The sequence below is a fragment of the Lygodium microphyllum genome, chromosome 1, assembly GCF_053477565.2.
Source record: "Lygodium microphyllum isolate KBCC chromosome 1, Lygodium_microphyllum_v1.1.10, whole genome shotgun sequence".
Lineage (NCBI taxonomy): Eukaryota > Viridiplantae > Streptophyta > Polypodiopsida > Schizaeales > Lygodiaceae > Lygodium > Lygodium microphyllum.
The window spans coordinates 75,567,745-75,628,692 of record NC_141135.1 but is presented as its reverse complement, the minus strand read 5'-3'; the positions used below and the strand labels follow the sequence as shown (position 1 = coordinate 75,628,692).

At 40.4% G+C, this 60,948-nt stretch overlaps 1 protein-coding gene and 1 pseudogene across 1 annotated transcript; one reads left to right on the top strand and one right to left on the bottom strand.

Annotated features, from left to right (window-relative positions):
• Positions 1 to 24,988: 24,988 nt before the first annotated feature.
• LOC148041274 (DNA excision repair protein ERCC-1-like) lies at positions 24,989 to 56,423 on the bottom strand. The gene is made up of 9 exons (XM_087678807.1): positions 55,762 to 56,423; positions 47,540 to 47,588; positions 47,343 to 47,446; positions 47,122 to 47,221; positions 45,581 to 45,657; positions 45,403 to 45,502; positions 45,245 to 45,316; positions 45,021 to 45,089; positions 24,989 to 25,476 (listed from the first exon to the last, which is right to left on the bottom strand). The coding sequence occupies exons 1-9, from the start codon at positions 56,136 to 56,138 to the stop codon at positions 25,174 to 25,176; spliced, it is 1,251 nt and encodes a 416-aa protein (XP_087534933.1). The 5' UTR covers positions 56,139 to 56,423; the 3' UTR covers positions 24,989 to 25,173.
• Positions 33,776 to 41,550, top strand: LOC148041275 (uncharacterized; annotated as a pseudogene).
• Positions 56,424 to 60,948: the final 4,525 nt, after the last annotated feature.

The window sequence follows — 60,948 nt, the reverse complement described above, 5'->3', positions numbered from 1 at the left end:
CTAGAATCAAAATCAATTGAGTGAATTTTTTTGGGTTGTAGAAAAGGTGGTGAGATGGATTGTCGCCTTTGGGATCCAAAAGGTAGAAAGATTATGTGTACTAATAATGTGATATTCAATGCAAAGAAGATGCATAAGAAGCCTCTTAAGGAAGTGGAAACAAGAAATGTTACTTTCCATGATGTAGAGCCACCAGTAAGAAGCAGGGAGATTTAATGAGCATCAACTTGAGAGTCCTATGGTGTCTCATACACACAAGAAGAGTGGTGGCTAAAATTCCCACAATCTAGTGCATGATGCAAATCTATGCACATCTCTCATGCCTTTGAGGGATTTTAGCATGGGGTCAATTATCTAATGTTAATAGATTGTGGAGAGTCATTTTGTTATAAACAAGACATGATTTGTGATTGTAATCTTAAGTGGGAGCTAGCTATACAGTCTGAAATAAATTCCATTATGAAGTATCAAACTTGGGGGGAGTTGGTTCCTTTGTGCTAAAGGGTAAAAATACTTTGCTATCCAAGTGGATATATAAGTTGAAAGTTACAAGTGATGCTAAACCAAAGTATAAGATAAGGACAATAGGCAAAGGTTTTAAGAAAGAGAATGATGTGGACTTTCATGAGATCTTTTCACATGTGAAATTGAGTACTTTTTGCACTATGCTTGTCTTGGTGGCTAAGGTGGACCTTGTACAATTGGATGTCAAGACAACATTCTTATAGGGTGATCTCCATGATGATATCTATATGCATCAATCAAAGGGCCTTGTGGAACATGGCAAAGAAAAGCTTGTATGCAAGCTAAAAAAGAGTCTTTATGGATTCAAGTAATTCCCACATGAATTATACAATAAGTTTGATTCCTTTATGCAATCTCATGGATATAAGAGAAGTGAGATAGACCATTTCTTATTTACTAGAATGTCTAAAGATAGCAACTTCATAGTGTTGATCCTTTTTGTGGATGACATGTTGATCACTGTTAAACAAAAGTATGAGATTGATACCCTAAAGAAAAGTTAATGGAAACCTTTGAAATGAAAGATTTGCGATATGCAAATCACATTCTTAGCATGTGCATAATTAGGGATAGGACAAATACATCTATCCCAAAAGGATTTGTGAATAAAGTCTTGCAACATTTCAATATGAAGGCGGGGAGGAGGCGAAGGCAACTAGTACTCTGTTGCCTCCATATGTGAAACTTAGTGCTAATGATTGTCCCAAATTTGATAAGGATAGGGCTAAAATGGCCAAGACTCCATATTCATCATGTGTGGGCTTATGTATTGTATAATTGCCACTCGCTTGGACATTGCTTTTGTACCGGGAGTAGTGAGCATGTATGTGTAAAATCTTGAAAAGAGGCATTGGGAAGAAGTGAAAGGCATCTTGAGGTACTTGAGTAGTGCAAGACATATGTGTATATGCTTTGGAAGACGTAGCAATGATATACTTGGATACATAGATGCAAACTATCTAGGGAATGTTGACAATAGAAAATCAACCACATATGATATGCTTTCACCTTGTATGGTGGTGCAATCTCATGGATGTCTTGTTTGCAAAAATGCATGGCATTATCTACCACTAAAGTTGTGCATATTGTAGTCATAGAAACATGCAAAGAAATCATATGGCTTACTTATCTATTGCGAGACTTAGGCCTTGGTGGAGGCATGCCATTGTTGCATAATGATAATTAGAATGCCATCATTTTAGCAAAGAATCTCATGTTTCATGCAAAAAACAAGCACATAGAAGTGACATATCACTTTATTTATTAGGTACTTAAGGAGATAAGTGAGTTGGGCTTGTCAAAATTCATACTGATGATAATTATGCAAACTTTCTCGCCTAGATTTTGCTCTTTAAAAAGTTTGCGACTTGCAAGGAGTTGTTCACCCTCACAAATTCTCTCATTCTTTTGTCCAATTTTAAAGACACATTGGCATTTAAGGGGGAGGTTATCAGGGTAAAGGCCAATGTGGACGGTTGTCCATTTTACTCACTAATCCTAACTATATATGTACACACTTATTCTTTATTCTTTGGGTGATAAGACAATCCTATGAAAGTAACAAAGGGCTAGTGTATAGGAGAAAACCTTTCCCCCATCATGAGGTCCTCATATACACTATGAAGTAGTGGGTTTTCATAGGTATAAGGAAATACATATTATCATCATCTTTAAATTCATGCTCTCCAACACACACACACACACACACACACACACACACACACACACACACACAAAAGATGTTTCTTGATAAGTAGCTAAACACATGTTATATCTTAGACTTGTAAACAAACATTTGAATACTTGAAAAACTTGTCACAACGGTCTTAGTGGGGTCATTTATAAATATGTAAGTATGTATGTGGGTTCAACAAAAGGGATTTCTAAAATCCCATTTCAGGAAGTTTTTACATATAGAAGGGTACCATTGAATATGGACATTCATTGATTGACTAGGAAAAGCGTGTGCTTTATTCATGATAAATTTACAAATAAGAGTTTTTTAATTAGGCATTGAATGCACGAGATAGTAGGGGTTTATATATAATGAACCCCCTGAAGAACATGGTGAATATAAGTGGATGCATCTAGTAGACCTGAGAGGAAGCTTGGATGTTTTGAAGAAAGAATATAAGCCAACTAAATCAGAGCTAGTTGACATATTGAAAATTTGAAGAATAGGAGTCCTTATCCAATCTCCCATTTTTGAGCTCTCATTGAGCCTAACGTTTTTTCTAACTCCTCTTAAAAAGTAGTCACCATGAATTCTTGATTATTTTGTGCATTCCATCATCAATCCTTGCTTTTTTTGTGACAGTCCATCTATGAGTACGAAGTAGTATAGAATTTTAATTAGGAGTAGTCTATAGGCCTTTGAGAATGATATAGCTTGGTATGTCAAGTTTGTAGAGACCATAATAGATCAGGTTAGGAGAGGTGTGGTGTTAACAATTGCTCACACCCCTTGGATCCACAATGCTTCCAAGGCTAATGTTCATTTAGATGGAATATTTTTGGGTGTAGATTTTCTCTAGATGGGACAAATATTGTTGGGATGTACATACTTGCATGTATGTACCAGTACTATCCATTATGTTTTCCTAGCTTATGTATGTATAGAGAGACATATGTGCACCACAATTGTGCCTAGGAAGTACCTAGAATTGCAAAAGCATGGGTCTTTACAATTGGTAAGGAAAATAGTAAGCATTGTCACACTGGTAAGAAAAACTAATATTAAATTTCCATTACTTGATTGTAACCATTCAAAATGTTTGGTTTTTAGGGGACTTCTGATTTTTCTACAAGTAGGAGAAAGTGTTTAGAGAGAAAACAATTGTGACATCAAGATAAACAACCTTGGTGTAGGCTATTGGCCATGAATTTCCTGATAATCGACTCAATTGTTGGGAAGCATATAGTCCTTGAAGAATTTTAGTAGTTAAATTAGCTCAATAAATCCTAGAAGGGTGTTTTGTCTCTACATTCATATTAGAGATTGAAATTAGCAAGCAGGTTTCATTGGAGGGGAATACGCAGATGGATGAGGAAGGAGGACAACAATCAATTGCTAAGATACATGTCATAGATGAAGGAGAAGAAGATAGGATCAAATTGATTGCAAAGACCGAGGAAAAAATTAAAGATAATAATTTTGTAGTGATATAAGAAGGTTCAAAATGCAAACATGGATGACAACTACACATTGATGCAGATGAGAAAGAAATTGAGTTAGAAGCATGTTGAGGAAAATAATGACTCGGCTAGCATGTCAAAGAGGACAAAGGTTGCATTGGGCATGTACAACTATTGATGAGTAGGGGAAGGCCAATGCTTCTACAAAGCCAACTACAAAGATGCCATATGCTGAAAGAAAAATAGTATCCCTGAAGTGGAAACATAGAGCACAAGCAAGAGCTATGGTGGAAGGAGAGAGAGAGAGAGAGAGAGAGAGAGAGAGAGAGAGAGAGAGAGAGAAGATGTGGCAACTCAAATAGTCACAATGTGTGACCGACCTTCCCTTATTCAAATGTCACTGAAAGAATAAAAAATGAAGTGATAGTGATGGGCACCAACCACCTGTAGGGTACATGTATTGTCAGTGTAACTAATACACAGGCAGCTATGCATAGGTGTCTTTACCCCCAACAACCTCCCACTTAAAGGTGAATGTGTCCCTAGTGATGAGAGAACAAGAAAAAAGTGACAAATTATAAGTGTACATAGAGTACAATAGGATGAGAAAAGACGTCATCTCATCCAATGTCCATCAACTTCCTAAGGAAGGAAAAACGCTCTGCTAAGAGACTTTTAGTGAGCAGATCTACAGGTTTTTGGTCCAACACCCAAATCAGCCAAAAGGCATCTGAGTCAAACACACTCAATCATAGCTATGAAAGCTACCATGTACTCAACTTCACAACTAGAACTAGCCATAGTGGATTGCTTCTTTCTCATCCACAAGATGCATGAGTGGCCAAGCATGAAGCAAAAACCACTTGTAGATACATGAGTTTCATAATAACAATCAACAGAACAAGAATCCAAAAAAGCATGTAGATATGCGGTAATGATCCTCTCTTGGGATCAAACAACCCAAGGTATGGAGTACCAACTCAAGCATCAAAAGATCCGCTTTACTATTTCCCAATGCTTAGTGCTTGGGCTATGTATCAATTTACTCATTTCTGAAACTATAAATTGAATGTCAGACCTTATAATGCATATGTAAATCAAACATCTAATAGCATGTTGATAGAGTAAGATGTCAAAATTATATTTGGCATCATGAAAGTTTATTCTAACCTATCTCCATAGTAGAAATAGGCTTGCAATCTTTAAGACAAAATCTCTACAATAATGTCTCAACATATTTTATTTTACATAAAGCAATGCTACTACTTGAATTGAATGCCCAAATAATGATAGCTAAATTCAACTTAGCCTTGAAATTAGCAATATGTATCTCATTAGGACTAGTGAGCAACATGTCATCAACATAAACCACAATGATTAGAGACTTATCACCCTCGTGTCTAACATATAATGTGTTCTCAATTGGACTATTTTGAAAACCACATGTAGTCAAGTATGCATGTAGCTTCTCATACCAAGCTTGAGGAGCTTGCTTCAAACCATACAATGCCTTGTTTAAACTATACACTTTGATTTCTTACCCCTTCTACAAAAAACCATGAGGCTAAAAAACATATACTTCCTCATGTAATTCACCATGCAAATTTGCAGTTTTGATGTGTAACTAGTGTACATTCCAACCATCATGAGCTGCTAATCTACAAAACTATGAATAGTTGTCATATAGCAAGTGGGAGCAAAGGTCTTATCATAATCAATGCCCTTCTATTAGTATAACCCTACGCTACAAGTCTAGCTTTATAGTGATCAATCCTACCATCTAGTTTGTGCTTTAACTTGTAAACCCACTTGGTGCCACAATGACCTTCTTGCTAGGGAGCAAGTCACATAAGAACCAAGTCTCATTTTTTAAAATAGCATCATACTCAGATTCCATAGCAACCGTCCAATATTCTAAACTTTGCACTTCTTCAAAGGACATGGACTCATCCTTGTCACATATACTAGAAATAGCCTATCCATAACAATTCGATACATAAGAGGCACTATGAGAGCCTAAACAAGTATGGCTAGTTAAGAATGCATCTAACTTACTATTACACAATGTTTACACTAGTTGCTTTGGCATAGTCTTGGACTTCTCAATCTCTACTCTCTCATTAAGAAGTAGATTCGGAGACTGCCACTTATTAGCGGCTCCTGGCAAATGCTTCTCTCCTCTCTTGTTGTGTGTTTCCATGGCTAATTCTATGAGAGAAAGAGGTGGGCTAAGATGTGAGATTTTGATTGTGGGATGAAGCTGAGCACGAAGGAGCATAGATCAAGGTTGGGAGGAGCGTTTGCGGTTGTTGGGAAGCATCATCGGCCTTCCAAATTTGAGATGTGTACGATATAAGGCACAGTTCTATGAGTAAGTTGTAAATTTAATTATTTTATAATAAATTCCTATTGAAAATGGTTGTATTTAGTTGTTAATGTTGTGATCCATCAGAACTCTTAAGGAAATCGAGAAAAATCACTCATCTAATAATTTCATTATAAACACGCAAAACCTGCAACATTGCAGTTTTAAGAAAAATCATGAGTTTTTGGGATTTTGTTGTGAATATGGTGTTCGCATGGGATGGAATGTAGTAGAAAAATATTTCTCGATAAGCTTAATTAGTCCATATCACTAATTTAAAAATATTGATATTTATCAATAAATAAATAGAAAAATTTTGCATTTGTGTTTGTGAATGTATGATAAGGTTGAGGCATGAGGGTGAGCCTCAATTCAGCCCTATCTTTATGTTAAAGTGGGTATTTACTACTTTTATATGTGAACGAAAAATTCATTTAAAAATACTCTCTAAACCAACCATCAATCGAATGCACAACCTTAAGCGGTATGGAGAAGGGGGGTGTTAAGGGGGGTTGATAATACACTGAATTCTCATTTTTTTTAGATGCATGGCATATAGGACAGGTGCGTTTTTTAAAATGAAGAGATTCTAGTAGCATGAGCATGCTCGATGTTGGCCCTATACAACACAACAGTCTCGTTTAGAGTAAATGCATGAAAAGAAATGTTTTTTCACTTTTACAATGTTGATTGTTGATGAAAATTTTGTTTGAGCACTATGAATCATACAAATCACATTGCACACAACACATGGTATCATCATGGATGCACAACAATTGTTTTCATGGACAATGACCTACTTGAGGAGGTAAGGTACCCTAAGCTGTGGGGTTAATGTTTTGTTTCCTTTAGAGAGTGTTTAGTAAGGATTGTCTTGTATCTCCAAGAACGATTGCTTAAAAGAGAGGATTATATGTTGTACATGCTTTATGTGTTCACGATGCGCCTCGAGGCCAATCCCTGAGGTGTAGGAGAGCCATAAAGGGACCACGGCAATCAACCGAGGGGGACTCCCTTTGTCTGTGCTTACATGGTGTACAACACCAATATGTGTAGGGCCTCCCTGTAAGGAGTTTGGGAAGGGTTATCCATTGGACTACAGGCCATACAAACACTTAGTTCTACATTAAAGGTTAGGGTAGTATATCCCTTAGACGCTCTTGGCCACCGCGAGGCCGTGTGGGATGGTTTGGGTGCATAGGAGAGGCCCTGCTAGTACCATAGAGCCAGTGTTGGGGCCGTTATAGGTCCCGACAGGTGGTGTTTTTTCCAAGAGCTACTAATTAGTAGCGGTCTCCGAATCTTAGTTTAGTGTATGCCAAAAGGCAGTGATAGATTCAAAAGATTGTCAAGCCAAGCTTCAAAAGTAAAAAAGAGCTAAACGGGCTAGATGGTGGGCCGAGATTATTAGGAGATATTCTTTGCAAATGAGTGGTCCGATATCCCAACAAGGGAGGGACCTTAGCAACCCTAGCTCCACGAATAGTTTGTTAGGAAGAGGAGGAAGTTCTAGTACTTCCCCTCTCCCAATTAGTCAACCCAGTTCGAGTGAAGTTGTGGTTCCCATAGTTCAGGGACCGTTAGTGAATCCGGTCATCATGGCGCAACCTATTGCAATCCCAATAGGAACGTCGGGCTTGCCAACCTTAGGATTTCCTCTATCTATTTTTAATGGGCTACAGAGGAAGATGTAAAACTTCATATTAATGAATTCCAAAAGTTAATGTTTAACTGTTGAATCCAAGATGAAGGACACTTGATGATATCCTTTAATATGACCCTGAAAGGATTGCAATATGGTATCATAGCCTAGAGGTTGGAACCATAACTACGATTTATTTATTCTTTACCGCCTTTCGAAGAGAGATTGCCCCTAAAAGGGAGGTCAATACTAGCTACGTGTTTTCAATGTAACATGTCAAGAACCTCATGGGAATGTTCAAGGCTATGCCTAGAAATTGAAGGAAGTATTTTGTAAGTTGCAGACCTATATTCCTAGTTGAGCTCTACTGCTCAATTGCAATACCTTTTGCATGGGCTAAACTTTAACATTCACTTGCAATTGAGTAGTGTTGCTCTTGCCCACATTGATACGGCTATTACATGAGCAGATGAGGTAGAGTCATGATTACAAGCGGCCTATATCTCTAGGGAAAATTGGAATCTGAGTCTAGGTGCTGGAAATACTTTAGCATTGACAAATGGAGATCAAGGGACACCCATGAGTACTTCCAATGGGAGAGAAAGCATGATTCAAAATATGCCATGTTGCCAGGTCCTCCCAGTGTGACCATGCTGCCTATGGCTAGTCAAATGGCTCCACCAAATGTTAAGAGGCCAAACAATAAATTCTAATGTTGTTCCAGGGAATCAGTAGCCAATTCCTAATCAAGTGGTTAGGCCAATGGAATGACAAATAGATGATTGCGACATGATTCAAGTGCTTGGAATGTCCTTGGAAAAGTTAAGGATATGATGAAGTACTATATTAACATGATCACGGAACAATATAGAAAAATAGATTGATGTCAATTTCCTTAAGAAGCAACAAAATTTGATAGAGAGTCAATGCCCTGAAGAGGGCCCCCCTCAAGATTTAGTTGTAAGTGGTATGGTGGCCAACATTTCCCTAGGAATTGTCCAAATGTTAAATGTGACATATGTGGAAAGTCCGGCCACTTAGCTAGTACTTGTTGGAGCAAGATTAGTTCTCTCCAAAACAATAAGGCAAACAACCAGGTCCACTCAACCATCAAGCACAAGGAAATAATCTCCAGCAAGATGAGGGACTGAAACAAATATTGCAAAGAGGAAAAGCTATTGTAGAGGAGCTATCTAGTGGCAATGAAGTTAGCCTTATTGTGTCAAAGGCACTAAAGCTTCTAATTTACGGGTCATTACAAGAGGTCAAGACGGTAGAGGAGGTGACAAAGACAAGGTAAAACCTATCAAGGGGAACCGTAAGCAAGATGATAAGGGGTTGCAAATCCTTAATCCTCCTGATATGGAAGGCGGACCTCTAAAAGTTGTTGATAGTAAAACTAACCCCAAGAAGGAAAAGGAATTGCCAAAGAAGAAGGCAAAAGCCAAGAAAGAGGCACCAAATCCTAGTCAAAGAACAAAGAAGATAATGATCTAGAGAGAGAAGAGAGCTCTTGCTAGCTATCATGAATTTGATTTAGCGAGTTCTCTTTGCAAAGTTAAGCTGGATGTAAACCTCTTGTAGTTAATTAATTTATCCCCATGAGTGCATAAAGAGTTTTAAGAAGATTTTGTACACAGGGTATATCGCGGAGCCCTTGGGCATAGCACGGGTAGGAGATGATTGGTTTGAACATGCTAAAAAGCATTGTCCAACAGTAGCTGCATATGTTGATGGAATATTAGTGGATCATACTATTATAGACATAAGATTCTCCGTCAACATTATGAGTTTGGAATTAATGGAGAGGCTAGGGTTAGAAATCCAAAAAGATGCCTCCACGATTCTCTGAATGGCTGATGACACTTTAAGACAACCTGAAGGGTGCATTATTAAGGTCCACATGATTGTCGCTAATGTGAAATGCATTCTAGACTTTAGGGTTATCAAGTTCGTGGGGTGGCCTAGCTATCAAGTATTGCTAGGTAGGCCATTGATCTTACAAGCATATTGTCAGGTTGATATACCTATTGGTCAGTTGATCTTTGGTAGAGATGCCAGACGTGTAGTAGGAGATGCCTACCTTGAATCTCCTCAAAGTGAGAGAGTTTATTTATCTTCTACAAAGATAGATACATTAAGGATGCAACTCGTAGTGAGACGTCATCAAGTGACAAATCCAATGAGGGGTCCACTAGCACAGAGGATATCTATCAAGTAACTTTGAATGAGCCAATAGAGTCTCAGGATAGAATGAGAGATGTAGACATAATTAAGTTGGACCTTGGTATGTTGAATGATTCACGGCCAATTAAATTAGGGTCCATGCTCAATTTGAAAGAAAGGAAAGACTATGTGTCCTTGATTTAGAAATTTCGCAATATCTTTTCTTGGAGTTATGATGTGACTAAGAGGTATTCCTCCCAGCCTATTGTTCATACAATTCCCCTAAAGGAAGGTAGCCACCCCATGCAAAAAAAAGTAAGCTGTATGCCTTTCGGACTAAGGGGTGGGCTATTCAAAGATTTGACAAAACTATGAAAAGTTAGCCTAATATTTCTGGTACAACACACAGAATGGTGTTCACGAGTTGTTATTAGGAAGAATAATAATCAGATTTAGCTTTGCATAGATTTTAGAGAGCTTAATAAGCAGACTATTAAGAATTACTATCTGTTACCATTTATTGATCAGATCTTAGATCAATTAGCTCTACATGACTCTTAATCCATATAAGTGTGTCTTTGGCGTGCCCTATGGATTGTTACTGGGCCACGTGGTTAGCTCAGTTGGTATTGCCGATGACTGACCCAAAAAAGATAAAGGTTATAGTCACTATGAGTCCTCCACGCACTTCAAAAGAGGTACACAGCTTTTTGTCACCACCATCAGTGGGATATCATCAGAGATTTATCAATGTGTTGGCAGAAAGAATGTTGCCATTGACAAACTTGTTATCTTTTAACTATCTATTTAATTGGAGCGAAGCTTGTTAGGTATCTTTTGAGGATGTAAAGCAAGAACTAGAAAAAACACCAATCCTAAAAGCACCAAAAGAGGTGAGGTTGTTTATATATTTTTAGCAGCAACAATGCATATCATCAACTACTGTTTAGTCCAAATTTGGGAGAAAAAATGATATCATCCAATTGCCTTTACTCGCTAGAAATTGGGGATATCTAAAATTAATTATACTTACATGGAGAAATTGTTCCTTGGAATGGTTTTCGCAACAAATAAATTTTTTACGAAGGTAAAGGGACTTAGACTATTGATAAATAAGTTACAACTACCCGACCGTTTAGAAAAGTGGTTAATCACTTTGCAAGAGTTCGATTATGAGATTAGGAGTAAGCCATCAAAGTTGCAAGGCATTGTTAAATGTCTTGTGGATTTCAAGGAGCCAAAGGAAATTCTAACTGAAGGAAGTGACATTAAAGGTTTATTCAAAATTGATACAGCTTCCATCCCTTCCTGGTATGCAGCTATAGCATATTATCTATCTACAAGAGAGGTTGGGCCTACTCTATCAAAGTCTATGAAGAGAAAGATAAAGCAGTAAGCACTACGCTTTTTGATTATAGCAAATGTCTTGTATCGGAAAGGTGTGGATGAGATTTATCGCCGATGTGTAGTGCTTGATGGGGTACCATTTATTCTCAAAGGAATGTCATGATTCGACATGTGGGGGATATTTTGTAGGACTGCTTACCGCCCAAAAAGCCCTCTATGCTAGATATTGGTGGCCATCGATTTTCTAGGATGCTTTCAATTATGTTAAGCGATGTGATGTCTACCAAAGATACGATGTTAGGGAAAATCGTAAGCGGCCATTGAATCCTATTCTAGTTACATTACCCTTCGAAAAACGGAGTATCGATTTTATTAGACCAATACACCCTTCATCGACTATGCGAAAGCGTTATATCATTGTAGCAACGGACTACTTTTCAAAGTGGTCTGAAGCTCGGGCAACTATAAAGGATAATGCTAAGGAGATGGCATGTTAGATTATAGAGCAGATTGTTTATCGTTTTGGTCCACCTAAGAAAATAGTATCTGATTGAGGGACACACTTCCTAAATAAGGTTATAGTAGCCTTGACGGAAGCTTTGAATATTAAACACAATCAAACTACCCAATATAATTTGCAAGCAAATGGTCAAGTCGAGAGTATGAATAAACAGCTTATAGGGATCTTATCCAAGATAGTGTCTAAAAGTAAGCGAGATTGGGATAAGAAATTGTATGTGGCGGTTTGGGCTTGTAGTACGACTTTTATGAGAGCTACAAGCCACACCCCGTTCAATCTGGTATATGGAGAAGAGTATGTCTTACTATTGGAAATAGAGCTACCCACTATACAATTTGCTCTCAAACATTCGTTGGGTGAGGCAGAAGCATTGCAGGAAAGATTTATTTATCTTGCATGTCTTGATGAAATTTGATTGTAAGCTTTATTACATCAAGAGGTAGGGAAAAAGAGAATGAAAGCACTTCATGAATTTCAAGCTAAGAAATATAAATTTGTAAAGGGTTAGTTGGTGTTGTACTACAATGCTCATCATGAGCTATTTTCGAGCAAACTAGAACCCAAATGGAATGGACTGTATAAAAATATCTGTATAGGGAAGAATGGCTCTACAACCCTTTTATTAGATTTGCAAGGGGTAGAGTTTAAAAATAAAGTAAACTTTAATAAGTTGAAGCTGTGCTACATGTAAGGGCTGACATTGGACTTGGTGCCTATACAAGTCCTTCAGGATTCAGCTTTAACTTGCAATAGGTACCAAGACAATTGGATGGGAAGAATCATTTCTTGTCTAGAACATCTGTATTTAAAGCCACATTACCACCAAGGTGGAGTGATATGTTGGAGTAAAGGTTATTAGGTTATTGAGCGGCAGGATGGATCTTTCACATGGGATATTAAGGTCTATTGCCACCACTATCATAGAATTCTAACTAACGTTCATATCGAGTTCAGCAAGGAAGAAGGGATTGTACTTGTCATACATCCTCTCTCTCGGCTTGACTTTGATTATCATAAGTACAAGTGAGCTAATCAGTATGGCATGGCTTATCAATGAAGATTGGGTCTATACTTTGTATTTTGATGGAGCTTCTAGAGGGCCTACTAAGCAGGTGAGTGCTAGTGTGGTCCTAAAATATCCCCGATGTAGGGTTGTTATGAAAATGGGAGTATCTTTAGGATACTCTTTTACTTATAATATGGTAGAATACAAGGCCATGATTATGGGGTTGAATGTAGCCCAATGTGGTGGTATCCACTAGTTATTGGTAAAAGGTGATTCGTAGTTGGTGATCAACCAGCTAAATGGGACCTATAGTGTGTGGAATCCCATCCTAGGGATGTACCATCATGTAGCCTTGGATATGTTGCATATTTTTCAGATGGTGACTTGTCATCTAGTTCCCTAACAGTGAAATCACTTTGCAGATTCCCTAGCCAATTATGCTCTTGTTGAAGATTTCTTTTTCAATTGTAGTCGAAGGGAGCTCTTACAATTATCTTCTAACATTAGCCCATGCCTACTTTGGGGTCTTCTTGATGACACGTCACATTTTAGCCCTCGATGGCTAGTTTGGGTTATGAGTCAGGTAGCAATTGAGCACCTTTCCATTTTGTCATGGATGCATAGGATTGTTTATCATTATATTCATCGAACACTCCTTGGTATTTACGCAGGGGAGTTAGCCAATAACCTAATGCATTTAGTGTAGTACCTAAGGAGCCCTTATTCTTGGTCGGTGTTGTGCTTTAGTAGAATTCCTGTCAAGACCAAGGGTTTGCTTCAACAATACGTTACTGAATGGTAGTTACGTGGATTATCTCATTAGACCAAGAGGGCCATGTGTCTGTCTAGTGTGGATATAGTTAATGGTTTTGTTTTAGTGATGTGCTGCTATACAGATTCAGCAAGACCTAGAGGAAGCCTCTTGCCACACAAAAGCTTCTTGTGGCCACCAAGTAATGTTCTTCCTTTATGAATACTTTTCTTTTATGCTATATGTGTTTATGTACTTGGGGAGAGTTGTTCTTTTGTTAGGGACCGGCAATCAAGGCATGAAATCCCAAGGTTAGATTAGGTATATCTCGAGGAGGTTCAAGTAGTTGTCTACCTCCTATAAAGACATTGTTAGGAATTGAAAGACATGTTTTTAGAAGGTAGTCCTAGTGACCCTGTTCTGCTAGCCTGCTAGCAGGTGTTCTAGGAGTCTCTACTAGTGTGAGGCAATTAGAGAAGCCTGGTGAAATAAAAGGAAGAAATAAGCATGAATATACTTGCAATATAAAAATAAAAAGGTGTGTAAAAAGAGGATCTAACCCCTAAAATAGAAAACAAAAGGAAGAAAAATCTTAAGGGCAATTGATCATCGCCTTACGAAAGCTTGGTAGGTTCCTGGAGCCGAGTCGACCCGAGGCCAATCCCTTGTCTTCTTGGGGATGGCATCTAGCTGAAAAAGAAATACTAAGGAAGGTTGGAGCGAAAAAAAAAGTGAGCGGAAGAGAAAAAGATTGAAGTGTTGCCTTGTGAGAGCTTGGTAGGTTCTTGGGTACTAAGTTAAGACCTGAGGTTGTTGCCCTATTCTCCTTGGGTCACTATGCTCAACTCCCTCCTTTTTATACTCCTGAATATGAAAATTTGGAAGGAAAAAATATGATACAAAGTAAATAGATGCTGACCAGGCTATAAGAGTCCTCGCCCAGTAGGAGTTTCTAGTCTAGTTGTCCTAAGTTAGGTAGGTAGTTTAGACCGCCACTTAGGATGACTTTTTTTATAGTTCTTTTTAGCCAGGATGTATTGGAGTAGTTGGTTAGTGACTCGCACTGGATTTTTGTCAGATTATGTTGGGCCTATCCCTTGAGGATTTTCATGCCTTGGTTTTGTCGGCAAGGGGTAGGGTGAAAGCTGTGTTTCACGCTTTGTTGTGTGTTTTATTTTGTGACAGCTTGATACTTTTTATGGTTGTTGTTTGTGCAAATCAGTTCCTGGGATTCAATGGGCTGAGTCGCCCTCTCCTGTGGTCGCCAATGAGAGTTGGATATTCTAGGACCTGTTTTTAAAGCGTTGAAGCAATTTTTGAAGTGCAAAAGGTGGCCAGAGGTGCAAATAACTAATTTTTCATGGGAAATTGAATGGTGGCAGATGGTCGAGTTGGAGTGCTCCTAGGTGGATTTCGACACTAGGAATCCAATGCAAGTCTTTGTTCAACGATCGGAGATCATTTAAACCCCCATTTAATACTCGCAAGGTTTGACATTTTAAAGCAGCTACATGATCTAAGAGCCAGAAAGTGCGCAATGGAGGTAAGTTGATAAGATGTCGACGCTATGAAGTCGCATCTCCATTCGGATCTCAAATTCGAGTTTGTTTGGGCCTCCAAAATGCAATAAATCACTTGCATGCAGTGTGAAAACCCAAAATTTGAACTAGATATTGTAGTAATTAAGCCTAATGACTTAATTAGAAGGCTTCAAAGCCAAAAAACTCAACGACTTAGGGGGGAGGCATTTTTTCGACGGCCTCTCATTTCCATTTTTGGCAGCTTTTCGGATGGAGAGGCAAGAGGAATGGAGAGGCAGCAAGATGAACAATTTCCATACTATCTATCACTTCAATCCATTTAGAAAATGAACCAGGGAATCAAAATTTTAGTTTTTAGTATTCTCTCTCCTCTCTCCTCTCCTCTCTTGTATGTTTCCATGGTTGATTCTATGAGAGAAGGGGGTGGGTTGAGATGCGAGATTTTGACCATGGGATGATGCTGGAGCATGAAGAAGCATAGACCAAGGTTGTAAGGAGCATCAAGAGTGTTGAGAAGCATCAATGGCCTTCCAAATTTGAGATGTGTGATATAGCGCGGTTCTACGAGTAAGTTGTAAATTTAATTATTTTATAATAAGTTTCGGTTGTAAATGGTTGTATTTGGTTATTAATGTTGTGATCTATCAAAACTGTTAAGGAAATCAAGAAAAATCAATCATCTAATAATTTCTTTATAAACACGTAAAACCTGCAACATTGCAATTTTAAGAAAAATCATGAGTTTTTGGAATTTTGTTGTGAATATGGTGTTTGCATAGGATGGAATGTGGTAGAAAAATAGTCCTCAATAAGCTTAATCCACCCATATCAGTATTTCAAAATATATCAATATTTATCAATAAATCAATTGAGAAAATAGGGAAAAATGAAAAAAAAAATCCAAAAAATAGAGAAAATTTACATTTGTGTTTGTGATTTTATAATAAGGCTGAGGCATTAGAGTGAGCCTTAGTTCAGTCATCTCTTTATATTAAAGTGGGTATTTAATGTTTTTATAAATAAAAATACATTTAAAAATGCTTTCTAAACCTATCATCGAATGCACAACCTTAAGTGGCAGGGAGAAGAGGGGTGTTAAGGGCTGGTAATATGCTGAATTTTTATTTTTTTCATATGCATGGCACATAGGACAAGTGGGTTTTTTAAAATTAAGAGGGTCCATTAGCACAAGCATACTCGGTGCTAGCCCTATGCAACGCAGCAATCTTGTTTAGAGTAAAGGCATAAAAAGAAATGTTTTTTCACCTTCACAATGTTGGTTGTTGATGAAAAATTTGTTTGAGCACTACAAATCATACACAATCGCATTGCATGCAATACATGGTATCATCTTGGATGCACATCAATTATTTTCATGAATAATGACCTACGTTGAGAAGGTGAGGTACAAGTGGAGTTAGTGGTTCGTTTCCTTTGGGGAGTGTTCAATGAGGATTATCTTTTATCTCCTAGAACAATTATGTGTTGTACATGCTTTATGTATTCATGGCGCATCTCGGGCCCAATCCCTGAGGTGTAGGAGAGCCATAGTGGGGCCGCGACAATCAATTGAGGGGCGCTCCCTTTGTTTGTGCTTACTACGTAGTGTACAACACCAATAAGTGTAGGGGCTCTCTATGAGAATTTTGGGAAGGGTTATCCGTTGGACTACGAGTCATACAAATGCTTAGTTCTACATTAGAGGTTAGGGTAGTATATCCCTTAGATGCTCCTGGCTGTGAGGCCATGTGGGATGGTTTGGGTGTGTAATAGAGGCTCAACTAGTGCCATAGAGCCAGTGTTGGGCCTGTTTTAGGTCTTGACATCCACATTAGAAATAGGTTGATCTATGTTATCATGAGAAATCTACATGGCTAAAAATTTGCCTCATTTGGTACTGCATGTCACTACCTAGCACTACAAAAAAGAGGTAAGAAAGTGTCATAGATATCTTGAGAGCATATATATGTTTCTTTCATATATGAAAGTAAAGAATGAATAGCATATTCCACAAGCATAACATCATGACTGACCAAGATATGCTTACGTTTTGGGTAGTATAACTTGTAACCTTTACTTTCATTATTGTACCTAATAAAAATACATTTTACAACCTTGTCATCAAAATTCTTACATTGTTGCAATGAAATCAAAGCATAAGCCAAGCAACCAAAAACACACAAGTGAGCCACAAATGGATCTTTGCCATGCCACTTCATAGGAAGTGACAAACTATAAAGTCTTAGTGGGACACCCCTTAGGTACATAGGCTATATATAAAATGGCCTCAAGCCAAAAACTATGTGGCAAATCTTGACTCTTAATCATAAATCATGCCATCTCCATGAGTGATCTATTTTTCATCTCAATTACATGATTTGCCAAGTGTATATCGCACCTACTCATGTAAGTAGGCAACACGAGTCTCATTTCTTCCTTGATACAAACATCCAAGTGTATTCCAAGCATCCTTAGCTATCTTACATGAGGGATATGTGGGATCATGGTACATTTAACAAAAAATGCAACCAAAGCACGACACTCTACATGTCTGCCATCCCAATGACTCTGCTCATGAGTAGGTGGTGCTGCTTTAGCATTAATTGGAGCAAACCCTACAACATCCTCAATAGCATCTATTTCCCTTTTTTCTTCTCCACTTGCAACTTTGGAAATAGTAGGAGGATATCTTTCAATTCTATGCGTAATTTTCCAAAGCCCCTTTGCAATAAATATGTGACATATCATATAAGCCCATAGTGGATAGTTGGTTCCATCCAACTTGTCCTCAACACAGCCAACATATGGAAGACATCATTGTTGGAAACTATGGCCACTGACTTTCCTTCACGCAAAAGTTGCACGTATAGAGGAATATATGCACAAAACCAACATGAGCTATGTAGCATAATAAGAAAGGAGACTATAAGGGCTCTTACTTGCAGAATTAGTTGATGTCAAAAATTATATGCAAAGGGAGGAAATAGTATGTGCAGTATTAGACCAAAACAAACTTCAATAAAAAATATGACAACACAAAACCTTGAAAGGCTATCCCCTAGTATATGCTAACCTAAGAATTCTCATCAAGTCTCATCCCAATATGAGAAAATCAAGCAAAGGGTGTTGATGACTTTACCCAAGAGTTCAAAACCTACTTCAATACCAATTGTTAGATTCAGGTTGCAGGAATGCAAATACACAACCAGGAGAAGAGGAAGCTTGAGAGAGCACAACTACAAGTGTATTGAGAGGTGTAGAAGAAGAAGATTTACAAGACTTATGCCCTAAAGTGAACAAGTATATATGCATTAAAGTGATACACATGTGATAATACATGAATCTTCCACTACTACAATTTTTGTTCTCATTGAGCTAAAGATGAAGTACACAAAAATTATCATCCTATGCTTTAGAGTTGTTTTAAAGTGAGTGGGATTTAGATTATGAGCACATTCATATATGTAACATCTTAATAATAGATTCATGTACATATTACCATAATACATACTTGTGTTGTTGACCTACTTTGTTGTGTCTAAATACATTAGTCTAACTTTCTCAACCAATGCACATTTCATTTTATGACTCATGTTGTTTGATTTGTAGACATGTGAAAGTAACTGTCTCAACTAATCCACATATTTTCTTTTAGTCCTATGTTGGTTAAGGGATTGCAAGGGAGCCCATTGTAATTGCACCTCACACTTCATAGTATGGTGCCCTTTATTTTACCTAGTAGTACTTAATCATGCAGCTTGTCATGGTTTTGTATGTCATTGTTTGGTCAAACAACTCATCATGGTTTGCATATCATTGGTTGCTCTCACACCATGTGCTGGATTGCCCGATTTTTCAAGATTGCATTGCAATCCTCTCTAGCTATCATATCACATGACACACTTTTATCATTTTCCTTAGATATTAATGCAACATGTAAACTAGTCCACAATATAAATAAAACCATTATTGAAGTGTGCACACAAACACACAATATTTAAATGTCAAACATCGCATCCAGTTGAGTGGATATTAATTGGGGCTGTATTTGTGGCCCCCCCTAAAACTATGGCTAGCAAAAATTATTAACATTCCAATTTATATTGAAATCCAATTAATAGTCATCGTATATATATATATATATATATATATATATATATATATATATATATATATATCTCTCTCTCTCTCTCTCTCTCTCTCTCTCTCTCTCTCTCTCTCTCTCTCTCTCTCTCTCTCTCTCTCTCTCTCTCTCTCTCTCTCTCTCTCTCTCTCTCTCTCTCTCTCTCTCTCTCTCTCTCTCTCTCTCTCTCTCTCTCTCTCTCTCTCATACCAAGCTTGCAAAGAGACTACACTCTAAGATAAAACAAGTTTGTCAATTAAACCAACCAAAAAGCATTATTTGAATGCTCCTTTTGGCATGTCAAATTACCCTTCTTATTTTGCTAGGTTGAAGTTGATTGCTAGTAATAGGCAATTGTTGCAACAACTATTTCAAGATAGGAAAGTGGAGCTAATGAGGTCTAACACTTCTTCCAACAATAAAGAGCATTGCTTATTTGCAATATAAGATAGACATTGTTTAGTGTAGGTGTAAACAAACTAAAAAGCTTTGATATGGTGTAGTGGACACCTTGTACATCACATAGCTTCCCGTATATAATATGTACATATGCACTGCATACATATGTATATATGTGTGTATATGATACATGTATACATACACATATATACGTGTGTGCATGTGTGCGTGTGCGTGTGTGTGTGCGCACGTGCACATGCCAAAAAAATAATATTTGGGAGTGTGCTCATTTATTACATGTGTTATAGAAGGATAATAAGAAAAGTAAACCAACCTATCATTTTTCATCTAAGAAAAAAAGCAAGCATGAGTCTAGGAAGAGACCAATTATGAAGACCATATGTTATCCCAAAGATTGGCAAAACCCCATTCAAAAAACCCATGAAACAAAGAGGTTAGTGTACATATATAGTAATACCCAAAAGTATATATATTACAATGTAGAAAAATTATGGTTGATACAAATAGTTATCTTTTTAACTTTAGAATACACATTTCAAACCAACAAAAGAAAGAAAGAAGCTTAAGGGGAGATGAACCCCAAACACACTTACTTTGTGTGTGTGTGTGTGTGTGTGTGTGTGTGTGTGTGTGTGTGTGTGTGTGTGTGTGTGTGTGTGTGTGTGTGTGTGTGTGTGTGTGTGTGTGTGTGTGTGTCTCCTATGAAACCACTCGTAGTGGGGCTAAGGTCCTCTTCTAAAGAGTGACTTTTCTAGATAGGCTTTGGAGGTTACTAAGACAAAGATACTCTTAGCTTGAACTAGAGTCATCCAAACAACTAGCCTCACATAGGGATACTCACTCTTGGTATGCTAAAAAAGAGGCATGGTTGCAACTGCATGGATTACATATGGATTGTTTGCCACCCCTATAATACAGCCTAGATTCTCCTCACGTGGAGCTCAACTGAGAGGAGATGAATTTGATCATCAAAATGGACATTATTCAACTACACACATCTAGAATATGGGGGACACTTATCGAGGGTCCACGGACACATACGACTTTCTACTAGAAGCATCTTCTAAACATATCTCTTCATGGCTTTGACATATGGACACACACTTGTCTCATGGAGTATAATGCACAATCGGCCAACTCCATACATCCTCACACTAGTGCAGATAGAGGTAGGGACACTTGGAGATGAACCCACCAAACCCCCCCCCCCCCCCCCCCCACACACACAAAAGGACTGGATCTACCAACTCTATCAACTTGTAGAGGACTATATATGGAGATGCCAAAAGTACTATGAGATTAGAGGTCGCTTTCATTGCTTCTTTGGAGAGGGATCTCGACCAATATCCAAAGTGATGGATTTCCCATATTTGAGATGCGTAGGCCTCTTCCTACTCAAGCTACACTAACATAGAGACCACCTCTTATGGTCTCAAGAGTAGACGCCTAAAGGCACACATCATCATACACTAATGCATTTCTACAAATTCTCGACCACCCCCACTACCATAGAGCACCTCTCTAATTAACTGATGGCCCCACCACAGTGAGTCACCCTAGATAGAGCTATTGAGATATGCAAAGATTGCTACCCATGCTTGAATTCTCAATTTCAAGATAATTCTGTTTTGAATTGTTTTGAAATCCTTGTGTCTACACAACATCCAATACATGAGAATGCCTTTTAAAATTATGGTACACTAGATCCAAATGAATTGACTTCATTCTATGGTTTATCTAAAAGATTAAATATCGAGAAATTCTCTACAATGGTAGAAGTTAATGAGTTTAAGAAAGAATTTAGAAATGTTCAGCATCAAGCTTCTAGAGATTGGGTACGATTCACATTGCCAAAGATAGCTTCAACACTCGCTTACAATAGTATGTGGAGTGACATTTATCCAAATATTCTTACCATGTGTCAAGTAGCTCTTGTTCAATGCTCAAGCATTGCTATTTGTGAGAGAGGTTTTAGTGCTTGAACTGTGATAAAGAGTAAGTTACACAATCGTTTGAAGGTTAAGAACTTAGATGCATTAATGAAAGCATTTACTAAAGGGCCCTCTAAGTTTAATGATATGTATGTCATTGAGAGTATGGACTTATGGGCTCAAAAAACACGTCAACATCTATACACAACACAAGCAATTTGCTCATAAATCTACATATTCATGTGAGCTCTTAATTTCATTATGGCCTATGATGATTTTGAAGTCACTATGCATCATTTGTAATTTTGTTATCTTAACTCTTCTAACTTTTTTACCATTGGCACAACTTCTTTTCCTTCTCGTATATATTGCTATATGTGTTTTCTTTTATTTTTGTTCATATAAGATTTGTGTTTTTGTTCTCTATGTTTTAACTCATTTTTTGTGTGAGACCTATTTTCCTCTTGATGCTTTTTTTTTTAAGTTTCAGTTATGTTTCATGATGTTCTCTTTTATGTTAGTTTTATTTTCTCCTTTTTATATTTTCTATGCTTAAACTCTTGTCTTTTGTGCAAGACTTATCCTTCTATTGTTTGATTTTATATATTGTGTGAAAATTTCAACATTTCTTTCTCAATTTTCAATGTTATATACGATGTAAAATGTGCTTAATTTGTTTTCCAATTCTTTTGGCTTTTGATTTTTTTTTTCTTTTTATAATTTCTTTTTATCTTTGTGATTATGATGTGCACAGTTCTATGAGGCCATAAACACATTAAGGAAAATAGAAACCACTTGTATACATTTGCTTTTTACTATTAAAACTTTAGATAAGTATTTTATATTAAGTTATTGAATGGTAATGTAGTTTTTTTACTAACATGTAAGAAAGATGCAATTGGATAAATTTTGAGAAAAGAGAAGTTATTGAACAAGTTATGAGGAAAACCCTAGACTATAGACCCTTTCAAATAAGGGTAAAAAAGGAATTCATCCTTTCATTAAAGATTTTAAAGGGAATCGAGCAAGTTAAATTCAAAATAAAAAGAAAATGTGGCCGATTTAATCCAAAATGAAAAGATTCTGGTTGGTTCAAATTTTAGTGGGCCGCCTTAGGCTAGACAAGAAGGATCTATTTCATGTTCACCGAAAAAAATATTCCCAAACACTAGTCCTAAGGTTAACTTGGTGTTAATGCTAATGTGATTTTTCTACCAATGTTTTTTTAGGAGTCTAGATCTCGAATTTTGGACCTAGAGTTGACTTGGAAAAGAGAGGTGATGATCCATACGAGGTAAATCCAATCGTTCTTTTCCTCAAATAGTTGACTCCCCTAAATTCTTTTAAAATTATATTTAATTAAGGGTTGGAAATATGAAATGTTAATAAATTTTGTTGTGACAAAATAGAAATGTTACATCCTCTCCCCCTTAGAGAAATCGAGATGTCCTCATCTCAATATTACTTAGGGGACTTCGTCATTAAGAGACGTGGGTTATGGACCCACCTCACATTTGTTGTGCCACTCTAGTTACATACTAGTCTTACTTAAAGTAGTCAAATCCCACAACAATTCAAGTAATCAAAAAGTAAGTTTATTACAATATACTAGCTCAATGACTATTTCAAATATAAGATTTGATAACATGATAGTATCAAGATCTATCTAGGGCTGTATAGATATTAAGTGTTTGTCAAGTTTTAGGTCTTCATTGTTTGAGTCTTGAATTATACCACATGCTTTATTCATGCAGCTTCATTTACATGCTTGTTCACATCTCTTCAAGCAAGTTTGGGGCAATCGGCTCGGAGGTACCCCAAATCATCGCATTGGAAGCATGAATTAGGACGTTTCTTCAGAACGTGCCTCAACTCAATGCACTTGCAGCACTTTCAAACTTGATCTTTCTAGGTATCATAGTTTCCTAGTCTCAAAGGCACTCTGACACTGGGCTCTTCTATGCTAGGGGATCTCATTTACACTTGCATGCTTCTATAAACACCAATTGGGCTAGATGTTACGACACTAAAGTGTCCACTAATGAAAATTGTTCCACACTTGGGGATTCTTGTATTTCTTGGCTTAGCAAGGGACAAACAATAGTAAACCACCTTCAACTTTGAAGCTGAATACATGACATCTTTTACAACATCGGAAAGTCAATGGCTTAGACACCTATTGGCCAATCTAAATGTCGAACAGCAACTATCCACTCCCATCTACAATGGTAGAACACCACACTAGTTGCGAGTCACAAGTGTTCCATTCTCACACAAAGCACATTGAGGTGCATTGTCATTATGTCAAGAAAAAGGCTCCACGTTGCAAATATCAACTTGGTTTATATCCCTTCACAAGACATGGCAGATGTGTTTACGAAGGCTTCTGGGAGAAAAGCCGAAGCCTTTAGGCTTATTACCTTGGGGGATCGGTCTATCATACCTGCATATGTTCGCATCATTTACGTGAGGGGGGTTTGTTGACACTCCTCACGTTCCTCTTCGTCGTTCGGGTATAAATAGTCTCTTCTACGTGAGCTTAGAGGTTTTTTCCCCTGTTGGCTGTGACCACCCTTTGGGTGGTGGTGGTGGTACTCTAGTACCGGAGATATTGTGTACTTCCATGGTTATAAGTGATGATGTTGCATCGCATACACACACACTCTCTCTCTCTCTCTCTCTCTCTCTCTCTCGAGTCTCTCTCTCTTCACGACTGTGTTTCTACCATGCGAGCGAGCTTTGGACCAGACCCAACAAATTGTGCCTATCAATGATGGCCCCACAAACAAACGAAAGGGGAAGGGTGAAGCTACCCAGCAAGGGGAGTCCGGAAAATCAGTAGCCACAGAGACATGGGCTACGGGCAGAAATGAAGAGCGAGCCAGCATAAAGGAGAGAGTTGACGACTGTCGATTCAGAGTTTGGGCAGAGGGGGAAGGGAAAGATCTGGGGTAAGGGGCGGGAAGCACAGCGGAAAAGTACCTGCAGCATATAGAGTCTTATGCTACTTCTTGATCCTCAATACCTGAAAGACTGCACAAGCCATTTTCCATCAGTCTGGAATCTGTTCAAAAGTTGGTCATCCTTAACTGGCTTACTGTTAAAAATGCATCTGAACTAGAAGCAACCTTCCTCTCGATTTAGGCATGATTAACTAGCATCTTCATTGTTGTATTGTACAATGTAGGACACGGAATCCAAGTCAAGCGTATAACTTACAGCTACAAGATATCACACTAAGTGCATCACATCCTTGTATACATACAAACTTATAAACTATTGTCAAGAAACATTTCTCAGAGGGAAAAAGGACTCTATGACTATCAAAAGTTTTTGCTAATGGGTAACTTAAGACATTATTAGATATTGTCAACTCCCAGCACCTCCTCCTGCAGCCCCTAAAAGACAACACACACATGGATTTTCCAAGAACAAAACCTATCATGGAGCAACTTGTCAAAGATATCAATTGGAAGGAAACTTCTGGCTCACAATAGTGCTCTATGAAACTCCGGATTTCCCAAATATAAATTTAATTTGAGCTACAATGGGATTTGTAGTTCTTACCCATTTGATTACTATGGCTACCAGACAATGTTTTAGTACAAAATTCATATCCAAATAACACCACGTTCTTCTTAGCTGGTACTGGCTCTGTGGTAAAGAAACAAGCTTACAATTGACAGGGCTCTAGGACACCGCTATTCAGTATTGTTGCTTTTATCTACATCAGATGGAATGTCCCTTTCTTCAATGTTTTCTGTTGAAGCACCATCAGCAGATCCTGATTTCTGGACTCTCAATTGTGCTCCGTGCTTAGCATAAAGAGCCTCCAAAGCCTTGCGCACAAAATTCTCCGGAGTTTTAGCAGAGACTTTCTGAGGTCCTTGATCTTCACTGTGTCCCTGCTGAGATTCGGTGGTTCGCATTTCTGTTGTACTAGACCGAACATGCTTGAAGGTCCTTCGGAAAGGTTCATGGAATGTATCATACAAGCGCTTCACCTGCTCAATACAAGAATAGCTGCTTTAATCACCTCCCTCCATGCTTCTCCCCACACAAAACAACCACCACATTAAAAAATCTCACAAAAGGACCATCAGAAGGGGCTCCTTTAAGCACTGTAGCAAATATCATTCAGGGATTACTCTTGACAGAGGTCTCTACTAATCAGCCTACTTGTCGAGAAGCACACAACTAGAATTCCACCTGCACAATAGGTATTGATGATAAGTCATTCATGTTGGGTACAGACTCTAGAGCTTGCAAAGATGGACCAGCAGACTATGGCAGATGGAGCTCCATGTGTTGTGGGGGGGGGGGGGGGGGGAGGGGGTTCAAAAGATGACGTACCAGTGAGACAAATAGGGTTGGCGGGGAGGAACACGGAGTGAACTCAGCAAACAAGGAGAAGAGAAGAGAGAAGAGAAGAAACTTTGATGAATGGAATGGAGTTCTCAATCATGGAGTGAATGTGATACAAGGGAACAAGGGTGCCATAGCACAAGGAAGATGATGAAGACAGCCATAAACCACGAACCGCAATGTCCTCCTGAAGGGGTGTGAGGGTAGTGGAGAGGCTGGAGAGAGAGCTGACAGACTGAATGAATCAGCCGTGAGGAATGAATGAGAGAGTGGCCTATAAATAGGCACAGTCAGTCTAAGATGGCGCCCCTTTTTTGGGCTGCAAACCCTAAATGCAAAACGCAAAAACACAAAAATGCAAAAACCCAAACTGTGGGTGAAGGGTGAAGGGTTTTTCAATGCCCCTCTCAGGCCCAAAAAGGGAAACAAGAGAAGAGTGACGGGGAGATGCAATGCTACATGCTGAAGAATGCTCATGCAACAGGTGCCACTTGGACAGTGTCCCTCGTGGGGAAATTGTTCACTTGCCCAAGCGCACTAGTACAAAGATGATGAAAACATGCAATGCATAGGAGGAATGTCGAACTTTGTGTGGCGCCAAGAACCATATGGATATGCCCGTACTCAATCGTGGGAGTTGGCTCCATGCTGCCCAAGTGAACAAGGCAAGAAGAAGAAGAGGAGCAAGAAGATGTAGAGGATCCCTAAGATCCAAGATTTCCACCGGAAAGGGAACCTACAGTAAAGGCCAGTAGACAAAAGAACTGGAGAACCCGAAACACAACCTCGGGAGAGAAGCCACTAGCTCCGTGCATCCATGCTGGAAGGAATACGAAGGCCTCGTCACCAAGTCGCGGCTGAACCTCAGAGCTCCCGATCTAGGTGGTACCTGAAGATCCTGGGCATCAATAGAAGAGATAACTAGTCGAAGACAGCCACCCCAAGAAAGTAGAGGATGGGTGAAGAACTTCATAAAGAGAGGGCAAAGAAATAACATCCCCCTTTGAATCCCCCTCTGAAGTAGATAGGGAATCCAAAAACTCATGGATCACGGACTCTGAAATGTCTGATGACGAAGGAAGTGCCGCCGGTCGTGCCGAAGAAGGTATCTGGGGTGCCGAAGAGCTCCAAAGGTAGCCTCTCGAACCTGAGTAGTCGAGGGTGGGGAAGGGTGGGGCTCAGAATGAGCAAGAGGTGGGCAACAGTCGCTGTCTCTCAGTGGAACAGACTGGATAGCCGAAGAAAAGGAGTCGAGCGGCCACTGTCTCTCAAAGGAGCAGACTGACGAGGAGACGGTATCAAACAATCATTGTCTCTCAATGGAGCGGACAGCAGATCCATAGGTCGTGGAAGCCACTGTACCTAAAAATAAGTGGGAGAAGACTCCCACTGGCATTGCGATGATCTCCAGGAGATCATAGCGCCAATCGATCCTCCATGTGCTCGAAAGGACTTAGTGCGCATCGGATGGGTCTTATGGCCTTAAGCATAGTACTCTGATACCCAATTCTAAATGATCACTGTGGCCCAGAAAGGAGAGGTGGCACAAGGAGTGCCTGGTGGAAGACGCATATACTCTGGGGGGGTGGGGAGCAAAGGTCGAAGTCGGCAAGCATTGGTGGTGTGGCCGGTGATACCACAATAGGAGCACCCAATAGTCTGGTCATCTGTTGGTAAAGAAGCCATGGATACCAGTGTGCCTTGCTGAAGAAGAAAGAGGTCAGCCACCATGAACCACGAACCGCAATGTCCGCCTCAAGGGGTGTGAGGGCAGTGTGAAGCATGAACCGCAATGTCCACCTCAAGGGGTGGGAGGGTAGTGGAAGGGTTGGAAGTAAGCTACCAGTGGGAGGAGGATGCGATCAACAGTAAGAGGTTGCAACCAGGAAAAAAACACAGGTGAGGAGAGAGAAAGACTAAAAACGCAGGCAGCAGGTGAGAGAAAGACTAAAAACGTAGGCAGGACAGCTTGCAAGAGAGAGAAAGACTAAGAACGCAGGCAGGACAGCTTGCAGGAGAGAGAAAGACTGAAAACGTAGGCAGCAGGACTGTGATGATGTGGCAAGCTGTACAGTAGAAGGTCTGCATAGGAACAGCACTCGCCTAACTCAAATCAGCTCCAAACTGCGTGAAGAGGGCTGGAAATCAGGCGCCAACTGATGGAGACAGCAATGGACAGCTTCGGCTGAGATGTCCTCCGCGAACGGGGTGTGGACAGCAAGTTGGAACACCTGAAATCTGCAAAAACCAGATTGTTTTCTGAATGGAGAGTGATCAACAACAGTTGCTTTGCTGTAAACAACTGCAAACTGCAGGTGGAAGGCTGGAAACAGGCGCCTAACTGTAGATGACAACAAGGGACAGCTAAGATTGCAATGTCCTCCGCGAAAGGGGTATGGGCAACAAGCTAAAATACCAGAAATCTGCAAAAACGAGATTTTGATGCAGCGGAAGGAGAGAAGTGGAAGCCGAACCCGCCACCGGTCTTTGCCTTCACTGGAGTGGAGGATCTTTGCCACTGTTTAAGCAAATCCAGCTTTGATAACATGTCAGGTGTTATCTATTGGAGTAGCAAGAAGCAGCCCACGGTAGCCCTTTCTTCTATTGAGGTGGAGTATCAAGCTGCATCTTCCACCACATGTGAGGTTATGTGGCTTCGGAGATTGTTGGAGAAGCTTGGCTGCCCCCAGACTCGTCCTACTCTTCTGCGGTGCGACAATGAGAGTTGCATTCCCTTGGTACAGAATCCTGTATTCCATGCCCAGACGAAGCACATTAAGATCCAGTATCACTTCATTCGGGAGAAGCTTCTGGATGGGACCATTGATGTGGAGTACTACAAGACGGAGGATAATCTTGCAGATTTGTCATGTTAGAGTGCAGCGATGCGGAAGCATAGGACAAAGACTGAGAGAGAGTGAACACACAGAGAAGAGAGAGAGAGAAAAGGAGACGGTGTAAACGCAGAAAATCTGCAGTGTAGTATGCTGTATAAGAGTGCAGAAATACACAAGGGAGCAAAGGAAATATTTGCGTATGTATCCAACTTGATGACCTCGATCCACGTCAGCAGCAGGCAGAGTACAGTGCCACGTCAGCAGACTGCGCAAGTGCCACATGGCAGCCTGCAATGCAATCGAACAATTATTTGGCATTATTTTATTGCAATCGGCTGCATTTATTACAACCGACCTGTTTATTTTTATGCCTTTTATTTCTGCTTTATAAAGCAGTCCTCCAGCACATTGTTGACACATTATTCATTCTGATATTGAGATCTATTGGCTGAGACAGATTGTGCTCGGGCTGATGGAGATCGAGGTCATCAAGTTGGATACACAGATATTTCCTCTGCTCCCTTGTGTATTTCTGCACTCTTATACAACATACTACACCGCAGATTTTCTACATTTACACTGTCTCCTTTTCTCTCTCTCTCTTCTCTCTGTGTTCACTCTCTCTCAGTCTTTGTCCTACGCTTCCGCATCGCTACACTCTGACATGGTATCAGAGCAGTGAAGATGGACTGAATGAAGGCTGAACCTATCTGAAGAGGAGATTTTAGCGCGACACAAGGCTGTGTTTCCAAGATTCGAGGGCAAGCGGGAGGGCTGCACAGGCTGAAGCGAGCGTGGGCGTGCAGAAAAGGAGTCTAATCAGTAAATTTGCTATAGGTTATTGCTATTCGAAGGGGAGGAAGGCTGCGTTTGATGCCTTCCATTGCAGATTTTACCTTTTCATCGCCTCCGACAAGTGAAGAAGGTTTGGGCAGCGGAGGAACCAGCCCTAGAAGGCTATGTTTTCACAGTCAAAGGGGGCTGATTTTGCGTTTGTGCAGGTATTGCAGGTTAGCATGTCTACAAAGACTAATTTGGAGTTCTAGGCGATCATGGATAGGAAGGTGCCTGTTCTACCAATTCTTCCACCAAATCAAAAGCTTGATGGTGACAATTACTGCATCTGGCGGATGATGATGTTGGCCATTTTAGAGTCTTATGATTTGGCGGAACTGGTGATGCAGGAGATTAACAGGCCCTCGGTGAGGGATGATTCCAAACTCTCTTCCAATGCTCGTGTGGAGTTGACCAAGACCCAGAAGGTTGTTGAGGATGTGCCACAGCTCCGTTAACCACGTACCATAACCGCTTCTGAATAAACCAAGTCTTCATCACTGCACTCCACATGTAATAATTGGGTCCATGGAGCTTGTCATCAATGGATGTGCATGGAGGAGCCATCTGGAGAGGATTTAAAAAAGAAGTAGAGAAAAGAAGGGATTGGGAGAGGAAACACAGCCAAACCACGAGCACAAAACAAAATGCTGAAATAAACTGCTGAAACACAAGACAAGAGAAAGAATAAATGAATAAACACAAATATAGATGAGAACTCAAATGTATGCTCGGGAAACGGAATGCATATCGAACACGAGACAGCAGCATACAATAGTGAGTCACTGGCTGTGTGGGCACCCTGGCACCGGCTCCTCTCTCCTCAGAAGAATCCACAAATGATGGCTGCAGTACATAAAAGGAGGAGGAGCCCCAACACTATATAGGTATAAAATGGGGGGAGCATTAAATGCTCCCTAGCCCTAAAAAGGGCACCAAAAAATGCCAGAAAAAAATACTATTAAAAAATACCACAGCCTCTGCAGCACAGACTCACCCTAAGCTGACTAATCTGCTAACAGAGTAAACTCGGCAAACATGGAGAAGAGAAGAAACTTTGATGAATGGAATGATGGAGTTCTCAATCATAGAGTGAATGTGATACAAGGGAACAAGGGTGCCGTAGCACAAGGAAGATGATCAAGACAACCACGAACCACAAACCGCAATGTCCTCCTGAAGGGGTGTGAGGGTAGTGGAGAGACTAGAGAGAAGAGGTAACGGACTGAATGAATCAGTCATGAGGAATGAATGAGAGAGTGGCCTATAAATAGGCACAGTCACTCTAGGATGGCGCCCCTTTTTGGGGCTACAAACCATAAACGCAAAACGCAAAAACGCAAACTGCGGGTGAAGGGTTTCTCAATTGGAGAGAGAGAGAGAGAGAGAGAGAGAGAGAGAGAGAGAGAGAGAGAGAGAGAGAGAGAACTCTTGCACACTGAAAGATAGATTGATAGTAATAAGCATGATAGTGAAAGTGCAACAACTGGGGCCTGATTAAATAGGCTAAGGTGTATACCTAACCCTTTTGATTCTTATTTAATGCTAAGTGGTGTAAAAGGTGTTCACACCTAAATACACACTCTTATGCACAATACCATGTGTTCACACACAGGGATGAATAATAACTAATAAACCCCTTTTGGGTCATGGGTGATTGAGCCCGTGACACGAAACATTGAAAAAATAGGAAGGTCTTACCTCGAAGAGGTAGTGTCTAATCCCATCCAATGATTCCGGAAAGGAGAGACTCAAATCAAAGAGATGCAATATAAGGATGGTTATGACATGGTCTACCAATAAGCTCAAGTACCTAAAGTAAGGCATGGTTCAAAGGTGCATGTACATGGCTCAGAGGCTGAAAAGGCCAACATGGCTCAAAGGCACTAGGCACATGACTAGATGCCGAATACATAGGTATAGCTTTCACGTTCAACTCAAAGATCGTGTGTAAAGTGGTTACAACTCCTTTGAGAATTGGGAGAAAAGTAAATTTTTTTTCCAAAAAAATGAACTTAGTTCGCATTTAAATCCAAGCAAAGAACCCCACACAACTATTTAATAACTTACAGAAAGGTCTTATCGCATTCATATGCTTGGCCAGTGTCTAATTCGTTATCACCTAATTTTTAACTAATTTTTATATAATAAGTTTCATTCTCTTTAAAGTTTTAATATCATCTTTATTTTTTGTATTTTTCAAACAGGATTTAAGCCTCCCCTACCAAAATGTCAATATCAAGGAAATTGCGGTCGATGTCCAAGCATCCAAGCGATCTTGAACGCATAATCAAAGATCTTGATTGGATGATGGAGCATGCTAACATGAAAAGCCCTAAATTTTGGTCATAAAATTTTAAGAACTTCAAGCTGGAATTTAAAAGAAAAGGGAAGGCCATGAGAAAATTGAAGAAGTTATTGAGGAGTGCGCCTACTCTAAGGAAAGAGAATTATACATGTGGAAGACCTATTATCATTACTGTTGATACTAGTCCAATTGGCATTAGTAGGGCTGTTGGACAAGATAATAAAGAGGTTAATAGGTATGTAGTCAAGTATGGAGCAAAGGTACTGAATGAGAAACAAAGAAGATACCTGCAAATAAAGAGAGAGTTGTGGGGAGTTGTGATAGCCCTAAAGTGTGATAAAGAATATTTCATTGGAGCACCAATAATAGTGGAGACCGATTGCTTGCCTCTATCAGGGATGATTACTAGTTGTTCGACCCCAAATATAGCTATGCTAAGATGGATTGCACATATCAAATCAATAAATCCACAGTTTTGACACATTGCAAGAAAAGAGAATCTAATGGCAAAAATGTTATCTAGAGCCATATATGAGGATGAAAAGAGTTTGTTGGCAAAGAATAGTAAGGCTAAAATTTCAGCCACTTCAGTTGATCATGAATGTCATGTATCTTTAGTAGAGACCTTTGCAAAAGAATTGTATGAAGGAGAATGGTTACAAATTGGCCAAGATTTGAAAACTTTGACTAAAAGAGATGATTGGGTAAAGAATCCAAAGAAAAGCATATAATTATTTCTTGAAAAATGGGTCTCAATGGAAGCATCTGAAGAAGAAGAAAGGTTTCCAACTATAGATACTTTGTGGCAAGGCTACGCAACTGTAGATTATGAAGGACTTTCACGAAAGCTTATGGGCTAGTCATTGGGGTGTAAGGGCAACTTTTGAGAAGATCAAGGAATATTATTGTTGGAAAGCTATATATAGGGACGTAACTCAATTTGTGGAGTCTTGCAAGACATGTCAAATATACTCTTCAATGAGGCATAGAGATAGTTTGTATCCTAGATATCCTCTTTCCATACATTATAAGTTTGTTGTTGATCTTGTGATTATATCTATAGGTCTGTGGCTGATGAGATACATAGTGTTTGCACAAGAGGATCTAACTAACCAAGATAAAAGCCGAACTTTGAGCACAAAAACCATCAATGCAATTTGCAAGTTTCTTTTGGAGGATGTATTTTGCAAGTATGGATATATTGGGAAAGTCACTGCACATAGAGGAGAGCTTGATGCAACTAGAAACTTTTTCTCTAAATTGGGGATTAAATTTGCATTTGACAAAACATAATCCAAAAGAAAATGGTAAAAGTGAAAGAGTGCATCCTCCTTGTCAAAGCTTTGGCAAAGACATGCGGACGTAGAGTACAAGAGTAGCCGCATTTGCTTCCTTATGCTTTATGGGCTAATCAAACTACACACAGTGCAATTATAGGATACATGCTAGTAGAGCTTATGTATGGACAAAGCGGATTATGCCTATAGAGACAGTGGCTACTACATGGAGTGTGTTTTGCCATGGGAGGGAAGAATGAGCAAGAAAGTGCTCTTAGCTCTTAGAATCCACCAATTAGAAAGAAGACCTAAAGACATGGAGATTGCAATGCAAAGACTGAAAGAGACTAGACTTCACAACAAAGAGAGGTTTGACAAAAGACACAGGGTGAGACAAAGAGCCTTTGATAAAGGTGACTGGGTACTAGTGTATGATAGTAATATTGATATTCAGCATAGTACCATTAGAAAGGTTTCCAAAAGATGGTTTGGTCCATATGTTGTGAATATGTTGTGAAGCATGCCTATGATAATGCCACATATGCTCTACTAATTTGACAATACCAATTGTAGGGAAGAGGGTCAAGTTGTTCAAACGAAGAGAGTTAAGACACCTATATGAAGGAGGAGCATGAAGAAAAGTCTACACAGGAAAGCATTTTAAGAGGATGAGAATGATGATATGGTGGAAGATGAGGAAGATGAGAAAGACTTTGAGCCTACAGAAGAGCAAGACAAGGTGGCACATGCCAAAAGATGTACAATTTAGAGGGGGTGGATCTCACGATACCCCGTGTCTATGGGTTGAAACCTTAAAGGATTTCTATTCCTACCAATATTTCATGTATATACCTATGGGATGTGTCTATCAGTGTGCAAGAGAGCTGTAATTGATCTACCAATGTATATCAAGAGTTTTAAAGTCATTTCACATGTCAATTGGAACAATATATGTCATGTACCCCTTGCTAGACACCTAAGTGGTCTTTTAAATGTCCAAGACCAAAGTTTGAGCGCTGAAAGTTGTAGCAATTGTCTCCACGAGCAGCCCCATAAATTTCGTCGCAAATTTTGGGCTGAGGACTGGCGCCTACAGGGCAGGGCAAGCTGACAAGGAAAGCATGTTTTTTGTCTGCTGAAAACTCAGGAAGGAGGAGAAAGCAAGGCCAACACAAGGACAAACCTTCAATATGTGTGTGGATGAATGTTTGTGACAGATTTGGGACTGTTGTACTGCTATTATACAAAGATTTGAACAGCTGAAGTGCTGAACTGAGAGTTTACAAAGGATCTTATCTCGATTCAGATGCTCTCTCTTGCGTGTTGAGTATCTGAAAAGAGGGTTTTTGTGGACAGTTTTGGTTCTCTCTTTTCCTACTACTATAGGTAAAAGAGTGCAGATATTTTAGGCTGAAAATACAAGAGTTTTGAGGCATTTGCTCAAGGAATGCACTATTCTTTGGGCTGGTTTGATTCAAGTGTGTCATAGGGTTATATCAAACCTGTTTTGAGGTCCTACATGCAATGTTTGTGTTGAGATTGATGTATTGCAATCACTAAAGCTTTTGGACTCAAGTGTTGGGCCTAAGCTATCATCTCAAAAGTGTTGTTTGGCTAAGCTATCATCTTGGTCACAAGGTTGTAAGTCTAAAAAGTGGCAGTGGAATTGTACAGAGATTGAAGCAAAGGCTCTTTGTAAGTAATGCGGGATACAATGTGATTTCCCTCTTGCATACTTCTCTTGCCTACAATTTCTTTTTGTCTTGCATCTATAAATTCATATTCTCTAAACCCCAATGGTTTAGGCTTGCAGATTGCGAAAGGCTCTCTATAGCTTGAAGCAAGCTCCAAGGCTCGGTACCAGAGTGGCTCTCTATGGCCTGAAGGAAGCTCCTAGGGATTGATCGATTCTTCTTACAGAGTGGCTTCCATCAATCAAATCATAACCCCAACCTTTATTATAAGGTTGTGGGTGACACGTGTTGTAGTCATCTATGGATGACTTGATTATCAAAGGGAGTGACTCACAGGAGGTTGATCAAACTCGAGAGATCTTTAGCAAGAGTTCAACATGATGAGCTTGACTTCTTAGTCTTGAGATCTATCAAATGGCACATGGCATTTTCATCTCTAGTATAGGTACATCTTTGAGCTTCTTTCGAAGTTTGGTATGGCCGACTATCGGCCTATTTCTTGCCCCATGGACCCTGAGTCCAAGTTGGCTTCATCGCTTGTTGGTGGGGATTGGCCTTCCACACATAAGACCCACACAGCTACGCATGGATCACCAAAGTGCCTTAGCTCTAGCAAAGAACCCTATGTTTCATACTCGCACAACGCACATAGATATTCAGTATCACTTTGTTCAAGAGTTGATCTGAGTTAGTGGTACCCTACTGTCCCACAAAGGGCAATGCAACAGATCTCTTTACAAAGCCTCTTCCACAAGTTTCTATGCTTCATCATATGAGGTTGTTGGGTCTTCAGACACTCCCAAGATCTGAGAGGGGATGTTAACCTGCTATTTTATTGTATCTGTTTGTCATCTCCTGGTTATGAGCTCTTTCAGAGTCTGATGGAGACATTGGAGTTCTAACTATCATTTCCACTCAGTTCTATGTGCATTTCTTTCTCAGTCGGTGTCAAGTGTATTCACACTACATGGGCAACCACTTTTCCTTGCCCTTGCAAAGATTATGTAGCCCCCAATGATTACGACATGTCCAAGACTACCAATCAACATCTTTGTTCCCAATTCGGGTTGGTCAACCAAATTTAGCTAGCCTACTACATTTAATGCACTCCCTTGCAATTGATCAGCCAGATTTGGAGATATTTGGGTATATATAACACCACAGGCTAAGACAGATTATTCTCTTCTAGCTTTTGCAAGTTGCACACTCTATCTCCATCTTCGGTGCTACCATCATCATCAACCTGATCCAATGCCCTCATTGACACCTTGGGCTGCATGCAAGGACTGATCAGTCTATCATTGTATTCAAGTTTCTTTCAAAATCCAATGCAAATTTCATTTCCATTCCTATTGCCTTTATCTTCTCCTTTTCTCTCTATGTTCATGTCCCTCTTCTGCTATGCACTCACAACCTGACTATCCATCAAGCTCTATTTCAAAAGTCCTACATGTTCTGAACTTGGGATTCCCACTCCTCTCAGTTTATGGCCTTACTAGACTTGGAACTCAAGTTGTCTTCACCGAGCAAGCAGTCTTTGATGAGGATTCTTCTACAGTAGCTATTCTTGTGACAAGAGGCTATATATGCTCCAATCCCCTTCCATTGTGTGCAAGGCCCTCTAAGGCAAATTTCCATTGTTGCACTTGTTCTAGATTGTGCACCATATCTCCCACACGTTCCATCCCATCCCCCACCATCTCCTCTAGTGATTCCCTTGTATCTCCCATCTCTCTCAAAGGGAGATGATATCGATGATATGGCTAAGGATTCCCTAGCCCTTTGTATTTCAGAGGGGGATTCCAAGGATTGTGAGGAGTTTCTTTAGGGATCACAAGCTACTTTATGCCTCTCTTTATGCGGTGACCTCTTTCCTTCATCATCAAGCCACCATCCCCTTCCGCTCAATCCTTAATCCCTACTATTTCTATACAAGCTATGGCGCCTTCAATAGTTCCTCGTTATTGTCTCACATTTGAGTCAAAGACTTGGCTCACCTATCCTTGACTGGAATTTTCTAGAGTGATATACTCAAGACCTATCTCTTTCCCTTGGCCTGCATTAACCTTCTCTTGGATTGGATTTTTATCTGGAGAGGAGGTCTTGCTCCTTGGCTAGCATTCTTCATTGACAAACATCATTGATGTTGGCACTCTTCTTGCCACCCTTAGATCCATCTTTTGCTAGATCAAGACCTGAGAGGAGGTGTTCACAAACGTGTGTCTTATATAGTAATCTTGTGCCTATGAGCCTCAATCTGAGTTAGATAAGGACATTAGAAGCTCCAACATTGTGTTTGTCTATCATTTTATGTGCTTTAGGCACTTAAGATAAAGGGCATATTAGTACATTTCTTTTCGGGCACTATAGGATGTCTTGGGCACCCACATTAAGGGCCTAGCCAATTTATTGCCAATTGTGGCCCCAATTTGCTTATTTATAGGCAATCTACCCTCTCACTCTCACTATCCATCATTAATCCTTCGTGATCAGCCAATCCTCCTCATTCTCTCATCCCCCTATTACCCTCCGGTGCCCACACTGACACATGGAGCTACACGTTGGGGCTGACCATTGCAGCCTTTTACCTTTCAGCCATTGCAGTCAGATTGTTCCTTCTCTCACCTACATTCTCTTCCTATCTCCTCTCAGTGCTCGCTTTCCTTTCCGTTGCGCACTCTCACAACCATTTTCCTAGAGTTTGTGCCATCGTTTGACGATCGCAATGACACATATTGACCAGTCAACTTCCTAACCCTTCGGTCCCTTTATTAGCGGATCAACATTAATACACCCTCTTCGACATCAGCATGATGGGAGAGGGGGCTCCCATACCTTCCCCTTCCACTAGCTAATGGTGAGAGGGAGCAGCCTTTTCCTTTGGTGCTTATCCATTTTGGTGATTACCTTGCATACGTATTTGTATCATTATCCATTTGCATCTTGATGATCATACTTGTAAAAGGCTACTTGGCCAAAGTGAATGATTCCGCCAAAGGGGATGCTCAAGTGGACTGTAGTACCACTATACTTTGCATAGCATTCTATTTGAGCATGGCCCATTGCATTTCCTTTTGCATCACCCATGCATTGGCATTGTGTTTATATGAAACATAGCACTTTGGGTTGGGGGAAAACTTGTGAAAGCAAGTACCCATTAGAGATGAAAACTCCTTGCATATGTTCATACCTCTCCCTTTTACCTCATCAAATAGAGGCTGACTTGGATCCACCATATTCGCAACACATCATTACTATGGCAGTCTACCATGGCGATACTACTATCTCAACATACCCTCATGTAGCTCATCATTATCTTCAACTATGACTCTTCATCCAATCCTTATCTTGCAACTATTCGTTTCATAGAGGATGTAAAAATATTGAGGCATGTAGTTCGTATATTACCATGAAAAGAAAATAAAATAAAAATGTAAGATCCATTAACTTGGGCTACTCGAAAGATGATCTATCACCATCATGGGAGGCCCTTGGGCAGTGCATCATTGCACCCCTGGTCCAATGCCTTAGTTTCTTTGGGTGGGATCTTTTGGAATAAAAGAGGTACAGACATGACTTACTATCTTTGGCACACTTTTTGGGCTTGACAAGAGATGTCAAGCCCCTAAGATTAAGGATTTTCACTATTCTAGATTTGCAGTGCAGTAACCCCTGTTTTATTCTCCTTAAAATAGTCCCAAAAAGCACTAACTGTTGATTACCATAGCTTCATTTTTGTACAATAGGACAAATGCACCAACTTCTTTTATAAATATAGTCAGTGACAGGAATTCCATCTATCCCTGATTCATTCTATCACTTCAGCCTTCAGCCCTCACATTGCTCCCCACACCGCATCTGGAGCTGCTGCTGGTCATCATTCAGCTGTCGCCATCACTCCTACCTGCTGCCACCTGGTTGGAGAACACGCCATCAATAGAGGGCTTCAACCAGCTACCGCCAGCCTATCATGGACATCTAGCAGCTGCTGTCTGCTGTTGCCATCATCCTGCTCCAGACTCCATTTTTCCTGCTGTACCTGCTGTATTTCGTGCCTGCACAGGCCACTCATCTGAGTTGTACTGTCATCATTGGAGCTGCATTTTACAGCTGCCTGCCTTGCACTTTGCAATCGCCCATCCTTCCAGCATCCAACTTACTATGGAGGACACAGCCTTGTGGATTGCTGCTGCTGTGTTTCGCAATTCATCACAAGTGTGACACACTCTTGAAGTTGTTACTGGCATCTCTAACACCACTCTCAGCTCACCTCATCCTCCAACCAAGACTTGTATAATATTAAGCAATAAATTGTCTGTTCATTCATCTTGAGTTCCACACACTATGTTTGTCATCCACTCTATGTTTCTCTATCTTTATCCAAAGCATCTCTTCACAAAGGTGACGTCTTGTTTCCTCCCGCTCAAGAGTTGGTTGATTGAGTCTTAGGCAACCTATGTGGACAAATATGCGGCATGAACACACCCTATCCATGGGCACTTTTTACCCTCGTGTGGGAAGGGTCTTTTTCCCCATGTAAACACACTTCTGTGTCTAGGTCTATATAACCTTAGGGTTATACCTTGTACTCTCATTCTTGTCATTCATTTTAGCAAAGGTACTCTTGCACGCTTGTTCAAACTTCCTACTATGCATCTGTACATAGTAGGGTCTTCCAGAAGCTCACCTGCATCTGTGCTCAGCTTCATATTCTGCTCCAAAGGAACTGAAATAGGCTTGCAGCCTGTCATCCCATATTTGGACAGCATGTCCAATCCATACTGCCTCTGCAAGAGCTGTATCCCACTTGGTGATCTAATCACCTCAATGCCCAAGAAATAACGCAACTCTCCCAAATCCTTCATCTCAAACTTTTGCTTCAATAGCATTTTCACATGAAGGATATCTTCATCACTGTCACCTGTCATAATCAAATCATCAACATAAATGACAAGTAGCATAATACCTTTCTCTATTTTTCTCACATAAAGTGAGAAATCTGCCTTGGAAATTTGAAAGCCAATAGTGACAAGATACTGTCCTATCTTAGGTCTTTGATTCCTTTATAGCCACATCTCAACCATATTTCTCCCATTTTCAATTAGAAAAATCCATGGCTACTTAGGTACAACACATAAAAATCTTATAGGGAGTTGGACAATGACCGCTAGTCTTCCATTTGATGATGACGAGCCTCATTGAATATTTCGACAGGAGTTGTGATCAAGTTGGAGGCAAACATGTTAAATAGTAGCTGATCACATCGAATTTCATGCCATTTTGAAGGTAGTAGCATAAAAGAGAGGTCATAGGACTTAGCAAAGGTCTAAAGTCTCAATACTTTTTGAGAAAGAGTCATTCTCTTCACCTTTGAATGCACTTCAATCTCTTCTGCTACTCAATAGAGACCTCCTCTTCACCTCAAACTTGGTGACAAGCATTCTTTGTGTGATGCCCAACAAGAAAATTATACTTGTTATGGAGTTTTGTGTAAGATTAAAGCAAAGAATAGACCCCCCCCCCCCCCGATCCATACACTAGGCCACATGCAAACCTAGTTGAATTTCCAATAATTAAGACTTTCAATCAACTGAGTCATTGCAGGGCCCTCACCCAATCAGTCGCATACATACATAGCCTATGGGACTTACCCAGACACAGAAATGCACGGTTGGCCCTTGAGTCCTCCAGGCAGCTTGCCAGAGAGGGTGATACTTCATGTTGGTATGCACAGATGTCGGCCTGGTTTGAGCTGCATGGCTTTAGCATGGACAAGTTACCCCCCTTCCAGTACTCCCTCGATTCACCATCTCTTGATCTAAGCAGGTTAGAGATCCGCAAGATCATCAGGATGGATCTTACCCAGTTGGATATCAAGCGGACATGGTTGATGCCAGGGCAGGAGCTAGGGACAAAGATGGCTTTCTACCGCGTGCATTTCCTTCATACTACAGATGATGGATTTATTGTTCGCCCGAGATACATGGACACCCACCTTTCCCATGGGATCAGATGTACTATTGGCCAGTTGCACACCTCCTCACATCAGCTAGAGATTGAGATTAGCAGATATAGATCCATCCCACTAGAGGAGCGCATATGCTAGATATGCCAATTAGAGCCAGAGATAGAGGAGCATTATATTTGCCGCTGCCCAACGTATTATGAGGTTCGTGGTCGTTTCCACTGTCTCTTTAGAGACGGATTTGGACCACTATCCAGAGTCATGGATTTTACCAATCAATGATGCCTTGGCCTCTTTCTTCTTGAGATACGACGGCTTCGTGACATGCGCCTCAAGAGTACAGCTGCTCCAGGACATCGAGGCCCTTCACAGAGGTAGCTCATAGACTTCTTTGCAAAGGAGACTCAAAAGACTTCAATACAGTTACAGGCACAGTCCACATGAGAGCCTCTCTCACCGCCACAGTCCACACACAGACAAGGAGTACTGATTGATCAAGCCCTTTAGCTTAGCCAATCCAGACGTCCTAGGCCTCGGCATAGACACCGATGACACCTTCATAGGCGGATACAGGGGATTATTGCTCGAGCTAGAGCTAGGTCCTCCATATCCACATGAGATTGTACCATTTGGAGCTCATTGTTACTAGATAGAGCTCTATGTTTTACACATAGCCATAGTTAGTTTCCTTTCTTATTTTGCTTTGTGCTACATACATATTTTTCCCAGACAGTTGTATCATCATACACATGATTGTAACTCATGGTCTCATAGGTCATTTTGGCCTTTCGTAGACATTAATATATCATCTCTCTCTCTCTCTCTCTCTCTCTCTCTCTCTCTCTCTCTCTCTCTCTCTCTCTCTATATATGCAACCTGCATGCAGTTTTACACATAGTGCCACATGCAACCCCGCACATACGCTCTCTCATCCCAATCCGCTACCTCCTCAGCCCTATCCGCTATCGTGTGGCTGCACATTTAGTGAAGGAAAAGCAAGGGAAAGACACCTATACAAGCATTTTAGATATGTGCTTATGGGAGATTTAATCAAGATACAAACAAGTTTTCTAAGTTCAAAACTGGTCGCCAAAATAGTTTGAATATCCATTATTAAGTTCTAATAGCTTAATGTGAAGTTTGGATGATCTAGATACATGCAAAGACTTATCTTCAGTCATACAAGTCATCCAGACCCAAAAATGTCAAATAGTGACACATTTTACAAAAAGCAATGTTTTTGGCTATTCTAAGAAGTTCTTCCCAATTTTTCCCACATTGCCTTGTAGACAGTTAAGTTTTGATTGTTTTAAGTACTTAGACAACCATATTCGAAGTACGTATGACAAAGTTATGGACGAAACAAGTTGCAACCAGGCTCAAGGCCTGTACCAAAGCAAAAAGCAAGGCATAAAAGGCAAAACCCTTTGTTTTTAGGACGGAGTAAGGCAATAAACTTCTATATAAAATGCATACATTGATGTATGAAGGCCTAAGCAATCATAGAAGTGATCTACTATTGTACTATAGAGAGCTAAAGTCAACCTACCACTTCCCAAATGCCTTTAGCCCAGATGGAAGAAAGGCTTGCCCGGGAGTACTAAATTTGGACAAATTCACATGGTATAAAAAAGCATTGTATTTTTCATTGTATTGGGGTGTGGCAAAGAATTTAGAGATTGCATAGTGTGCTCAAGCAATCGTCTTGATAGAGCTTTGTCCAAGCCATCGCCTTGAACACAAAGTTTGTAACCTGTGTGTGCTACCACAATATACGGAGTTCTTTTCAAAGATTTATTTAGTGTCTTTTGGTTTCATCTTGATTCCTTCACCTCTCTTGTCTTGTTTCTTGAGCCCCAATGATTAGTGGCTTGACACATACACCCCCGACACCGCCGCCATGTTCTATAGATTTGGTCGAGGGGCAAACCGCAAAAAACCTAATTTTTAAATTTGGGGGTTTCCTGAAATTTGTGCAATTTCTCATCTATCTTGCTTGTCTCTGCCCATATCTACCACTTTTAGCTGCGCAGAAAATCTTACAAACCCTAAAAGTGCAAAAATCCTAACTTTTGAATTTGGGGGTTTTCAAAAATTTCTGCCATTTTCCATTCGAAAAAAAAATTCAGCTCACATGCTTGGCACCTGAAAATTTAGAGATTTTTTACCGACTCGCCCAACTTATGCAATTTCTTGAAATTTCCATCATAAAATTTGGGGCTTTTACTGGATTCACCTTCCATTTCATGGATCTTCATCAAATTTGTGCAAATTCAGTAATTCTCTCGAACATTCGCACACAAAATTTGGGAATTTTTTTCTGAATTGCCCAATCTCCAATTTCGACAAATTTCATCTTGCTGCCCAATATTTCTGCATGTAAATGCCCAAATAGCATCTAATCAACATTTACATTGGTTGTAAGTTCTATCTCATCTCGTTTTACTTTTTAGCCATTTTTTTCACACACGGGTGTTGGGATGACAGCTCCCTTCTCCATTTTTGAACAAATTTGAGCAATTGGACTGCATTTGTGTATTTAGCATGTGCAAAGCTAGCACATAATCAAAATGAGTTTTTTGGGATGCTTTCTACTAATGACAAGTTGGATAGTATTCCACTTGGTTGTACATGATGAAGCATGTATTGGTTGTGAAAGGCTTTTGGGGAATCGTCATAGTTTCAAAGGTATGGAAGGTATGGCCAGCACGCCGTAATGCACCTACAGGTGCTGGTGCTTCTACTTCAGCTCGTTCTACTGCCACTTCTAGCTCTTCAAGAGTAACTATTGTTGCTTCTCCGACCGCCAATTAGGTACCTTGGGATATGGGTGATGCTCAAGCATACTCTTTGATTGCTCTTTCGATCAAGAGACTCGTTATTCTGCACAACCACTCATATCGGATTGTGAAAAGTGCTTAGAATAAGCTCACATCTTTTTATCAAATCACGAATAAGACACGCATTGCCTATTTGAGAAGGCAATTAGATTCCAAGTAGATGCATGAAGGGGACAGCATGGGTACCTATCTCACAAGAATTACAAATTGGCATGACCAGTTAGTGAACATTGATAAGCAGATATCCGAGAGTCATCTTGTCTCTACTATGCTAGAAGGACTTCCACAGTCCTATCAAACTAACACCTTGCGACTAGTTTCTCAAGGCAATGGGCATCAGTACTCTCTTGGTGAGTTGACCACCCTTCTATTACAAGAGGAGTGGGGTTGTCTCAATCACTCCTATTGCCTCGAATGACCAAGCCTTTGGCCTCCTCTCATCATGGAGGCAAAGGGAAGTCATCAGGTTCTTCATCTAGCCATCAAAAGGGCAAGGGTAACTTTTCGTCGTCTTCTTCACACAAAGAAGAGGACAAGTAAAAGAAGAAATGCAACTACTGCCGCAAGCCAAGGCATGAGATTTTTGAATGTGACAAGTGCAAGGCTGTGGAGGAGAAGAAGAAACAAGCCTCATTGGTTGTTGCAACTACCACATCTAGTGCTCCTAGTGGTGGAAAGGAAAAGCACGTCACCTCATGTAGGCATCTTTTTATTTCTTTGGTTGATGCTACATAGGGGGCACTGTCACATGTGCCAACAATGCTACTTATACAATCAAAGATATTTGGAAAATCCTTATCACTACAGTGAATGGGCATGTTGTCACCTTAAAGGATGTTTTACATGCATTGTGGTTAAGGACACACATGATGATGATGTGATTGTCATCACTGGTACTTTATGTCACGGCTTGTATGGACTGTTGAACAGCTTCATTCATGGTTCTTGAAACTGCACTTATGCACATTCTCTCCAAAAAACCTCACATGAGTTTAGTCTCAGCTGTCTTTGTGGTAACCTTGCATCCAAGGAAAGTGATCTTGAGGTATACGTGTGTGTGTGTGTGTGTGAGCAACATTGAAATGGGGAGGTGCAAATGACATAGGCAAGACCAACCATAAAAAGCAATATGATTGCAAATGAAAAGACTCACAAAGACACTGCATCTAGACTGCATTCACATCAAAACGAGTGTTTGAAGCCACAAATGGGGTGTTCATCAAGTCATTCATAACCCACTTTAGTATGCATGATGATCTTTACAAATGGGTTATATGAAAGAGTATAACAAGTGGATAAGAACGAAGGCTTTCTTTGTTTATTTGGTGTGATTTATACATGATTTTCTTATAATGTAACCCAATCAGAGAAGGCAGAAGACAGTGTACCAACCTATTAAGGTAAAAGTCAAATCAAATTTGAACATACCTTCCTTTCCCCGATGCCCGGGCAACGTGCTAGATCCTCCATTGGTGCTCCCATGATAGCAGCTAATGTCTGCAGGCACAATTTGTTTGTTTTTATTTTGCGAGTCAAGTATGCACAACAAGTTGTGCAAGCACTACCAATAAGTTACATATTGTCTGCCAGCACAATAAGTTACATATTCTTAGCAATACACAGAAATTCAGAACCTCAAATAGATAGCTCACCCCAAATGTGGATCCTAATGTAATAACATTTGTTTTGTTCACATGTCTAACTGTTGTCAAAGCACCTGTAAGCTGTAGCCAAAAATACCCATGTAGTCCAAATGAACCCACATGTCTTCTAAATCAACATAGGAACTAGAACAAGTCAAGTTTCTTACCCTTGACAAATAGTCATGATCTAGGCGTTCTTGAATATCATCCGCTGGCTTGTTTTCGTAGATTTTGATGGTTTCAAGATAGCGTGCAGCTTCTTCTAAACTGAAACTTCAAGAGTCAGACCCTTGTTCCTCTTCTAAAAACACAAAACTTGCAGAGGATAGAGTATTTGCAATACACCTCCACGCACACAGTAGACTGCAATCATGCAGTAAGGCTGTCTTTGTGACCTCATGAAGCGGTTTGGTCACATCCTCCTGCATATATCATAGAAATGGGTGATGGATACACTCGTTTTCATCTTGAACAAATGATAATTGTATTTCACTTTATCTGTGGGGAAAATGCTGTTAAATAGTATTCTTGCCTTACTTCCCCCTAACAGGAGTACTTTTAAACTAGTCTTGTATGTATTATTGACGTTATCTGCCGTAGAGATCCAAGCAGTGGATGAAGCTCTTTTTCCAGGAGCTTTGTTGTGTTTTGTCATAAATTTATATGCCATCTCACCTCCATCCCTCTCCCCTTATCACTCCTTTTCTTTTAGGGCCACACTCCAACCTATACTGCACCGATTAAGGCCACTGGCAGAGAACCACCTTTAGCGACCATTGGCAGAGCCACAAAGATGCATGTGGTGGGAAACCAGATGGGGAACTGAGAGGTTGACTCGTGGCTATTGGCATTGTACCATTGCTGTCCTTTGTTTCACCATCATCAGCACCTGTTTATTAAGGGATCTCATTTTTTTCGGTCCACATCACTAGCTTCATGTTTGTGTTTTTTCCATGGCAACTAACTTCATATTTGTGTTTTATCTTAGTATATTTTTTATTCTGTTTAATGGCTCCATGGATTTTTGGATGTACAACTACTGTTACTAATTCACAAAAGTATTAATAACATCTTATGACAGCTATCATCCATGCTTTCCTAGATGGATTTTCCATGTTATTGCATGCTAGATTCCCTTGGCAGAGATTTGTAAATCCGCTCTAGTATTTTGAAGTTTTTCTCCAGATTATCTTATTAAACAAAACTTTTCACCTGAATTAGAACTGGGCTGCTTGTACAATACCAGAAGACCAGATTCATGAGTTCATTGGAGCTGCAGTAACTGGTGCCTACGCCTCTTCTGTATGTTATTTACAAGCAATCTCTATCTGATAGCTAAAAATTTGAAGATACAAACAACACATTAAACAGTCTTTGGGGTCTTAAAAACTGTAGGATATGTTGTTTCCAACAGCAAAGGATATAGCAGACTCTTAATGAAACCAAAACTGAAAGTAAATGTCAGTTGTCCATCACTTGCCACTTGCATAGAGGTATATTTACTCTATACCCGTTGGGCTTTTGCATGTATTCACTAGTATATAGGCTACTCCTAAGAAATTTGATATATCAAATGTTTTCAAAAGCTGACTTGGAAAGTAGATGTTACCACCAATCATGCTTCACATTCTGATAGGCATGATCAGGCTTATAAGCTAACAGCTAACTAGACTTATGTGCATAAAATGATGCAAGCAATGGACTCTACTAAGCAATATATACATCAGCAGAGATTACAGTCACAAAAGTTATCACTATGTTCCTTTATTTTTGATGGTTATCTCTGGTAAAGCAAGACGACTACAAAATTTCCCAGCAACAGAAAGTTAACACAAATCATAGCTGGTATGTTATAGCAACAGCAAGTCATTGGTTGTGCCCCTCACCACATCTACATAACATAGGACAACCCTCAGCCGAAAGCTTTTCTGCAGCTCACGAATTCTAAAATAGATGTAATCAGGATGTAGGAGGTGGTAACGCAAACTGCATAATACAGTCACAAGAGTATCAGTAACAGTACCTTCCCCTTAAAAGTCTTACTTGACAACATCCTCTAAAAAAGTTAATACAGCAACCTCAAAAGCTTGTACAAATATGCCAATACCTGAGATACAATGCACACGTGTTTTGACCTAGTAAGTAATCTGGCACAATGTCTGCAAAGATCCATCGTACATTCTTTATGTGCTTGAGAACAGGATTGCCTTGCTAAAAATTGAGAAAAAAGAATCAACGTTAATTATTTAATGCAACCACATAACTAGTTGGTCTCGCTAAGTTTTCCATTCTTTGCTTTCATACCTGTCTCCTACTAACAAGAATAGAATTCCTGGCTTGTCCTGCTGCAAAACTGTTATGCATGCCCCACAAAATAAACACTAATTGTTAGTAAATCATAAACAAGCATTCGACTATCTCAGAGCATTCAAAACTGTCTTCAATGCCCAACACGAGAAATGCTTTTGTCAGTAAACCACATGGTAGAGTTCAATTACCTCAAACATCACATAAAGCAATGCTCTTGTGAAACTTGAATTTTCAAGTGAACCTTGGAGGAACACGAACTATTATGTCACAAGTGGTCTTGTGAAGATTCTGACATTTCTAGGTTTAGAGATAGCTTCTAAAGCTCTGCCCTCCTGAGTTTGTTTTCCTTTAGCTCTATCCAAACCATGGATCAATTGTACTCAGAATTTTATTTTATGGGTTGAGTTTGCCTCTAGCAAAGACTCTCTCTCTCTCTTATCACTCTCCCCCCCCCCAATACATACATCATGCATACATACATACATACATACATACATCGAAGATGTAGTCATTTTTCTTTCCCAGTTCATGTTTTCCGTTTTCTACTAGTGACTTTTAGTTTTCCTGAATTTTGGATGTATCGGTACTTTTGTCTCGTGTTGACAGAGGGCTTCTCAAAAAGACCAATTCAGAAGACCTGATAAGAGGCAATTATTACCAAATTATAGTTGGATAGCTATAAAGGGTCAGAAGGGATGGCCTTTTGACAAGATGTGTTTGCGACACAAGATGCATGATGTCCTTCAAGAAACTCACAGTGGAGTCACAAGAGGGTGCTTCAATTCCAAGATGGCAGCAAGGAAGATTACTCAATCTCAAGGGTGTGGGAATTACTCAATCTCAAGGATGCAGGAAGGTTTGTCAGAGCATCCCTACTAGTGGCAGATACACAGAACAGAGTATGACAGACAGCAATGAAAAAGTTTTATCAAGAGGCAACACTAGCTCAAGGACATATGGACACATGGACCGAGAGACCAAGAGAGGTATCCCTCAGATATCAGAGTTGCACAATGACCCAGCGCCTTTAGCCTGACACAGCACACCATAGAGAGAGCACCCAGATAGAAGCTTGTTCTAGGAGCCCACCCCCCCCCCCCCCCCAGCTATCACATCTTACATCACCCCATCCTCACTAGATGGAGTTAGATCTATAGGGCATTGTTGTACCTCACGCATATATAGCAGCAACATGGAACAAGTGAAACAGAGCCTTGGTGCACACCGGAACACTATTCCCTAATGCTCGGGGACGAGCACTCCACTAGGCTAGAACATTCCATGTCGACCGTTCCACAATGTTCCATGTTTGGAGCGTTCCAAGCCTCCCATTTCATTGGGAATGGCCGTTCCAAATATTCCATATTAGCCATTCTACAACGTTCCAGGCCTCCCACTCCATGTTGCGAATGGCCCTTCCAAGTTTTTTTTTTTTTTTGGGTATCTTTTTGATAGTTTATTGAGTACTCACTACTCAATACATTAGTCCGGACTCTGTATTCACTATTTGGTCTAAGTTACAACTCGTAAGACTTGAATCTTAACTCTCGACTTTACTTTTGTAAGTACTATTGGCCTTGTCACTTGGACCTTCACTCTTTCATTATTCTTTTATATGTTACCGAGCCTTCAAACATTTATAAATTATGGCTCTTTGAGTCTTTAAAATTTAAGATTTAATCATTAGAGCTTCAACTTTTTTGTGTTGTGTCCACTATGTACTCAAGTCTTATTTGCAACATCGACTAGTCTTGATAAATCTGGCACCATCCATGCAACATGATGTTCAAAGTATGCTTTTAGAGTGTCTCTGAATACTTGTGAAGTTGTTTAATGTAAAAATTATTTTTAAAATCCTAATTTACCTATTTTTTGAGTTCCCATTTTCGCATACCTTGTTCCCATTACCATTTCCCGTTTCTCTTTCCATGTGGCTATGACATATGGTCTCACATCCCTAGATGGACATATACTTGTATAGACCAATAGCTTGTCAAAAATAACAAGTATGCTCTGATACCATGTCAAAATAAGTGACGGTGCAAAGAGACAATAGGGTTTGTAGGAAGTAACACAGAGTGTGTACAGCAAACACTCAGAGAGGAGAAACTCAAAAACTCAGAGTGCACAGTGAGAGGCACTGAATCATGCTACGAGAAGAAAAGCTAATACAGCCGAGCCGAAACTCAAAAGATAATTGCACTCTCCTATCATAATCACACAGCAGCTCCTATGGGAAATCTACACAATGAAGGGAGCAAAACGCAATCCTCCGAGCAGTGGGCTATCGAAGTAATCACTAGAAGGTGAAGGACAGTTGTCGAGGGAGCGAACCACAATCCTCTAGCACTATCGAAGATGTGGAAGATGATCACCAGCTGTTGAGAGAGCGAACCACAATCCTCTGATGTCAAGGAGTGACCTAGGTAGCAAAACGCAAGCCCAGAGTGTTGGAGCCGTCAAATGCAAGGAGAACAGCCCAAATGTTGATGCCAACTCGATAATGATGACACCAAATGATGGAGGATGAGCCAAGCTACAAAAACGTAAGTCTCAACAGCCCCTATGATAGAGGAGTGATGAAAACATTGACGCTCAATGATGTAGATTGTTGCCAAAGCCTAGGATGTTGACACCAAGCTGGAGATGATGACATCAGGGAAGGAGGTCTCCGCACTGAAAAACGCAAGTGAAGGTGGAGCTTGACGGAGACGGGTGTTGACACTAAGCAGATGATGGTGATACCAGGTGGATAATGCTCCAAATGCAAGACCTGATGCTAGAACAGGGTGCCTAAGGCAGAAGAGGAAGGGTGAAGGCAGCCAAGAGCCACGAACCGCAATGTCCTCCTGAAGGGGTACGAGGGCAATGGAAGGGGCTAGTGAGAGAAGGGAGGTGGTAGTAGTGACCGAAGAAGGTGGTCAAGAATGACTAAAGAGAGATAGGAGTGGTAGAAGTGAATAATAAATGAAGTGATTGCCGAAGGTCTCGTCACCAAGTCGCGGTTGAACCTCCAAGGGCCCAATCTAGGCGATACCTGAAGATCTTGGGTATCAATAGGAGAAATGACTATCCGAAGAGCCCTCCCAAAAGAGTAAATGGTGGGTGACGAACTTCATGATGAGAGGATGCCTCCCTAAGGATGAAGGTGCAAGGGCCCCCTTTGAAGCCAAAGAAGAAGTAGGAACCTCCTTGGAGGACAAAAAAAGTATATTCCCCTCTGAATCTCTCTTGACGAGAGAGAGGGAATCTAAAAACTCATGGATCACGGACTCCAAATCATCTAATGATGAAGGAAGTACCGTTGGTCATGCAAAAAAAGGTATTCGGAGTGTCGAACGCCCAGAGGTAGCCTCTTTAACCTGAATAGTAGAGGGTGGGGAAAGGTGAGACGCAGGTTTCACACTCTCTTAGTGAAGAACACTGCAGCGCCAAAGTAATAGAAGGGGTCGAACAATCATTGTCTCTTGAAGGATTGGACTGTTGAAGGGACGGTAGCCAACAATCACAGTCTCTCGGTCGAGGTGGCATTCCTAAAATCCTAGAAGAAGTAGAAGCAACCTTCGTAGCGCATTGCGGCGGTCGTGAGAAGACCATGGTACCAAACGATCCTCTTATGGCTCGAAAGGGCTTAGTGTGCATTGGATGCGTCTTATTGCCTTGAGCATAAAAATCTAAAAGCCAGTGCAAAATAAACTCTGTAGCCCAAAAGGAAGAGGACGCACAAGTGCCTAAGGATAGACGCATATACTCCGGTGGAGTAGGGAGCAAAGGGTCCATGGTGGCAAGCATCGATGGGGTTTCTGGTGAGGCAGCAAGAGAAGCACCACTCGGTGATCTGTCCATCTACTTATGGAAAACTCATAGCACTGGAGTGTCAACTTGTAAAAGAGTGGATGGGTGAGAGAGAAAGAGAAGGGTCAAAAATAATAGTTATACTCTAATACCATGTCAAAATAAGCAACGATGCAGAAAGACATTAGGGTTTACAAGGAGTAACACAGTGTATACAGCAAACACTAAGAGAGAAGAGAAACTTAAAAACACAAGAACAACACAATAATGATGCACTTAATCGTGCTATGAGAAGAAAAGTTGATGCAACAGAGCCAAAGCTCAAAAGATAACTGCATTGTCCTGTCAGAATCAGGCGGCAGTACCTATGGGAAATTTGCACAATGAAGGGAGCGAAATGCAGTCCTCCGGGCAATGGGCCATCAAAGTAATCACTAGAAGGTAAATTGCCGGTACTTCAAGAAAGTGCAAGAAAGAAAAAAACAGCAGGGTAAAAAAAAGAAGGATGATAAGAAAGATGATGACAGCTCTTCCTCAAAAGAAGTTGCAAAGGCAAATGTTGCATCTAGTGTGGTCATTGAAGAGCTTCCTAACACTGAAGAGATACTTGTTGTAGCCTCATGTAATGATGCAGATATTATGGCAGCAGCAGGTGATATGCACATCACCAAAAAGAAGGTAATTGATGTCTTACTTTCAGCTCATGATAGGCTGTCACAATCATGGATAGTGGACAGCAGTGCCTCTTTTCATGTTACCCCCTCTTTGGAGTCATTTTCTGAATACATTGCAAGTTGCCTAGGCAAGGTTTACTTGGGTAATAACTATGTATGTGAGATAGAGGGTGTTGACACCATTCATTTGGCCCTTAAAAATGGCCAAGAGCTGATTTTGCAGGATGCCAGATTTGTACCTGGCATAAAGAAAAGTCTACTATCAGTTGGGCAGCTTGATGCTAAAGGGTATTTTACTACCTTTGGTGGTGGATCTTGGAAGGTCCATAAGGGCTCTATGCTGATTGTTGAAGGCAGCAAGCAAAAGGGGAACTTTATATTACTTGCATTGTAAAGCATTACCTGGCAAGTTCTTGGTTGTCTCGCTGAAATCGATTCAAAGATGGAGCTTTGGCACAAAAGACTTGGTCATATGAGCCATAAAGGCCTTCAAGTTCTCTCCTCTTTAGGGAGATTTGATGTCAAAGGCTCTGGTCTCAAATTTTGTAATGATTACTTATATGGAAAACAAGTAAAGTCTCCTTATTACTCTGGTGTCGTTAAGAAGTCTAATGCTGTTGACTTAGTACACTCTGATGTGTGCACTATGCCTATTAATTCGTATGGGGGTGCACGCTACTTTGTGACTTTCATTGATGATTTCAATAGAAAGTCATGGGTGTATGTACTTAAGAGCAAAAAGGAAGTGTTGGATGTTTTTAAAAAGTTTCATGCTTTTATTACCACATAGAAAGGGCTTAAGTTGAAAGCCATAAGAACAGATAATGGGGATGAGTATGTCTCAAATGAATTTAACAAGTTTTGTGAGATGCCTGGCATTAAGAGGGAATTGACAGCCCCTTATAATCATGCATCAAATGGCATGGCTAAAAGATTTAATCGCACACTTTGTGAGAGAGTCAGATGCATGCTGTCCATAGCTAATCTCCCACAGCAATTTTGGGGATAGGCTCTTAAAACTACAGTTCATGTATCTATTGCTTAGTATCCAAGAGAGTATTATCACAATCCTTGAGAAACAAAATGCCTTGCATCCTGTCCTTCCACATATCAAAGCCAGTGCCATCAAACCTCTTGATTTCAAGGAGAGATTAAGTGTCACTCCTGCTAGAAGCATTAGTTCCCATTTTTCAGCAATACGCCAAAAAACCAATGCTGTAATTTATGACAGCAAACAAGAAGTTGAATATTCAGCTAATTTCAGCCCAAAATTTCACAAATCAAGAGCAAGATTTAGTATCACTATATTACTGACAATGCCCAAATACATGTACAGCAGTAGAAAAGATGACTTTTAGTAATATATCTGAAATTTCGGCATACATTCCATGCATACATCACTGCAAGGTGACTCCCACTTCAACAATATCACCAAAAATACATCTGCAACAATCCCAGATCTGCAAATGATCTCTAAGACTGTTACACCATGAATATTCAGCAATACATCAACCCAATAGGAGCTCCCTAACATGTATATTGCATACATATGTGCCCAAATCAACTTCTGATACACAAATAAACAAGAAATTCTCTACAATTTCTCCACAATCTCACAAGTGGGAGATATATAACTCAAATTACACTACTTTCAGCACCAAGATTGCTTCAGCAATGTTGCTAAAGTGCATTTCACACATCAATTTTACCAAAATTCACAAATTTCAACAAAAGCCCCAAAATTTCACTAACCAATGTACCCCGATTACATTGATACTTGTTCTCGAGAGCATAAAACGAGAAAATTTTGCAAAATTCCACAAAATTTTGCAAAAGCCCCAAATTTCCCAAGTCTAAATGTGTACCAATGTCACTATTGAGCAAAGTTTTACTGATACATGAAAAACTCCAAATTTTTCCAAAGCCAATGTCACAATGTTTGCAATTTTTGGGTCAAATGTCACTATTGTGCATGAACAGCATTAAATCTAGGAAAAGCCCCAAATTTCTACCATAAAATTGCTGAAAAAGCTTAATTGTGCTTCCACGCGTGAGCCGGGACCTGTTTTAGTGTGCTTAGTCACAAAAATTTGTGAAACAATCTATCATGACCTATAGGAGCTCTCGTGAGCTATTCCCGCTCGTCAAAATGGACTACCGCTTGGTCACGTCAACTATAACCTGTTTGTCGCCTGGTCAAGGAGCTGTTGTTGAGCTGTCCCCTCCTAAAAACACTATCGTTTGCACACACGTGAGTTGTTGCCTATTGGATAGCCTGTCACCTATTTGGATTTAGGGTTTCGGACCTGTCACCTGTCTATCAAGCTATTGCCTGCATAGATTTAGGGTTTTGGACTTGTCGCCTGTCTATCAAGTACACACACGTATCTGAATAAAGTGACGACCTAATGTTTCATCATGCAAACAAGCTAGACCAACACGGACTTCGAGAAGCACGCACACCTTAGCCGCAACTCTGATACTAGTTTGAAGGGGAGAATGTGAAATGGAAGTGCGAGATAGAAGCGAGAGCAATAGTGTTTAGAGTGAGAGAGAGTGAATGCAAAGAGATAGGTGTACTAGATTGTGATGGTACACAAAGAATAAAGAATGTATTTATATGTTAGGGTACAATAAGGGTGTGTTCACACCCGTATAACTTTATATACGGAGATGAAGGGACTTTACACCCAACACTAAGCCTTCATTTGAAAGCTAGATATCCAAAATGAAGAACTTTGAAGGGAAGATGACCTTAAACCCGACCCATCCCATCCTTCTCTTTCACTTCAACCATACCTACATTTACACCATTTTTCACATCCACATTCACCATTCCACCTATCCAACCACACACCACACTCAAGGGGATCTTCAAATATAGGCACATTCTTTCCCTTTAGGTCCTCTCCATGCATTAGCATTATGTTCTAGTAAACATGCATTTGTGTATATTTATTCCTTTTCCTTAATCAAAGAGTGGTTGAGTTGGATCCACCATATTTATGACAACTCATATGGAAATATTCTCCCTTTGGCAACATACAACACATACTCCTGTATTTTCTTCATCATTGGTACCCACGGGTGGTTGGGACAGCCTTTTGTTTTGTGATGTTGGTTCTGACCATCCCTTGTTTTCCCCCTCAGGCACAAATAGTTAAAAGAACAAAGATGTTAGTTCTAACCATCCCTTGTTCTCCCCCAAGGGCATAGATACTTTAAAGGACAAAAGTAAACCAAAAAAGAAGTTGGTCGTGTGTAGGGTTCAAAGCGACACCATCACTTTTGCAAGTCCTCGTAAGCCACTAGTGAGCACCCAATGCCTTGGCCTCTTTGGGATGACCCTTTGGGATCCTAAGGTAAGATAACCATCATCTCTATAGCCTTGGTAGGCCACTGGGCAGCCAATGTGCACCTTTTGGTTGATGCCCTAACTACTTTGGGCAGCCAATGTGCACCTTTTGGTTGATGCCCTAGCTACTTTGGGGTGGGATGCCTCCGGCTATCATGGATTGAGCTATGCTTTGCAATCCTGGCTGCACATGTATATTTTCTAGACATACAAAATCTCGTTTAGATTTTTATAAGCACTAAAAGGAAAGTGCATGGCACTATGTGTTGGCAACGGACCTGATTCTCTAGTACTGCAAATAGAATGAAGAAAAAAACCAATCTACAACCAAACAAAATTTAATAGAAAACAACAAAAACACAATCAAAAGAAGAATAAAGAAAGTAAATTACTCTGGTTTTGCTACGCCACCGGTGCTCCCAAAGCTTCTGTTTGCACCTTGAGAAGAAAGAGAGGAAGCAGGAGGTTCCTGGGGGGCTGGGGGAGGAGCGGGAGCAGGGGGCGGGGAATAAAATTCTGTTTGCTTAACAAATGCAAAGGCCTGCATAAACGAATCAGGTCCTCCTGCTGTGGCTTGATGGGACTGATTTGGAGGAGGAGGTCGGTTTTGGGAAGGGTGTTGAGTGTGAGGAGGCTGAGATGACGAAGAAGAAGAGGGTGTGAAGAGAGATGGTGGGGGCTGGGGACGAGATTGCTGCTGGACCTGCTCATGTGATGGTATGATGATGGGGATTCGCTTCTTTACTGGCTGCTGCTCATTTGCTTCCATTCCTGCAGATACAGTACGCTCGTCATTCGGAGGCTTGTCGAACAAGGAAATCTCAGACAACCCAGCCGTCTCAAGGTGGTACAAGGCATCGAAATCTCCCTGAATCTTTTCTATCTTTTAACCATAGTGCACCCAAGATACTCCACCCAAGCCTACAAAGCGCCCTCTCAACAAACATCTCTTCTATCTTTCAACACTGGTGCCTCTCAATCTATCTAAGAACGATACATCTTTAAACAGCGATGCACCGAAGCAACTCCATCGAAGCACCGCATTCCACCCAAGCCGACATGGTGCCATATTTTCTATCTTTTAACACCGAAGATGCTCCACCTAAGCACCATATTCCACTCAAGCCTACATGGTGCCCTCTCAATAAACATACAAAAAAATCAATCACACATAAATCCACCTTTCAAATTGCAATTTTTAGAAAAGGAGTCCAAAATTACAAGTCAATTTATTCAAGTCCCAAATTGTACCCAAAATCAAAGCATGGAACAATTTTCAATCTAAAAAAGAGGACCAACAAGCCTTGTACATCTCAAAAAAGTAAGATCGCCAATCTTTTACATCAAAATAAAGAGTTGACTATAGTGTGGCCTCTTGACCAACATTCAAAAAAGAAAAATGGGTATTACTACTCTGATTGATGAGTGGGACAAGTGGGATTACATCAATTCCTTCCATGTTGGTAGCATTAAAGTGCCAAAACATACCGATATCCTCAACGTCATTCCATAAACCTTGGTTTATAAAAGATGGACTCTCTCTCTCTCTCTCTCTCTCTCTCTCTGGCCCAAGATAGAGAGATAACAGAATATGGAACACACCTACTGGCATTGGGAAGTGCACATGGTTTGGCCATCCTTAACGGGCTACCACAGTGGCCAAGATCTAATGGCTTCACATGTTGGAATAACAAGAAAGGGTCAAGCACAGTGGACTATTTGATTGGATCACCCAACTTACTACCTGACATAAAAAGCTTTGAAATCTCAGACAAACCAATTGGATTAGTAGCAGACCATGCTATTCTAGCTTTCACAATGCAATATGGGCATATACACGAAGCACAGTCACACATACCAAAATTACCACGCTATGATTTTGTGGAAGCGACCTCACACATATATAGCACTACTGTGCGAGATACATTGAGGGAGCTAGACACACAGGCCTCTCTGGATGAGTTTACAGAACAGTTGGCCGAGATAATACACACTTCAGCAGCATATGCTTTCCCACACACTATACCGTCAGATAAACCTCCACGAGGTAATGCCCTACAGAATGGCTGGTATGATGATGAGTGCAGAGAGACACGAGCACGTTTTCAGTGAGAGAGATAGCACTTGGCATATGTACACATAAGCATGCTCGAACACACTTCAGACGGTTGGTACGCAAAAAGAAGCAGGAATACCTGAGCAGACTAGAAACAGAAATGTATTTCATGTTCTTGGGGCAGGACAGCAAGAGAGCATGGAAAAAGATGCATGAGAACCAGCCACCCCTACAAATTACTAGACCAGATGATTGGCATGGATATGCTTGCACACTCTATGATATTCCTGGCCAAGAGCCTATGCCACTCTCCTCAACCTCAAGACCAGCAAATTGCAGATTTTTCACAGGAAAAAAAGTGAGGAATGCTATATGGAAACTGAAAAATGGAAGAGCCCAAGATCATGATGGTTTAGTGGCTAAACACTTCACGCATGCCTGTGATATTTTGGCACCAACGCTGGCTCACATCTTTAATAGGGCAGTTTGTGAGGGATTTCCAACCTGTTGGTCATACCATATTATTGTGCCGCTCTTTAAGAGTGGAGACCCCGCGCTACCTAGTAACTATCGAACTATCATGATTGGACACATGTTGGCCAAGATATATGGCTCTATCGTGGAACAAGCATTGAGTGAATGGGCCGAGATGCATATGATGCCAGGAGGCATATTCCACGGTGGATTCCGTGAGGTTTTACGGTGGATTCCGTAAACTTAGATGACCGGGGCTCATACGCAAAGAGGATTCTTTGTGCGAGAAGTTGATGGGGACGCCTATCCTTTTCGGGCGTTTCATTAATTTAGTGTGTACATGGGTGATTCCATAGCGGGTGATTCCGCAAAATGCATATTAAATTAATAAGCATTTATGAGTTTAGAGTGCGCACTCGTAATAAATTAAGGTTAGGATTTATTTCTAACCAGTTGATTTATTTATGTAGCTGAAGACTGCTAGGTATTCACTTTTGTCGGTTTAATTGTGTTATTTTACTAACGATTGTGAATGCTTCAGTTGATGTGTAGAGATAGCAGCAGTGCGGAGGAAAGCATTGGAGTCTAGCGGGTTTTCGACCTTTGGATTAGATTTTGATAGGCGCCACGCCTATATTTTGTTATGACTATAGAGACATCGATTATTTATTATTATTTTGTATGCGCTTATGTGCCTGGATATGTTATTTCTATTTGGACATTGAGATTGGGCGTGCCAGACTCTATGGGCACCGTCCATTAGCTTTATTTTCCTATTTTTGGTAGAAAGTAAACTCAAAAGCTAAAAGCTTGTCATATTTTTGTAATTGGGCTATTTTTGAGCATAAAGATTGGAAATATACATTAAATACATGCTTTGTGAAGCGCTCACACAAGGCATGGGGGAGATTGAACCCAATTTGTCTCTTGTCTCATGTCGTGCTTGCTTTTACATGGGTTTTTGTGCTAAAAAGTAGAGTACTTTGTTCTTGGGGACCTTTGGGAATTCACCACGTGAGCTATCTGCGACCGATCTGCGCACCAGTGGTATCAGAGCGGAGCAGAGATCAAGGGCTTCCAATCGCTACCAATCTCGGGCGAAGGCGGAGCTCCAGGAACAAACGGCCTCTACAGTCAATCTCGTCGCGAACCGTCGATACAGGCAGACTTCTGGCGATTAAGAACCCCTATTTCCACTGTCAGATCGCGAAGGACCAATCTCTATCGGCGGAGGACCACTCAAACACTTCCTTCATGAAGTCGTGGAGTTACAGATAAGCTTGCCTAATTTTCTCATTCTTTCATTAAAAAAAAAGCTTAAGACAAAGCTTAAGAAGCTTTATAAGCTTCATAATCATCAGTCGACTGGCAAGAGGAGGGCCCCGAAATTTTCGGCGGAAAAAACGGACCCCCCCTCCCTTCACGAAAAAAAACGGCGATGTGCTGCTTCCTTCCATACTTAAGCTTATTAAGCTTAAGCTTAACTCATTAAGCTTAAGTTACTCCAAACCCTGCAAGTCAGTTAAGGCAAACAAAGTCAGTAACTCCCGGTCACACACTCCAGAAGTCAAGTTTCGCAAGTCGACTCTAATCAAGTACTGCAAGTTCTGCAAGTCGGCTAAGTCCAGCAAGTCTACAACTCTGCAAGTCTGTTAAGTCTGCAACTCTGCAAGTCAGACTAAATCAGAACTGACTAACGCTCGAAACTCATAGAAGACTTGTTCGTTTGCAAAAACTCTGAACTGGAAAGTTGTTCGCAGCAAGCTGTTTTACCTATCTACAAGTTCGTTGAAGTACTTTCAGCAAACGGATACAGAAATATTGCAGAATTTCTGAAAATTGAAGAAGAAAATACCCAAAAATACATAGCCTTGTAACCCCAAATTTGAGCTACGCTCATCCCGCTAACTGATTTTGAGTGAGAAAGGTTTGTTGAGTTTTACAGGATGACTACCCCACATATGGATGATCCTATGGCTGAAGACGATCTACCCGAGCCTATCATGGAACAAAAGCTGGATCTTATCATGCTGCAATTGGAAGAAGAGCGAAGAGCTAGGCAAGTCTTGCAAGCGCAATTGACAAAGCTACAAGGAGCGTCCACTGACAAAGAAGAACCTCAAGCTGAAGATCTGATTCGCCGTACCATCGACGCCACTCTTGAAGCGCAAACCATTCGCAAGGAATCCAAGATAAGTAAACGAAGTTTCAAGTTTCGCACTTTCAATGGCATAAGAGAAGGAAAGACTGTTTTATCATTCATTAGCCAGTTTGATGACTATTTCCATGAGGAAACTTATCCTGAGAAAGATAAAATCAAGTGTGTTACTAATCATCTGATAGATAGAGCATCACTTTGGTGGACTGTCGTCCGCAAGAGCATAGAATGTCCTGCTACATGGGAAGATTTCAAGAAAAAGTTCATGCAAAATTTCCTTCCACCGCAATTTCATGAGAAGGCAATCAAGCAATGGGATTTACTCCAACAGCGCGACCGTGAGCCTATTCCACAGTATACAGAGCGTTTTTGGAATGCACTCCTACAGCTACGCATGCTTGAAGATGTACCAGAGACGACACATAAGCGGAAGTACATGTCTGGACTTCTTGGACATTACTACGCTGAGGTGAATATGTTCAAGCCTGCTACCCTTGAAGACGCCATCTCCTTAGCTCACGACACTGAAGATAAGTTACGTGGAAGAGATCGACGACCACAGCCATTCCAAGCAAACGGTAATTATGGATCTAAACAATTCAATTCAAATTTCAGAAGGTTTAATCCAGGTCGTTTCTCATCACCATCTTTCCGCAAGAATTGGCCTAAACCACCTGCATTACCATCCATTGTCAATCCAAATCCTAAGCCTATTCCTCAAGCAAATCCAAATATACCCAGACTCCCAGCCATTGCAAATAATGTGACCAAAGCCAAGCCCATCGTATGCTACAAGTGTCACCAGCCAGGCCATCTCGCAGCAAATTGTCATTCAAAGAAGCCATCAGCACATATCAACTACCTTGGAGCTATGGACGAAGACGAGCATGA

Coding starts and splice junctions, on each gene's coding strand:
- LOC148041274 (XM_087678807.1), bottom strand. CDS start 56,138: ATGGAAGCAAATGAGCAGCAGCCAGTAAAGAAGCGAATCCCCATCATC. Junction 45,503..45,580: donor AGTCTACTGTGTGCGTGGAG/GTGTATTGCAAA, acceptor TTGAAGTTTCAG/TTTAGAAGAAGCTGCACGCT. Junction 45,090..45,244: donor CATTAGGATCCACATTTGGG/GTGAGCTATCTA, acceptor TTGTGCCTGCAG/ACATTAGCTGCTATCATGGG.